This window comes from Triticum aestivum, chromosome 4D (assembly GCF_018294505.1).
Source record: "Triticum aestivum cultivar Chinese Spring chromosome 4D, IWGSC CS RefSeq v2.1, whole genome shotgun sequence".
Classification (NCBI taxonomy): domain Eukaryota; kingdom Viridiplantae; phylum Streptophyta; class Magnoliopsida; order Poales; family Poaceae; genus Triticum; species Triticum aestivum.
The window spans coordinates 405,187,045-405,259,133 of NC_057805.1; the positions used below are offsets into that span (position 1 = coordinate 405,187,045).

At 46.0% G+C, this 72,089-nt stretch overlaps 2 protein-coding genes across 2 annotated transcripts; both read left to right on the forward strand.

Annotated features, from left to right (window-relative positions):
- The first annotated feature begins 20,317 nt into the window (after window positions 1-20,317).
- On the forward strand, window positions 20,318-22,656 carry LOC123098218 (beta-hexosaminidase 2). Its single transcript, XM_044520144.1, has 2 exons — window positions 20,318-21,271; window positions 21,355-22,656. Exons 1-2 carry the CDS (start codon window positions 20,440-20,442, stop codon window positions 22,317-22,319), a joined length of 1,797 nt encoding a protein of 598 aa, XP_044376079.1. The 5' UTR covers window positions 20,318-20,439; the 3' UTR covers window positions 22,320-22,656.
- A 14,040-nt stretch (window positions 22,657-36,696) lies between these two features.
- Window positions 36,697-40,039, forward strand: LOC100049038 (tubulin alpha-2 chain). The gene is made up of 5 exons (XM_044520145.1): window positions 36,697-37,026; window positions 37,476-37,690; window positions 38,267-38,466; window positions 38,716-39,224; window positions 39,347-40,039. Exons 1-5 carry the CDS (start codon window positions 36,914-36,916, stop codon window positions 39,657-39,659), a joined length of 1,350 nt encoding a protein of 449 aa, XP_044376080.1. The 5' UTR covers window positions 36,697-36,913; the 3' UTR covers window positions 39,660-40,039.
- The last annotated feature ends 32,050 nt before the right edge of the window (window positions 40,040-72,089 follow it).

Here is a 72,089-nt window from a genome sequence, read left to right on the forward strand (position 1 = left end):
GTTACTGGCAAGTCTCTTTACTCGTTCCGTAATACATCATCCCGCAACTAACTCATTAGTCACAATGCTTGCAAGGCTTATAGTGATGTGCATTACCGAGTGGGCCCAGAGATACCTCTCCGACAATCGGAGTGACAAATCCTAATCTCGAAATACGCCAACCCAACAAGTACCTTTGGAGACACCTGTAGAGCACCTTTATAATCACCCATTTACGTTGTGACGTTTGGTAGCACACAAAGTGTTCCTCCGGTAAACGGGAGCTGCATAATCTCATAGTCAGAGGAACATGTATAAGTCATGAAGAAAGCAATAGAAACATGCTAAACGATCGGGTGCTAAGCTAACAGAATGGGTCAAGTAAATCACGTCATTCTCTAATGAGGTGATCTCGTTAATCAAATGACAACTCATGTCTATGGCTAGGAAACATAACCATCTTTGATTAACGAGCTAGTCAAGTAGAGGCATACTAGTGACACTCTGTTTGTCTATGTATTCACACATGTATTATGTTTCCGGTTAATACAATTCTAGCATGAATAATAAACATTTATCATGATATAAGGAAATATATAATACTTTATTATTGCCTCTAGGGCATATTTCCTTCAGTCTCCCACTTGCACTAGAGTCAATAATCTAGTTCACATCGCCATGTGATTTAACATCAATAATTCACATCACCATGTGATTAACACCCATAGTTCACATCTCTATGTGACCAACACTCAAAGGGTTTACTAGAGTCAATAATCTAGTGCAACACTCAAAGGGTTTACTAGAGTCAATAATTCACATCACCATGTGATTAACACCCATAGTTCACATCTCTATGTGACCAACACTCAAAGGGTTTACTAGAGTCAATAATCTAGTTCACATCGCTATGTGATTAACACCCAAAGAGTACTAAGGTGTGATCATGTTTTGATTGTGAGATAATTTTAGTCAACGGGTCTGTCACATTCAGATCCGTAAGGATTTTGCAAATTTCTATGTCTACAATGCTCTGCACGGAGCTACTCTAGCTAATTGCTCCTACTTTCAATATGTATCTAGACCGAGACTTAGAGTCATCTAGATTTAGTGTCAAAACTTGCATCGACGTAACCCTGTACGATGAACCTTTTGTCACTTCCATAATCGAGAAACATTTCCTTATTCCACTAAGGATAATTTTGACCGTTGTCCAGTGATCTACTGCTAGATCACTATTGTACTCCCTTGCCAAAAACAGTGTAGGGTATACAATAGATCTGGTACACAGCATGGCATACTTTATAGAACCTATGGCCAAGGCATAGGGAATGACTTTCATTCTCTTTCTATCTTCTGCCGTGGTCGGGCTTTGAGTCTTTACTCAATTTCACACCTTGTAACACAGGCAAGAACTCTTTCTTTGACTGTTCTATTTTGAACTACTTCAAAATCTTGTTAAGGTATGTACTCATTGAAAAACTTATCAAGCGTCTTCATCTATCTCTATAGATCTTGATGCTCAATATGTAAGCAGCTTCACCGAGGTCTATATTTGAAAAACTCCTTTCAAACACTCCTTTATGCTTTGCAGAATAATTCTACATTATTTCTGATTAACAATATGTCATTCACATATACTTATCAGAAATGTTGTAGTGCTCCCACTCACTTTCTTGTAAATACAGGCTTCACCGCAAGTCTGTATACAACTATATGCTTTGATCAACTTATCAAAGCGTATATTCCAACTCCGAGATGCTTGCACCAGTCCATTGATGGATCACTGGAGCTTGCATATTTTGTTAGCACCTTTAGGATTGACAAAACCTTCTGGTTGCATCATATACAAATCTTCTTTAATAAATCCATTAAGGAATGCAGTTTTGTTTATCCCTTTGCCAGAATTCATAAAATGCGGCAATTGCTAACATGATTCGGACAGACTTAAGCATAGATACGAGTGAGAAACTCTCATCGTAGTCAACATCTTGAACTTGTCGAAAACCTTTTTGCGACAATTCTAGCTTTGTAGATAGTGACACTACTATCAGCATCTGTCTTCCTCTTGAAGATCCATTTAATCTCAATGGCTCGCCGATCATTGGGCAAGTCAATCAAAGTCCATACTTTGTTCTCATATATGGATCTCATCTCAGATTTCATGGCCTCAAGCCATTTTGCGGAATCTGGGCTCATCATCGCTTCCTCATAGTTCGTAGGTTCGTCATGGTCAAATAACATGTCCTCCAGAACAGGATTACCATACCACTCTGGTGTGGATCTCACTCTGGCTTACCTACGAGGTTTGGTAGTAACTTGATCTAAAGTTTACATGATCATCATCATTAACTTCCTCACTAATTGGTGTAGGAGTCACAGGAACAGATTTCTGTGATGAACTACTTTCCAATAAGGGAGCAGGTACAGTTACCTCATCAAGTTCTACTTTCCTCCCACTCACTTCTTTCGAGAGAAAACTCCTTCTCTAGAAAGGATCCATTCTTAGCAACGAATGTCTTGCCTTCGGATCTGTGATAGAAGGTATACCCAACTGTCTCCTTTGGGTATCCTATGAAGACACATTTCTCCAATTTGGGTTTGAGCTTATCAGGATGAAACTTTTTCACATAAGCATCGCAACCCCAAACTTTAAGAAACGACAACTTTGGTTTCTTGCTAAACCACAGTTCATAAGATGCCGTCTCAACGGATTTAGATGGTACCCTATTTAACGTGAATGTAGCTGTCTCTAATGCATAACCCCAAAACGATAGTGGTAGATCGGTAAGAGACATCATATATCGCACCATATCTAATAAAGTACGGTTACGATGTTCGGACACACCATTACACTGTGGTGTTCCAGGTGGCGTGAGTAGTGAAACTATTTCACATTGTTTTAACTGAAGGCCAAACTCGTAACTCAAATACTCTTCTCTACGATCAGATCGTAGAAACTTTATTTTCTTGTTACGATGATTTTCCACTTCACTCTGAAATTATATGAACTTTTCAAATGTTTCAGACTTCTGTTTCATTAAGCAGATATACCCATATCTGCTCAAATCATCTGTGAAGGTCAGAAAATAATGATACCTGCTATGAGCCTCAATATTCATCAGACCACATACATCTGTATGTATGATTTCCAACAAATCTGTTGCTCTCTCCATAGTTCCGGAGAACGGCGTTTCAGTCATCTTGCCCATGAGGCATGGTTCGCAAGCATCAAGTGATTCATAATCAAGTGATTCCAAAATCCCATCAGTATGGAGTTTCTTCATGCGCTTTACACCAATATGACCTAAACGACAGTGCCACAAATAAGTTGCACTATCATTATTAACTTTGCATCTTTTGGCTTCATTATTATGAATATGTGTATCACTACGATCGAGATCCAACAAACCATTTTCGTTGGTGTGTATGACCATAGAAGGTTTTTATTCATGTAAACAGAACAACAATTGTTCTCTAACTTAATGAATAACCGTATTGCAATAAACATGATCAAATCATATTCATGCTCAACGCATACACCAAATAACACTTATTTAGTTTCAACACTAATCCCGAAAGTATAGGGAGTGTGCGATGATGATTATATCAATCTTGGAACTACTTCCAACACACATCGTCACCTCTCCTTTTACTAGTCTCTGTTTATTCTGCAACTCCCATTTCGAGTTACTACTCTTTAGCAACTGAACCAGTATCAAATATTGAGGGGTTGCTATAAACACTAGTAAGTACACATCAATAACATGTATATCCAATATACCTTTGTTCACTTTGCCATCCTTCTTATCCACCAAATACTTGGGGCAGTTCCGCCTCCAGTGACCAGTCCCTTTGCAGTAGAAGCACTTAGTCTTAGGCTTAGGTACAGACTTGGGCTTCTTCACTTGAGCAGCAACTTGCTTGCTGTTCTTCTTGAAGTTCCCCTTCTTCCCTTTGCCCTTTTCTTGAAACTAGTGGTCTCGTCAACCATCAACAATTGATGTTTTTCTTGATTTCTACCTTCGTCGATTTCAGCATCACGAAGAGCTCGGAAATTACCTTCGTCATCCCTTGCATACTGTAGTTCATCACGAAGTTCTACTAACTTGGTGATGGTGACTAGAAAATTCTGTCAATCACTATTTTATCTGGAAGATCAACTCCCACTTGATTCAAGCGATTGTAGTACCCAGACAATCTGAGCACATGCTCACTAGTTGAGCGATTCTCCTCCATCTTTTAGCTATAGAACTTGTTGGAGACTTCATATCTCTCAACTCTGGTATTTGCTTGAAATATTAACTTCAATTCCTGGAACATCTCATATGGTCCATGACGTTCAAAACGTCTTTGAAGTCCCGATTCTAAGCCGTTAAGCATGATGCACTAAACTATCAAGTAGTCATCATATTGAGCTAGCCAAACGTTCATAACGTCTGCATCTGCTCCTGCAATAGGTATGTCACCTAGCGGTGCATCAAGGACATATTTTTTCTTTGCAGCAATGAGGATAATCCTCAGATCACGGATCCAATCCGCATCTTTGCTACTAACATCTTTCAACATAATTTTTCTCTAGGAACATATCAAAAATAAACAGGGAAGCAACAACGCGAGCTATTGATCTACAACATAATTTGCAAAAATACTATCAGGACTAAGTTCATGATAAATTTAAGTTCAATTAATCATATACTTAAGAACTCCCACTTAGATAGATATCCCTCTAATCATCTAAGTGATTACGTGATCCAAATCAACTAAACCATGTCCGATCATCACGTGAGATGGAGTAGTTTCAATGGTGAACATCACTATGTTGATCATATCTACTATATGATTCACGCTCGACCTTTCGGTCTCTGTGTTCCGAGGCCATATCTGCATATGCTAGGCTCGTCAAGTTTAACTTGAGTATTCCGCGTGTGCAACTGTTTTGCACCCGTTGTATTTGAACGTAGAGCCTATCACACCCGATCATCACGTGGTGTCTCAGCACGAAGAACTTTCACAACAGTGCATACTCAGGGAGAACACTTTTATCTTGAAATTTTAGTGAGAGATCATCTTATAATGCTACCGTCAATCAAAGCAAGATAAGATGCATAAAGGATTAACATCACATGCAATCAATATAAGTGATATGATATGGCCATCATCATCTTGTGCTTGTGATCTCCATCTCTGAAGCACCGTGCTTGTGATCTCCATCTCCGAAGCACCGTCATGATCACCATCGTCACCGGCGCGACACCTTGATCTCCATCGTAGTATCGTTGTCGTCTCGCCAACTAATTGCTTTTACGACTATCGCTACCGCTTAGTGATAAAGTAAAACTATTACATGGTGATTGCATCTCATACAATAAAGCGACAACCATATGGCTCCTGCCAGTTGCCGATAACTCGGTTACAAAACATGATCATCTCATACAACAAATTATATCACATCATGTCTTGACCATATCACATCACAACATGCCCTGCAAAAACAAGTTAGACGTCCTCTACTTTGTTGTTGCATGTTTTACGTGGCTGCTACGGGCTTAGCAAGAACCGTTCTTACTTACGCATCAAAACCACAACGATAGTTTGTCAAGTTGGTGCTGTTTTAACCTTCGCAAGGACCGGGCGTAGCCACACTCGGTTCAACTAAAGTGAGAGAGACAGACACCCGCCAGTCACCTTTAAGCAACCAGTGCTCCGAACGGTGAAACCAGTCTCGCGTAAGCGTACGCGTAATGTCGGTCCGGGCCGCTTCATCTCACAATACCGCTGAACCAAAGTATGACATGCTGGTAAGCAGTATGACTTATATCGCCCACAACTCACTTGTGTTCTACTCGTGCAAAGCATCAACGCATAAAACCTGGCTCTGATACCACTGTTGGGGAACGTAGTAATTTCAAAAAAATTCCTACGCACACGCAAGATCATGGTGATGCATAGCAACAAGAGGGGAGAGTGTTGTCCACGTACCCTCGTAGACTGACAGCGGAAGCGTTATCACAACGCGGTTGATGTAGTCGTACGTCTTCACGATCCGACCGAACAAGTACCGAACGCACGGCACCTCCGAGTTCTACACACATTCAGCTCGATGACGTCCCTCGAACTCCGATCCAGCTGAGTGTTGAGGGAGAGTTTCGTCAGTATGACGGCGTGGTGACGATGATGATGTTCCACCGACGCAGGGCTTCGCCTAAGCTCCGCAACGGTATTATCGAGGTGTAATATGGTGGAGGGGGGCACCGCACACGGCTAAGAGATCTCAAGGATCAATTGTTGTGTCTCTGGGGTGCCCCCCTGCCCCCGTATATAAAGGAGCAAGGGGGAGGCAGCCGGCCAAGGGGAGAGGCGCGCCAAAGGGGGGAGTCCTACTCCCACCAGGAGTAGGACTCCTCCTTTCCTTGTGGGAGTAGGAGAAGGGAAGGGGGAAGGAGAAAGAAGGAAGGGAGCGCCCCCCTCCCTAGTCCAATTCGGACTAGCCCATGGGGAGGGGTGCGGCCACCTTTTGGGGTCTTTCTCTCCTTTCCCGTATGGCCCATTAAGGCCCAATACGAATTCCCGTAACTCTCCGGTACTCTGAAAAATACCCGAATCACTCGGAACCTTTCCGATGTCCGAATATAGTCGTCCAATATATCGATCTTTACGTCTCGGCCATTTCGAGACTCCTCGTCATGTCCCCGATCTCATCCGGGACTCCGAACTCCTTCGGTACATCAAAAACTCAATAAAACTGTCATCATAACGTTAAGCGTGCGGACTCTTCGGGTTCGAGAACTATGTAGACATGACCGAGACACCTCTCCGTTCAATAACCAATAGCGGGACCTGGATGCCCATATTGGCTCCCACATATTTTACGAAGATCTTTATCGGTCAGACCGCATAACAACATACGTTGTTCCCTTTGTCATCGGTATGTTACTTGCCCGAGATTCGATCGTCGGTATCTCGATACCTAGTTCAATCTCGTTACTGGCAAGTCTCTTTACTCGTTCCGTAATACATCATCCCGCAACTAACTCATTAGTCACAATGCTTGCAAGGCTTATAGTGATGTGCATTACCGAGTGGGCCCAGAGATACCTCTCCGACAATCGGAGTGACAAATCCTAATCTCGAAATACGCCAACCCAACAAGTACCTTTGGAGACACCTGTAGAGCACCTTTATAATCACCCATTTACGTTGTGACGTTTGGTAGCACACAAAGTGTTCCTCCGGTAAACGGGAGCTGCATAATCTCATAGTCAGAGGAACATGTATAAGTCATGAAGAAAGCAATAGAAACATGCTAAACGATCGGGTGCTAAGCTAACAGAATGGGTCAAGTAAATCACGTCATTCTCTAATGAGGTGATCTCGTTAATCAAATGACAACTCATGTCTATGGCTAGGAAACATAACCATCTTTGATTAACGAGCTAGTCAAGTAGAGGCATACTAGTGACACTCTGTTTGTCTATGTATTCACACATGTATTATGTTTCCGGTTAATACAATTCTAGCATGAATAATAAACATTTATCATGATATAAGGAAATATATAATACTTTATTATTGCCTCTAGGGCATATTTCCTTCACTACAGGTCCGTAGTTAGTAGCTAGATGGCTTCTTCTCTCTCTTTGATCTTCAATACAATGTTCTCCTCGATATTCTTGGAGATCTATTCGATGTAATCACTTTTTGCGGTGTGTTTGTTGGGATTCGATGAATTTGTGAGTTTATGATCAAATTATCTATGAATATTATTTGAGTCTTCTCTGAACTCTTTGATGCATGATTATTATAGCTTTGTATTTCTCTCCGATCTATTGATTTGGTTTGGCCAACTAGATTGATTTTTCTTGCAATGGGAGAGGTGCTTTGTGATGGGTTCGATCTTGCGGTGCTCAATCCCAGTGACAGAAAGGGACATGATACGTATTGTATCATTGCCATTAAGGATAAAAAGATGGAGTTTATTCATATTAATTGAGTTTACTTTTGTCTACATCATGTCATCTTGCTCAAGGCATTACTCCGTCTTTTATGAACTTAATACTCTAGATGCATGCTGGATAGCGGTCGATGTGTGGAGTAATATTAGTAGATGCAGGCAGGAGTCAGTCTACTTGTCTCGGACGTGATGCCTATATACATGATCATTGTCTTAGATATCGTCATGATTATTCGCTTTTCTATCAATTGCCCAACTGTAATTTGTTTACCCACCCATGTGTTATCTTCAAGAGAGAAGCCTCTAGTGAAAACTATGGCCCCCGGGTCTATTTAAATTATATATTAAAATCCAAAAATATATTGGTGCACTTTTTATCATGTTATTTTATTTTGTGTTTTATTTATCTATCTATTACTACGAGATTTGATCCTTACAATTAACCGCCAAGGGATTGACAACCCCTTGTTTGCGTTGGGTGCAAGTATTTGTTATTTTGTGTGTAGGTACTACTAACGAGTTGTTGTGTGATTGTCCTACTGGATTGATAACCTTGGTTTCCAACCAAGGGAAATACTTATCTCTACTATACTACAGCATCCCCTCCTCGTCGGGGAAATCCCAACGCAGCTCACAAGTAGCAGGAAGAATTTCTGGCACCGTTGTCGGGGAGACATCATCAACATCTATCAAGTACCTCCCATGAACTTTCATCTCCTTGCACTTACTTTATTTGCCATTTCCCTCTCGTTTTCATCTCCCCCACTTCAAAAAAGTTTTTACAAAAATATAAAAGTATTTTCCGTTTGCCTTTTCTTGCTTGTTTATTTGCTTGCTCATTTTCTTGTTTGCCTAGTCACGATGTATCAAGAAATACAAAATTGTGTGGTTTTTTCCATACTAATAATAACGATTTTATTAGTACTTTGATTGCTCCCCCCGCCACTAGTGCGGAGTCGTGTGGTATTAATGCCGCTTTGCTAAATCTCTTTATGAAAGAACAATTTTCTGGTAGTCCTAATGAAGATCATCCCATCTTAACACTTTCGTTGAATTGTGTGACATGCAAAAGAAAAAAGATGTGGATAATGATATTGTTAAATTGAATTTGTTTTCCATTCTCATTACGAGATCGCGCTAGAACTTGGTTTTCATCTTTACCACATAACAATATTGATTCTTGGGATAAGTGTAAAGATGCTTTTATTGCCATGTATTTTCCTCCCGCGATAATTATTTCTCTTGGAAATCAGATTATGAATTTTAAGCAACTTGAGCATGAACATGTTGCCCAATCTTGGGAGAGGATAAATTAATGATAAGAAATTTCCCAACTGATGGCTTCAGTTTATGGATGATCATACAAAACTTTTATGTGGGATTGAATTTTGTTTCTAGAAATCTTTTAGATTCCGCCACGAGTAGCACTTTTATGGAAATCACATTAGGAGAAGCTACAAAATTGCTAGATAATATTATGGCAAATTATTTACAATGGCATACTAAAAGAGCTCCTACTAGTAAAAAGGTGAATTGTGTTGATGAAATTAGTACTTTGAGTGATAAAGTTTATGCGCTCATGAAAATGGTTGCTAGTAAAAGTGCTCATATTGATCCTAATGATGTGCATTTGTCTACTTTGATTGAGCAAAATAATGATCCCGTAGATGTGTTTTGTCTCGCGAAACAATTTCAATAGTAATGCTTATAGAGGTAATTTTAGTCCTATGCCGTTTCCTGGAAATTCCTCTAATAATTATGGAAATTCCTATGGTAATAATAATAATAATAATAATAATAATAATAATAATAATAGGATGCCCTTTGATCTTGAAAGTAATATCAAAGAATTTAGTAATGCGCAAAAAGTTTTCAATACTACGAAGGGGGAAAAATTGAGTAAACTTGATGATATGTCTAGGAGCATGGATAGAATTGTTCATGATGTGGAAAAACTTAAATCTAAAATTTTGCCACCTAAGATTGATATTAATGAATCCATTAAAGTCCTTTATGTTTGCATGGATGAAAGTAGAGAAAGAACCGCTAGATTGAGGGCTAAGCGAGAATTCTTAGAAAAAGCAATTCCGCCCGGTTTTTACCGTAATTATGATGAAGATATTAAAATGATTGGCGTTAGACCTATTGAATCTTTGTTTAGTGATATAAAACTTGATGATAATGGGACTGGAGAAGAGTCAACTTTATCTAGAAGGCGTCCCCATAATTCGGAGGGTGACGATCTTAATGAAAAAAGTGATAAAAGTAGCTTTGGAGAGGTCAAAACTTTAAATAGCGATGTGCCCACTACTTTGGATTTCAAGGACTTTGATTATGATAGTTTTTATTTAATTGAGAGTATTTCCTTGTTGCAATCCATGCTAAATTCACCCAATGCTTACGAGCAGCTTTTACTAAACATATTGTAGAAGCTATGATGAAAGCATTAGAAGAAAAGCTAGAATTGTAGATTTCAATAACTAGGAAATTATATGATGAGTGGGAACCTACCATTAAAGTTAAAATCTACCACGAAAGCTTTAGAAATAATTTTTCCACCGCCGCAAGCCTCTGTTCTCGAGAGATCCCATCCGGGGACCCTTTCTGGCACTCTGCCGGAGGGGGAAACGATCATGAAGGGGTTCTTCATCATCCTTGCTGCCCCTCTGATGATGCGTGAGTAGTTACACGGACCTGTGGGTCCATAGTTAATAGCTAGATGGCTTCTTCTCTCTTTTTGATCTTCAATACAATGTTCTTCTTGGAGATCTATTTGATGTAAATACTTTTTGCGGTTTGTTTGTTGGGATCCGATGAATTGTGAGTTAATGATAAGATCTATCCATGAATATTGTTTGAGTTTTCTCTAAACTCTTTTATGCATCATTAATATAACTTCGTATTTCTTCTCCGATTTATTGGTTTGGTTTGGCCAAGTAGATTGATTTATCTTGCCATGGGAAGAGGTGCTTTGTAATGGGTTTGATCTTGTCGTGCTCAATCCCAGTGACAGAAAGCGACATGACACGTATGTATCGTTGCTATTAAGGGTAAAAAGATGGGGTTTATACGTGAGTTTATCTTGTCTACATCATGTCATCTTGCTTAAAGCATTACTCCGTTTTTCCATGAACTTAATACACTAGATGCATTCTGGATAGCGGTTGATGTGTGGAGTAATAGTACTAGATGCAAAATCGTTTCGGTCTACTAATATTGGACGTGATGCCTATGTATGATCATTTCTTTGGATATGGTCATAATATTTGCTTTTCTATCAATTGCCCAACAATAATTTGTTTACCCACTGTATGCTATTTTCTCGAGAGAAGTCTCTAGTGAAAACTATGGCCCCCGGGTCTATCTTTTATCATATATTAAAACTAAAAATACCTTGCTGCAATTTTATTTTGTTTACTTTATTTTGTTTTTTGTCCGATCTATCTATCAAAAACTATACAATTTAATCTTACTCGTAACCGTTGAGGGATTGACAGCCCCTCTACGCGTTGGGTTGCAAGTATTTGTTGTTTGTGTGCAGGTGTTGTGTATGTAAGTGCATCTAGTGCCCCTTAGTGATTTTTGTGTATTGAAGACTTATAGGTTGAGGGACTAATGTGTTTATGAGTGTACACATGTCTATAAGTCTATGAGGAGTTTGATATTTACAGAGAAAGTCGACCCCTAAAAATGAAGTTCTTCGACTGAAGACTTTGGATTTCTGAAGACTTTCTGAAGACTTTGAAAGTGAAGAAATTGGTGTGACCTTGAAGACTTGGTATTCATTTGAGGAACATGAAGCGTGAAGACTTTTGTTTATGTAGTTTCATTTTCTCTTTCTTGAGTCATAGGAAACACCGTACTGTTAAAGGGGGTCGAGGAAATACTAAGGAAAAATTTCCATGTGATGCTCAACTCAAAATCCTACACCTAACAATCCCTTCGAGTGAAGCCATTGGAAATCTCATACAGTTCAGTCATATTCTTCAGTGACAGAGATGAAGTTCTTCTGGTCTCTGAGGAATTTGTTCTGACTGAGGAGTTAGAAATTCGCCAGTGCGGATTGCCTACACAGTATATATATGAGTTTATGTCCTCTACAGCATTCACTTATTGCTATTTCTTCAAGTTGTTATTTCTGCTAAGTGAATGTGATCGGACCCTTCCCCCTCTATGCTATACTCAACCCAATCTATTCACAAATTCTTCATGTGCGTTCTATTTGAAACTCGTTCAAAAACTTCACTGTGTCCTTGTCAGCTGAAGAATTTGAGAACGGAACTTTTAACTTATCTTATCCAAATTTTTGGCTTTGCCGCTCAAACCGTTCCGCATCCCACGAAATACTTATCTATTCACCCACGATCTAACATGATCTCCACTTCTCAGTACGTGGGTGACACATGTCAAGCGAATGAGAAGGGTCAGGGGCACGTTCGTCCAATTTCTTCGGGCGAACCGTTTTTCACCGTGGCTATAAATACCCCCTCTCCCCTTCCTCACTTCCTTTACTTCGCTCGACCTCTCTCCAGCTCAAACTTCTCAAACCCTAGTGCCGGCGCTACTTCATCGTCACCGGTGAGGAAGAGCTTCACTGCCTCGACCTCATCGCAGTCGTACTCGCGCCGGCCGCGGAAATCATTACTCCGCCGCCGTCGTAGCCGTCTTCCTCCGCCGAGTTAGGGTGTGGAAGATCTGCACAGACGAACTTCACTTCTCCACCTCACAGTTTGTCGTGTTCTTCATTTAGGGTAATTAAAAGTTACTTTTACTGCCCTCTTTGATTCAAATGATTTCTGCAAAATCTTCAAAAGGTGTTTATTCTTCAAATTCTTCACACACTAAACACCTCACATGTCATCTGCTCTTGATTCGTTTCTCTAAGCAATAATTTTTCTTCAAGATTCCTCAATTGTGCGGATTTCTGATCTGTACAACTCTGGAACCTAAGACTAAGAACGCTTAGTGAAATTCTTCAAAACTCATCTGGTCAAATTCCTCAAACTTGTTCTTTTTTTGAAAAACCTTCCGAGAACGCATATGACCTCTCCAAATTCCTCGCAACTATACTCTGTTCACAGGTACTCATGTCCGCTGTTGAATCACTAGGTTCTCATCAACTTAACTCATTTGCAGCGTTCCTCGAAGAAAAGTTGCATACTTCTTCAGATAATTCCATTGTTCAAATTCCTCATCTGAAGAAAATGGCTGATGATAAGAAGCCACAAAAAGGAGGAAAGAGGCCTGAGGTCAACACTGCTTTTGAAATCCCTGAGGACATCTATGCTGGGTACTGCACACCCCCTGAGGAGGATAAAAATCAGCGCAAAGTGCGCATTCAAAAGATTGAGAGGAGATGGGCAAGAGAGTGGAGGGAGTACAGATATGTGACTCCAAAGTACATGAAGAAATTCGTTGTTACTCCTCCATGTTCAAGACCACCATTGGCACCTGGCCAAGAAGCAGATCCCACTAGCATCAAACGCGGTGAGGAGTTTCCTGAAGAATGGGCCAAGCGACAGGCCAAGTTGGCCAAACAGGCAAAAGATGCAGTGAAGAAATTCAACGAAGATTCCACTGCTGCTGCTGCTGAGGCCTCTGTAAGGCCGAAGAAATCCATGGCAAAGAAGCCTGCGCACAAGCCAAGTGCCTCTTCTTCAATGCCCTCACGGCCAATTTCCTCAGCTAATCCCTCACGGCCAATTCCTCACGCTGCTCCTGCTCCTCCAAAGTCCTCAGCTGCTCTGACAAAATCCTCAGCACCTGTGCATCTTGCCACGTGCCAAAGGACTACAGGCATCTCTATTGCCTCAGGAGCTTCAGCTAGTTCCTCGGCTGCACCAAATTCTTCAACAGGACCCTCTCTGCTGAAGACTAAGACCACTGCTGGACGAGGCTCTCGCCCAAGTCCTCACAAGAAGCAGGTCGCCTTCCAAGTGCCGTCTGAAGAAGACGAAGCTGATGATGAAGAACTTGCTGAAATCATCAGAGACAGGCAAGTCAGGGCCGCTAGAGCCAAGGGCACAAATGTGCCTCTGCTTTTGGATCCAAAGTTGATCCTCGATTACATTGATCTCTGGCACAAGGACCCAAACACTCCTATGCCTGACTTCAAGCTGACTCCTGGTCAAAGTCATATGCTGACTGCCTTCATCCAAGAAGAGAAATGGAAGTTTGAGAAGGCCAGGCAGCTCAAGAAAGCACAGTACAGGAAGGAGAAATTCCTGAAGAACAACGTTGTCTCTATGACAACTGATGAACTTGTGAAGATCCAGTCTGAAATCAAAGTCCTCAACGATGATTTCAATGCTTACTATGCTGATTGGAAAGGAGCCAAGGTCAGGTTTGTCAAACTGACAAAGATGTTCACCTCAAATGTTGCAGCCCCATCGCAACAAGAAATTCCTCAGGCTGAAGCATCTGCTCAGCCAACTGAAGAACATGCCAGCACCGCTGATGACAATCAGGCTGCTGAAGAAAATGTGAGTTCCAGGGCTGATGACTGCATTCCAGCCGCTGATGAAACTGCCAGGGCACCCACTAGTGGTGCGCCTGAAGAAAATGAAGAGGTCAGGGCAACTGCATCAGTTGTGCCTGAAGAAAATCAACCACATTCCTCTGCTCCTCCTGCGCCTACACCAACTCCAATCCTTCCATCTGCATCAGATGTGAAGAAGACCAAGGCTGCAGAGCGTGCAGCAGTGAAGAAAAGGAAAGCATCAGCTCCTTCAGATTCTTCAGCACCGAAGAAGATGAAGAAATTGACAAGCTCATTTGCTAATCCAATTGATGATGTTTCAGTTTCCTCCATGCCATCAAATGAAATCATCCCTTTTGATGAAGAATATGTGATCCCTAGCGGATCTTATGAAGAAAATCCTTCTGCTGCTTCGTCAGAGCAGATGGATGAAGAAATTGAAGTGGATAAAATCCCTTCAACCCCCACAGTTTCCTCGCCTATGCCTCAGTTTACTGCTGAAGAGGCTGGCGTTGAAGAAATTGAAGAAGAAGATGTGGACATTGGCTGTACCACACCAGTGATGAATGATGACTTTTGGGAAAGTCAGCACCCCAATTCTCCACTCTTCACTCCACTGCAGCAAATTCCTCAGTCCCCAGCCACTACAGTTCAAATGGGATCTGATGAAGCTCATGAAGACATTCCAGCCGCTAGTGCTGAAGAAAATGAAAATGAAGATTTGAAGAACCAGGCTGCCACTGAAGAGGAACCAGAAATTCCTCAGCCTGAAGAACCTGAGATTGCGATTCCTGAGGTCATCATGCAACTGACTGACACTCCTCTGCCCAAGCCAAAGGATCCATTCTCAAGGAAGCAAAAATTCAAGGCTGATGATTTCTTCGGCGAGCACATATTCTTCACTGATTACAACCCTTATGACTCTGCTCGCATAAGGAAGAGGCGTTTCTGGACTGCCAGCCAGGCAAATTTCTATTCCTCAGTGCTGTTCAACAAAGACAAAGTCTTCGATCATGAGCACATTCCTCACGTGGATATGGAATCTCTGCCATGCTTCGGGCCAGTCCTCAGTGTTCTCTACGACGCTGGACTGTTAAATTTCTGCACTGACATATGTGATTGGAATGAAGAGCTAATTCTTCAATTTTATGCAACTCTGCACATCACCGGCAACTCTGAAGACGTGAATTCATGGGTGCTGGACTGGATGTCTGAAAACACTCACTACAAAGCACCAGCTACTGAATTGCTTCGTGCTTTGCCTCTCAGTCCGCCCCTTGAAGGTGCTTGTTGCGTCTACAATGAACCTGAGCTTACCGATCACTATATGCAAGTGCTGATGAAGCCTTTGAAGCCAGGTCAGGCCCCAAGAACAAAATTCCTTGTGAAGGAATTGTTGTATGTGCCTCGGACTGTCTATCGCATTCTGACGAAGACATTGAGTCCTATCAAGGGCCACGACTCGAATGAAGAAGAAGTCGTTGGCATCATGAAGAATCTGCTTTTCAATATCATTCATGGCGTTCCCGTCAACTTCCATGATTTCTTCATGAGGACTCTGGCCAATGTCGCAATGTCACCATTTGAGTTGAAGCCTTATGCACCGTGGATTATGAGATTCATCAGAACAAGGTCTTCACTCAACTACAAAGCTGATACACTGAACCATTGCAGCTACTTGCCCCCGATTGAAGTCCTCAAACGGACATTTTCCTCAGCTGATGAAAAGGGCAAGGCTACGGCTGTAATTGATGAAGGCATTCGTCCATTGGATGGTCAATTTCGCAAGGCTGCATCCTACTCCACCAATGATGACTCTGCCACCCATGACTCTGCCGCCAACGCACCCAAGCAAAATCCTCAAGGCACAGCACCCAGGGTGATGACTGACCGTGAGCTTCTCCTCAGTCTTCACCAGAAGGTTGATCGCAATCATAAATGGGTCAAACGTCAGTTTGGTTCAATTCTTCACAACATGACTGCTACCCACAATGCAGTGAAGAAAAACCACTACTACCTTCATGAAACCCTCAACCGCACCTGGGCTGTTCTGTCGCACATATATGGTGAAGAAGATCTGAAGAAAATGGGTCTCAAGGAAGATCTTGACTGGGCTGCACCTCCTCCGAAGAAGTACAAGAAGGTCAAAGTTCCTTCCTTGGTGGCCAGCTCCTATTCTTCATCACGTGACACTGATGAACATGAGGACTTGGACGACACTGCGGCAGGCCCTACTACAACAAACGACCCCGACAACGCTGACGCTCCTTCATCAACTTGATATTCTTCAGGGGCGTTAGTCCTCATTTTCGAACCTTTTGGTCATTCGATGACAAAGGGGGAGAAATTTGAGTTAGTCTTCAAGCGGGTCTATTATATGGGCGTTTTTTTTCCTAAGTTACAACTCTCGTTCTTCTGATGACTTTGTTGGATCGAGTTGTAAACTTAAACTCTATGGTGGCCTGATACTTTTGCTGTTTCTTCTGCATGCTTATTCCTCGTTAATGTCATTGCACGCATGCTGAATTACATCAGTCACCATATTTCATCATGCATTTCAAATTCTTCATATATTATGTCAAATGCGTGTATGAATTACAAGATATAGGGGGAGATCTCCATGATTCAACTCTTCAAGTGTGCATTGCTTCAAAAGCAAATTCCTCACTATGCACATCTTCAGGGGGAGTTCTTCTATATCTTGCAATCAAATTCCTCAATACCAGTATTTACACTTCATATGTTTATCCCCATTGAAAACTTAACCTATATTGTCATCAATCACCAAAACGGGGGAGATTGTAAGTGCATCTAGTGCCCCTTAGTGATTTTGGTGTATTGAAGACTTATAGGTTAAGGGACTAATGTGTTTATGAGTGTACACAGGTCTATAAGTCTATGAGGAGTTTGATATTTACAGAGAAAGTCGACCCCTAAAAATGAAGTTCTTCGACTGAAGACTTTGAAAGTGAAGAAATTGGTGTGACCTTGAAGACTTGGTATTCATTTGAGGAACATGAAGCGTGAAGACTTTTGTTTACGTAGTTTCATTTTCTCTTTCTTGAGTCATAGGAAACACCGTACTGTTAAAGGGGGTCGAGGAAATACTAAGGGAAAATTTCCATGTGATGCTCAACTCAAAATCCTACACCTACCAATCCCTTCGAGTGAAGCCATTGGAAATCTCATACCAGTTCAGTCATATTCTTCAGTGACAGAGACGAAGTTCTTCTGGTCTCTGAGGAATTTGTTCTGACTGAGGAGTTAGAAATTCGCTAGTGCGGATTGCCTACACAGTGAGGAACATGATAGCCCTGAGGAATTTGATACTCAAATTTCTGACCGTTGCTGTGCTATACGCCAGCTGTCCCAAAATATCTACCCACCTAACGGTCATATCATTTAAGGGCATTTATGTCTTATCATGCCGGGCTGCTCCCTAGGCTATAAATAGCCGCCCCCTACAACCACTAGCTGGTTGGCTGCTCCGAGAGAAACTGACACTTGTCATTTGAGAGCATCCCATCCTCTGAGGACTTTGAGCGAAAATCATCAAGTGAGGAAAACCCAAACCCAAACACCCACAAACCTAAAGTGATTGAGCATCACTGAAGAGATTGATCCTGCGTGGATCCGACGCTTGTTACCTTTGAAGACTGTGCTTCTTCCAGACGGTTAGGCGTCATGGTCTAGAGCATCCAAGAGGAAATTGTGGATCGCCGAGTGACCGAGTCTGTGAAGGTTTGGAAGTCACCTGAAGACTTACCACGAGTGATTGGGCGAGGTCTGTGTGACCTTAGCTCAAGGAGAATACGGTGAGGACTGTGTGTCCGGGACTGTGTGTCCTCAGGTTTAAATACCTAGCCGCTCCAACCAGACGTACAACTGAGACAACAGTTGGAACTGGTCTACCAAATCATTGTCTTCACCAAGCCTACTGGTTCTATTTCCTCAACTCTTTCATTTCCTCATAACTGTGTTGTGCACTTGTTCATATCTGTGTTTGAAGACTTTGACTGAAGACTTTCTCAATTTCCTCAGTTCAATTTCTTCAGTCTGTTTGTCTTCATCCTGTGCTATCCTGTGTTTACGCTTCTGTACTCTGTGCTTGCCTTCATTTCATCATGATGACCATGCTTGTGTTCTGCTATGCATACTTTTGAGTACTTATTCCGCTGCAAGTAGTTCTTCACTAAGGAATTTCCTCACTGGTAAATTCCTCAGTGAAGAATTCATAAAAATCGCCTATTCACCCACCCTCTAGTCGATATAACGCACTTTCAGTTTACATAGTGTTGCTTGGTTCTCCTACTAGATTGATAACCTTGGTTTCATAACTGAGGAAAATACTTATCTCTACTATACTGCATCATCCTCTACTCTTCGAGGAAATCCCCACAAGTAGTATTCTCTGATCTTGATCGTGCGCATTTACGTGTATGATTACTGCATGATTAAGTCGCGGGCGTCATAGGGGTATCTAGGGTTACAAGTATACAACAACTAGGGATAACATGCTGACCATTCAAACATGCTTTGAAGTGTACGCCAAGTCTTCGGAGGATTCCATCTTGAGTAAGCCGAGGCCCACGACATGTGTGGCCCATTCTTCGGTTGTTGGTGGATCCTTGGCCCCGCCCATGACTGGCAGGACGACGTGGTGTGCACCCCCAATCCATGACACTAGCATCGCATCATAGTCCAGCAGAGGATCAAGATGCCATGTCGAACCATCGGCGGCGAACTCGAGGGCGCCAGAACGAATCTGCCGGAAGGAGTCGATGAAGGTACCATCTACACCATGATGTCGATAGACGCTTGCCCCACATTGAGCGTTAATTGTTCTGGATATAATCCTGACAATACTATGGGGGTGTGAATGTAGAGGCAACCGTATCTACTGATTAGTGCAGATGGGAGTAGATACGCCGAGGAATTATACAGATTCGGGCCCTCGGCGGTGCAGGTAATACCCTACTCCTGTGTGTTGTTCTTGCTCTTGGTATAGGTTACACTATGAGAGTTCAACCCTCACCCCGGTGCCCTCCTCCCTGCTTATATGGTGTGCTAGGAGGGGTGCCGTAATGGGTTGGTATAAATGCTATGGATGGTCGCATGCACGATTGACTGTACATGGCTATTACTACTTGTAGTTGCCGCATTTCACTAGATTATATCACCGTTGAGTAACGGTAGTAATGAATGGATCATGGGTATACGATATCCTAGCACACAAAGGATTGTAGGATGACTGACTACTCCTATCTCGGTGACGACCGACTGCTATCCATCACAGGTGTGAGATCCAAATGCACGCACTTGACTCGTTGGTGAGTATCCCCCTGATATCTGACGCTTTGGGTTGAAGTTTCAACCTGACGTGTTGTCCCTTGCCCCATTGACTTCTGGACCGCACTTTTGAGTGGCTGGGCCTTTGGATGTGCCATATGGCCCTAGGTATAACCTCGTCAACCCATGAACATTTATTCTAACACACATGAACAACAATTCTAAAAAACTAGTTTTTTTGTCAAAATATATTGATGTATTTTTTTTTGTAGTGAACAATTTTCAAATACGACACGAACCATTTTTTAATACATGAACAATTAGTTTTAGATGCACGAACATTTTTATTTTTGATATTATTTTTTCCATCAAACTGAATCTTTAATAATATTTCTAAAATTATTAAAGGACACTAGTAAGCCCATTTCTAAAATAATGTTTTTCATATATTTGTTTATTGTTTACAAAAATTGCTAATAGGCCGCACAGTAGGCAGCCCATTAATGTTTTTTATGCCGCGAGCTCCCCGTCTCACCGGTTTTCTGCCTCCATGTATTGCGGACAGGGCCTATGCCGAGCCCTCGAGCCGAGTCAGCCAGAGAAAAGTAGAGCGACTGACCGCCAGATCCCCTCCACTCAAAGAAAAAAAAAAGACCACCAGATCCCCAATGGCCGCAGCTCACTCCACCGAACACGCCGAAATCCCTCATCATCCACTCCTCCTAAACCCCGGCCGGCCATGGCAGCACTGCCGTATCTCGCCGTCCTCCTCCTGCTCCTCCGCCCAGCGGCCGCACCCGCCGCTCGACCGCCGCCGCCTTCCAAGCCTCCGCCGCCGCAGCCGCACCAGAAAGTGTTCGTCTGGCCCAAGCCGACGTCCATCTCGTGGCCGTCCGTCGTGTACGCGCCGCTCACCCCGACCTTCAGCATCCGCGCGGTGCCGACCCACCCGGCCCTCCGCCACGCGATCGCCTACTACATCCGCCACATCCGCGCCGAGCGCCACACGCCGCTGGTGCCCCCCGCCAACTACACGCTCGCCCGCGTCCCCGTCCGCCTCCTCACGCTCTCCGTCTCCGACGCCCAAGTCCCGCTCGGCCCCGACGTCGACGAGTCCTACACGCTCTCCGTGCCCGCGGACTCGGCCTCCGCCGACATCTCCGCGGCCACGCCCTGGGGCGCCATCCGCGGCCTCGAGACCTTCTCCCAGCTCGCATGGGCCGGCGGCGGCGAGGCTGCGGGCGGCCAGTCGATTGTCCCCAGCGGCATCGAGATCTCCGACCGCCCCCTCTTCACCCACCGTGGCATCCTTCTCGACACCGCCCGCAACTTCTACCCCGTCCGCGACATCCTCCACACCATCCGCGCCATGGCGTTCAACAAGCTCAACGTCTTCCACTGGCACATCACCGACGCCCAGTCCTTCCCCATCGTCCTCCCCACCGTCCCCAGCCTTGCCCACTTCGGCTCCTACTCCCCCTTCATGCGCTACACCGACAAGGACGTCCGCCGCATCGTCAATTACGCCGCCGCCTTCGGCGTCCGCGTCATCCCCGAGATCGACATGCCCGGTGAGTAAGAAACTCCTAGCTCGTCTTCCCTGCATTTGGCCACCGCGGTATCTTCAATGCCATTGTTGTGCACATCTCATCAGGGCACACGGGTTCGTGGGCAGGAGCGTACCCGGAGATCGTGACCTGCGCGAACAAGTTCTGGGCGCCCACGGCGAGTCCCGCGCTGGCGGCGGAGCCCTGCACGGGGCAGCTGAATCCGCTGAACCCCAAGGCGTACCGCGTGGCGCAGGACGTTCTGCGCGACCTGTCGGCCCTGTTCCCGGACCCGTTCCTCCACGGCGGCGCCGACGAGGTGAACACGGCGTGCTGGGAGGACGACCCCGTTGTACGCCGCTTCCTCAGCGAGGGCGGCACGCACGACCAACTCCTGGAGCTGTTCGTGAACGCGACCCGGCCGTTCATGGTGCACGAGCTGAACCGCACGGTGGTGTACTGGGAGGACGTGCTCCTGGGGCCCAAGGTGATGGTGGGGCCGACGGCGCTGCCCAAGGAGACGACCGTGCTGCAGACGTGGAACAACGGGGCCGAGAACACGAAGCGGATCGTGGCCGCCGGGTACCGCGCCATCGTCTCCTCGGCGGCCTACTACTACCTGGACTGCGGGCACGGCGGGTGGGTGGGCAACGACAGCCGGTACGACAAACAGGAGGAGGAGGGCGACGGGGCGCCGCTGTTCAACGACCCCGGGGGCACGGGTGGATCGTGGTGCGCGCCGTTCAAGACGTGGCAGCGCGTGTACGACTACGACATCCTGCACGGGCTGACCGAGGAGGAGGCCAACCTGGTGCTGGGCGGCGAGGTGGCGCTGTGGTCGGAGCAGTCGGACGCCGCGGTGCTGGACGGCAGGCTCTGGCCGAGGGCCGCCGCCGCCGCGGAGACGCTCTGGTCCGGGAACAAGGGCGCCAGCGGGAGGAAGCGGTACGCCAACGCCACGGACCGGCTCAACGACTGGAGGCACCGGATGGTGGCGCGCGGCATCCGCGCCGAGCCCCTACAGCCGCTGTGGTGCCCGCTGCACCCCGGCATGTGCAACCTCTCGCAGTAGCCAGCAGCAGACCGGTGAAGCCTGGCCCCTGCTTTGCTGCCTTCCGTGCCGCACAGCGGCGTGGTGTGGTGGGAAGGAATGTTCACAGATCGAACTGGCACGGGGACAGAGAATTGGAACGTGGAAGCAGCAGCGGGTATCCGTGGATCGACATGGTGATGAATACCAGCGGATGACCAAACAAGAAACTGCAAAATAAACCATTTTGTGTTGCTAGCTTCCACCTCTCAACAGTCTCGTGGTTCTTGCGGTAGGATCAAAGTGATGTGCGTCAGTGCGTGGTTGCTTTACTGTATCTGACACTGGACAATTCATTGCATCTAGGAGTACTTTTCAATAACATGAGTAGATAGCTAGCTAGCTATTCGATTAGTGCACAGCAGAGTCCTATTGTGAACAGTGGCGCCAGCGGCTAATCCCAACCATCATGGTCGTGTGCCTTCACATTCAAGATAGCCAGCACCCCTACCATTGTGTTGGGAATCGCAGCATAATTTTAAAATTTTCCTACGCTCATCAAGATGCATCTATGGAGTATACTAGCAACGAGGGGAAATGAGTGCATCTACATACCCTTGTAAATCGCGAGCGGAAGCGTTCCAATGAACGTGGATGACGGAGTCGTACTCGCCGTGATCCAAATCACCGATGGCCGAGTGCCGAACGGACGGCACCTCCGCGTTCAACACACGTACGGTGCAGCGACGTCTCCTCCTTCTTAATCCAGCAAGGGGGAAGGAGAGGTTGATGGAGATCCAGCAGCACGACGGCGTGGTGGTGGATGTAGCGGGATGCCGGCAGGGCTTCGCCGAGCTTCTACGAGAGAGAGGTGTAGCAGGGGAGGAGGGAGGCGCCCAAGGCTGTCGTATTGCTGCCCTCCCTCCCCCCCTTTATATAGGCCCCCTGGGAGGGGGGGCGCCGGCCAAACCCCATCTAGGGTGGGGGGCGGCGGCCAAGGGGGGTGCCTTGCCCCCCAAGGCAAGTGCCCCCCCCCACCCTAGGGTTTCCAACCCTAGGCGCAGGGGGGAGGCCCATGGGGGGGGGGGCGCCCAGCCCACTAGGGGCTGGTTCCCTTCCCACTTCAGCCCACGGGGCCCTCCGGGATAGGTGGCCCCACCCGGTGGACCCCCGAGATCCTTCCAGTGGTCCCGGTACAATACTGGTAACCCCCGAAACTTTCCCGGTGGCCGAAACTTGACTTCCTATATATAATTCTTCACCTCCGGACCATTCCGGAACTCCTCGTGACGTCCGGGATCTCATCAGGGACTCCGAACAACTTTCGGGTTTCCGCATACACATATCTCTACAACCCTAGCGTCACCGAACCTTAAGTGTGTAGACCCTACGGGTTCGGGAGACATGCAGACATGACCGAGACGCCTCTCCGGTCAATAACCAACAGCGGGATCTGGATACCCATGTTAGCTCCCACATGTTCCACGATGATCTCATCGGATGAACCACGATGTCGAGGATTCAATCAATCCCGTATGCAATTCCCTTTGTCAATCGGTATGTTACTTGCCCGAGATTCGATCGTCGGTATCCCAATACCTTGTTCAATCTCGTTACCGGCAAGTCTCTTTACTCGTACCGCAATGCATGATCCCGTGACTAACGCCTTAGTCACATAGAGCTCATTATGATGATGCATTACCGAGTGGGCCCAGAGATACCTCTCCGTCACACGGAGTGACAAATCCCAGTCTCGATCCGTGCCAACCCAACAGACACTTTTGGAGATACCCGTAGTGCACCTTTATAGTCACCCAATTACGTTGTGACGTTTGGCACACCCAAAGCACTCCTACGGTATCCGGGAGTTGCACGATCTCATGGTCTAAGGAAAGGATACTTGACATAGGAAAAGCTCTAGCAAACGAAACTACACGATCTTTTATGCTATGCTTAGGATTGGGTCTTGTCCATCACATCATTCTCCTAATGATGTGATCCCGTTATCAATGACATCCAATGTCCATAGTCAGGAAACCATGACTATCTTTTGATCAACGAGCTAGTCTACTAGAGGCTTACTAGGGACACGTTGTGGTCTATGTATTCACACATGTATTACGATTTCCGGACAATACAATTATAGCATGAACAATAGACAATTACCATGAACAAAGAAATATAATAATAACCATTTATTATTGCCTCTAGGGCATATTTCCAACAGTCTCCCACTTGCACTAGAGTCAATAATCTAGTTACATTGTGATGAATCGAACACCCATTGCGTCCTGGTGTTGATCATGTTTTGCTCTAGGGAGAGGTTTAGTCAACGGATCTGCTACACTCAGGTCCGTATGTACTTTACAAATATCTATGTCTCCATTTTGAACACTTTCACGAATGGAGTTGAAGCGACGCTTGATATGTCTGGTCTTCATGTGAAATCTGGGCTCCTTCGCAAGGGCAATAGCTCCAGTGTTGTCACAGAAGAGAGTCATCGGGCCCGACGCATTGGGAATCACCCCTAGGTCGGTAATGAACTCCTTCATCTAGACTGCTTCATGTGCTGCCTCCGAGGCTGCCATATACTCCGCTTCACATGTAGATCCCGCCACGACGCTTTGCTTGCAACTGCACCAGCTTACTGCTCCTCCATTCAAAATATACACATATCCGGTTTGTGACTTCGAGTCATCCAGATCTGTGTCGAAGCTAGCGTCGACGTAACCCTTTACGACGAGCTCTTCGTCACCTCCACAAACGAGAAACATATCCTTAGTCCTTTTCAGGTACTTTAGGATATTCTTGACCGCTGTCCAGTGTTCCATGCCGGGATTACTTTGGTATCTTTCTACCAAACTTACGGCAAGGTTTACATCAGGTCTGGTACACAGCATGGCATACATAATAGACCCTATGGCCGAGGCATAGGGGATGACACTCATCTTTTCTCTATCTTCTGCCGTGGTCGGGCATTGAGCCGTGCTCAATTGCACACCTTGCAATACAGGCAAGAACCCCTTCTTAGACTGATCCATATTGAACTTCTTCAATATCTTGTCAAGGTATGTACTCTGTGAAAGACCAATGAGGCGTCTTGATCTATCTCTATAGATCTTGATGCCTAATATATAAGCAGCTTCTCCAAGGTCCTTCATTGAAAAACACTTATTCAAATAGGCCTTTATACTTTCCAAGAATTCTATATCATTTCCCATCAATAATATGTCATCCACATATAATATGAGAAATGCTACAGAGCTCCCACTCACTTTCTTGTAAACACAGGCTTCTCCATAAGTCTGTGTAAACCCAAACGCTTTGATCATCTCATCAAAGCGAATGTTCCAACTCCGAGATGCTTGCACCAGCCCATAGATTGAGCGCTGGAGCTTGCATACTTTGTTAGCATTCTTAGGATCGACAAAACCTTCCGGCTGCATCATATACAATTCTTCCTTAAGGAAGCCATTAAGGAATGCCGTTTTGACGTCCATCTGCCATATCTCATAATCATAGTATGCGGCAATTGCTAACATGATTCAGACGGAATTCAGCTTCGCTACGGGTGAGAAAGTCTCATCGTAGTCAACCCCTTGAACTTGTCGATAACCCTTAGCGACAAGTCGAGCCTTATAGATGGTCACATTACCATCCGCGTCTGTCTTCTTCTTAAAGATCCATTTGTTTTCTATGGCTCGCCGGTCATCGGGCAAGTCAGTCAAAGTCCATACTTCGTTTTCATACATGGATCCTATCTCGGATTTCATGGCTTCTAGCCATTTGTCGGAATCCGGGCCCGCCATCGCTTCTTCATAGTTCGAAGGTTCACCGTTGTCTAACAACATGATTTCCAGGACAGGGTTGCCGTACCACTCTGGTGCGGAACGTGTCCTTGTGGACCTACGAAGTTCAGTAGTAACTTGATCCGAAGCTTCATGATCATCATCATTAACTTCCTCCCCAGTTGGTGTAGGCACCATGGGAACATCTTCCCACGCTGCGCTACTTTCCGGTTCGGAAGGGGTGACTATCACCTCATCAAGTTCCACTTTCCTCCCACTCAATTCTTTCGAGAGAAACTCCTTCTCTAGAAAGGACCCGTTCTTGGCAACGAAGATCTTGCCTTCGGATCTGAGGTAGAAGGTATACCCAATAGTTTCCTTAGGGTATCCTATGAAGACGCATTTTTCCGACTTGGGTTCGAGCTTTTCAGGTTGAAGTTTCTTGACATAAGCATCGCATCCCCAAACTTTTAGAAACGACAGCTTAGGTTTCTTCCCAAACCATAATTCATACGGTGTCGTCTCAACGGATTTCGACGGAGCCCTATTTAAAGTGAATGCGGCAGTCTCTAAAGCATAGCCCCAAAATGAGAGCGGTAAATCGGTAAGAGACATCATAGATCGCACCATATCCAATAGAGTGCGATTACGACGTTCGGACACACCGTTTCTCTGAGGTGTTCCAGGCGGCGTGAGTTGTGAAACTATTCCACATTTCCTTAAGTGTGTACCAAATTCGTGGCTTAAATATTCTCCACCACGATCTGATCGTAAGAATTTTATTCTCCTGTCACGTTGATTCTCAACTTCACTCTGAAATTCCTTGAACTTTTCAAAGGTTTCAGACTTGTGTTTCATTAGGTAGACATACCCATATCTACTTAAGTCATCAGTGAGAGTGAGAACATAACGATATCCTCCGCGAGCCTCAACACTCATTGGACCGCACACATCGGTATGTATGATTTCCAATAAGTTGGTTGCTCGCTCCATTGTTCCGGAGAACGGAGTCTTGGTCATCTTACCATGAGGCATGGTTCGCACGTGTCAAATGATTCGTAATCAAGAGACTCCAAAAGTCCATCTGCATGGAGCTTCTTCATGCGCTTGACACCAATGTGACCAAGGCGGCAGTGCCACAAGTATGTGGGACTATCGTTATCAACTTTACATCTTTTGGTATTCACACTATGAACATGTGTAACATCACGTTCGAGATTCATCAAGAATAAACCATTAACCAGCGGGGCATGACCATAAAACATATCTCTCAAATAAATAGAACAACCATTATTCTCAGATTTAAATGAGTAGCCATCTCGAATTAAACGAGATCCAGATACAATGTTCATGCTCAAAGCTGGCACTAAATAACAATTATTGAGGTTTAAAACTAATCCCGTGGGTAGATGCAGAGGTAGCGTGCCGACGGCGATCACATCGACCTTGGAACCATTCCCGACGCGCATCGTCACCTCGTCCTTCGCCAGTCTCCGTTTATTCCGTAGTTCCTGTTTTGAGTTACAAATATGAGCAACCGCACCGGTATCAAATACCCAGGAGCTACTACGAGTACTGGTAAGGTACACATCAATTACATGTATATCACATATACCTTTGGTGTTGCCGGCCTTCTTGTCCGCTAAGTATTTGGGGCAGTTCCGCTTCCAGTGACCACTTCCCTTGCAATAAAAGCACTCAGTCTCGGGCTTGGGTCCATTCCTTGGCTTCTTCCCGGCAACTGGCTTACCGGGCGCGGCAACTCCCTTGCCGTCCTTCTTGAAGTTCTTCTTACCCTTGCCCTTCTTGAACTTAGTGGTTTTATTCACCATCAACACTTGATGTTCTTTTCTGATCTCCACCTCCGCTGATTTCAGCATTGAATATACCTCAGGAATGGTCTTTTCCATCCCCTGCATATTGAAGTTCATCACAAAGCTCTTGTAGCTTGGTGGAAGCGACTGGAGGATTCTGTCAATGACCGCGTCATCCGGGAGATTAACTCCCAGCTGAGACAAGCGGTTATGCAACCCAGACATTCTGAGTATGTGCTCACTAACAGAACTATTCTCCTCCATTTTACAGCTGAAGAACTTGTCGGAGACTTCATATCTCTCGACCCGGGCATGAGCTTGGAAAACTAATTTCAGCTCCTCGAACATCTCATATGCTCCATGTTTCTCAAAACGCTTTTGGAGACCCGGTTCTAAGCTGTAAAGCATGCCGCACTGAACGAGGGAGTAATCATCAGCACGCTGCTGCCAAGCGTTCATAACGTCTTGGTTCTCTGGGATTGGTGCATCACCTAGCGGTGCTTCTAAGACATAATCTTTCTTGGCTACTATGAGGATGATCCTCAGGTTCCGGACCCAGTCCGTATAGTTGCTGCCATCATCTTTCAGCTTGGTTTTCTCTAGGAACGCGTTGAAATTGAGGACAACGTTGGCCATTAGATCTACAAGACATAGTGTAAAGATTTTAGACTAAGTTCATGATAATTAAGTTCATCTAATCAAATTACACAATGAACTCCCACTCAGATAGACATCCCTCTAGTCATCTAAGTGAAACATGATCCGAGTTAACTAGGCCGTGTCCGATCATCACGTGAGACGGACTAGTCAAGATCGGTGAACATCTCCATGTTGATCGTATCTTCTATACGACTCATGCTCGACCTTTCGGTCCTCCGTGTTCCGAGGCCATGTCTGTACATGCTAGGCTCGTCAAGTCAACCTAAGTGTATTGCGTGTGTTCCGAGGCCATGTCTGTACATGCTAGGCTCGTCAACACCCGTTGTATTCGAACGTTAGAATCTATCACACCCGATCATCACGTGGTGCTTCGAAACAACGAACCTTCGCAACGGTGCACAGTTAGGGTGAACACTTTCTTGAAATTATCATAAGGGATCATCTTAGTTACTACCGTCGTTCTAAGCAAATAAGATGCAAAAACATGATAAACATCACATGCAATCAAATAGTGACATGATATGGCCAATATCATCATGCTCCTTTGATCTCCATCTTCGGGGCACCATGATCATCTTCGTCACCGGCATGACACCATGATCTCCATCATCGTGTCTTCATGAAGTCGTCACGCCAACGATTACTTCTACTTCTATGGCTAACGCGTTTAGCAACAAAGTAAAGTAATTTACATGGCGTTTATTCAATGACACGCAGGTCATGCAAAATAATAAAGACAACTCCTATGGCTCCTGCCGGTTGTCATACTCATCGACATGCAAGTCGTGATTCCTATTACAAGAATATGATCAATCTCATACATCACATATATCATTCATCACATCTTCTGGCCATATCACATCACATAGCACTTGCTGCAAAAACAAGTTAGACGTCCTCTAATAGTTGTTGCAAGTTTTTACGTGGTTTGTAGGTTTCTAGCAAGAACGTTTCTTACCTACGTATGACCACAACGTGATTTGCCAATTTCTATTTACCCTTCATAAGGACCCTTTTCATCGAATCCGTTCCGACTAAAGTAGGAGAGACAGACACCCGCTAGCCACCTTATGCATCTAGTGCATGTCAGTCGGTGGAACCTGTCTCACGTAAGCGTACGTGTAAGGTCGGTCCGGGCCGCTTCATCCTACAATGCCGCCGAAACAAGAAACGACTAGTAGCGGCAAGAAGAATTGGCAACATCAACGCCCACAACTTCTTTGTGTTCTACTCGTGCATAGTAACTACGCATAGGCCTGGCTCATGATGCCACTGTTGGGAATCGCAGCATAATTTTAAAATTTTCCTACGCTCACCAAGATGCATCTATGGAGTATACTAGCAACGAGGGGAAAGGAGTGCATCTACATACCCTTGTAGATCATGAGCGGAAGCGTTCCAATGAACATGGATGACGGAGTCGTACTCGCCGTGATCCAAATCACCGATGACCGAGTGCCGAACGGACGGCACCTCCGCGTTCAACACACGTACGGTGCAGCGACGTCTCCTCCTTCTTGATCCAGCAAGGGGGAAGGAGAGGTTGATGGAGATCCAGCAGCACGACGGCGTGGTGGTGGATGTAGCGGGATGCCGGCAGGGCTTCGCCGAGCTTCTACGAGAGAGAGGTGTAGCAGGGGAGGAGGGAGGCGCCCAAGGCTGTCATATTGCTGCCCTCCCTCCCCCCCTTTATATAGGCCCCCTGGGAGGGGGGGGCACTGGCCAAACCCCATCTAGGGTGGGGGCGGCGGCCAAGGGGGGTGCCTTGCCCCCCAAGGCAAGTGGGGCGCCCCCCCACCCTAGGGTTTCCAACCCTAGGCGCAGGGGGGAGGCCCATGGGGGGGCGCCCAACCCACTAGGGGCTGGTTCCCTTCCCACTTCAGCCCACGGGGCCCTCCGGGATAGGTGGCCCCACCCGGTGGACCCCCGGGACCCTTCTGGTGGTCCCGGTACAATACTGGTAACCCCCGAAACTTTCCCGGTGGCCGAAACTTGACTTCCTATATATAATTCTTCACCTCCGGACCATTCCGGAACTCCTCGTGACGTCCGGGATCTCATCAGGGACTCCGAACAACTTTAGGGTTTCCGCATACACATATCTCTACAACCCTAGCGTCACCGAACCTTAAGTGTGTAGACCCTACGGGTTCGGGAGACATGCAGGCATGACCGAGACGCCTCTCCGGTCAATAACCAACAGTGGGATCTGGATACCCATGTTGGCTCCCACATGTTCCACGATGATCTCATCGGATGAACCACGATGTCGAGGATTCAATCAATCCCGTATGCAATTCCCTTTGTCAATCGGTATGTTACTTGCCCGAGATTCGATCGTCGGTATCCCAATACCTTGTTCAATCTCGTTACTGGCAAGTCTCTTTACTCGTACCGCAATGCATGATCCCGTGACTAACGCCTTAGTCACATAGAGCTCATTATGATGATGCATTACCGAGTGGGCCTAGAGATACCTCTCCGTCACACGGAGTGACAAATCCCAGTCTCGATCCGTGCCAACCCAACAGACACTTTCGGAGATACCCGTAGTGCACCTTTATAGTCACCCAATTACGTTGTGACGTTTGGCACACCCAAAGCACTCCTACGGTATCCGGGAGTTGCACGATCTCATGGTCTAAGGAAAGGATACTTGACATAGGAAAAGCTCTAGCAAACGAAACTACACGATCTTTTATGCTATGCTTAGGATTGGGTCTTGTCCATCACATCATTCTCCTAATGATGTGATCCCGTTATCAATGACATCCAATGTCCATAGTCAGGAAACCATGACTATCTGTTGATCAACGAGCTAGTCTACTAGAGGCTTACTAGGGACACGTTGTGGTCTATGTATTCACACATGTATTACGATTTCCGGACAATACAATTATAGCATGAACAATAGACAATTACCATGAACAAAGAAATATAATAATAACCATTTATTATTGCCTCTAGGGCATATTTCCAACACAATGAACTCAGAGCATCTCCGACAAGCGTGCGATTTTAGTGCCGCGTTGTAAAAGTAGACATTTTTTTGCACGCAGCCGTTTCGAACGCTCCAGCGGACGCGCAAAAAACACGCACGCTATAGTTGGTTCAGCACGCGAAGCAAAACGGCATCGCGCGCCGTTTATTTCTTGCGCCCGCTCCAGCGTGCTGGACACTCGAGCATCCGCGACCCACTGCCGCCACCCCGCCCGTGCCGCCGCCGGCGAAATTCAACCGATGGAAGGCCACACCGACATCCCCTCAACCTCTCCCTACATCCGCGACCCCTCCGCCGCCGACGGTGCAAACCCTAGCGTGGGTTTGAGCTTCGGCTTCGTTGCCGCCGCCACTCCTCCTCCAAGCACCGGTCTCGCGCGCGGCCTTTTCATGGCGCCGCGGACGACCTCGGCGGGTGGTGTCGAGCCGGCGCTCGCCGTGAAGCCATGGGGCCCTCTCTCCAAGTGACCAAATGTGGCGGCGGCAAAACAGGACCGGGAAGAAGAACAAGCGGCGGACGACTCTTCTAGGCAGCTGAAGAAGAAGCTTGCAGGGCGTGTGGCGGATGCGACGCCGACCGAAGCGCTGACGGCCGATGTGCACAAGGTGTTTGATGAAATGCCCACAAGGTATGATTTTGCCCCCTTTTTGTTGTTGTTATCTTTTACATGAATGGACAAATATGGATAGCTTAGTTTTCTTGTACATACTTTGTAGTTTCAATGATGAGACATATATGTCAATTATGGGTGTTGGCTCCAACAATTCTCATTGGTCTCAAACCAATGAAGTGCATTTAGATGATCATGAGTTTGAGGTGGACGAGGATGGTGAGGGTATCGTCGATGCACCGAAAAGAAGAGGGGGCAACTATACCATGGAGAAGGACATCTTGCTATGCAATACATGGTTGCAAGTGTCTATGTATTCCAACGTTGGAGGGGACCAAAGTAGAGATGCATATCGGATCCGGATGAAGGAGCACTTTGATGTACACAACATGAGTGGAATTGACCGCACAGAGAGATCTCTTCACTCCCGGTGGCCGACAATCAACAAAAGATTGTCAAAGGTGGGCGGCGGCACTTAAGGCGGTTGACACGATCAACCCAAGTGGCGCTAATGATAGAGATAGGGTAAGCCCTTTCTTCCATGATAAACTTGTTCCTTCCATGTTCATGTGTTTTTTTGTTGTTTGAAATGTTAACTTGGTTTTTTTGTTTGTAGCTCACTATTGCACAAAACTTATTTCAAGGAGAAGAGAAGAAGACCAAGAAAGGGAAGGTCAAGAAAGGGAGACCATTTGTGTTTGCCCATTGCTACAATGTGTTTAAGGATGAAGAGAAATGGAAGCCCCGTGATGAAGAAGAGGAGAGCAAGAAAAGCAAGGCAACTATTGATTTGGATAATGATGATGAGGAGGAATCAAGTGGTGACGGCAAGAGAAGCCCTACACCAAACTCGGTTGCCTACTCCAGGCCAAAAAGACCAAATGGAGTCTATCTACGGGAGGCATGGGTGGCTTTGGAACTAACATGCATGGCATGGGAGGAATAGGTGGCTTCGGAGCTACCATGGGAGCATCTACGGGAGGCATGGCATGGGAGGCATAGGTGGCTTTGGAGCTACCATGGGAGCATCTACGGGAGGCATGGGTGGCATGGGAGGCATGGGTGGCTTCGGAGCTAACATGAGCGGCATGGGTGGCTTCGAAGCTACCATGGGAGGCATGAATTTTGGGTCTCTCATGGGAGGCATGGGAGCACCTTCGGGTGACATGGGTGGACGCATGTCTTTCGGTGTGCCTCACATACCTTCGCATGATGTTGTTCAAGATCTTGCAAACACCATCCGACCACTCGATGACGACGCAGCGTGTGACGATGAAGAGGAGGAGGAAGAATCTTCTTCGGATGAGGATGAAGAATCGGAGGGAGAGGAGGACGATGATGATGTGGCATGATTGTTGATGTGCTATTTGTTTGTATGAACTTTTATGTGTCATGAACTTGGTTGGGTGATTTTGAACTTGGTTGGATGATGATGTGGCATGATTGTTGACGTGCCGTGCAATTGAACTATGCTATGTCTTTATTTTGCATGTTTGTTTAATGTTTGAAACATCATCATATTGTCACAAAATGGACATTGCAAGCGCCGGCTGCTCGCGCTTGCTGTAAGTTAGTGTAACTTCGGATCCATAGTTATTAGCTAGATGGCTTCTTCTCTCTCTTTGGATCTCAATACAAAGTTCTCTTCGATTCTCTTGGAGATCTATTCGATGTAATCTTCCTTTGCGGTGTGTTTGTCGAGATCCGATGAATTGTGGATTTATGATCAAGATTATTTATGAACAATATTTGAATCTCCTCTGAATTCTTTTATGTATGATTGGTTATCTTTGCAAGTCTCTTCGAATTATCAGTTTGGTTTGGCCTACTAGATTGATCTTTCTTGCAATGGGAGAAGTGCTTAGCTTTGGGTTCAATCTTGCGGTGCTCGATCCCAGTGACAATAGGGGAAACGACACGTATTGTATTGTTGCCATCGAGGATAAAAAGATGGGGTTTATATCATATTGCATGAATTTATCCCTCTACATCATGTCATCTTGCTTAAAGCGTTACTCCGTTCTTATGAACTTAATACTCTAGATGCATGCTGGATAGCGGTCGATGTGTGGAGCAATAGTAGTAGATGCAGGCAGGAGTCGGTCTACTTGTCACGGACGTGATGTATACATGATCATACCTAGATATTCTCATAACTATACTCAATTCTATCAATTGCTCGACAGTAATTCGTTTACCCACCGTAATACTTATGCTCTTGAGAGAAGCCATTAGTGAAACCTATGGCCCCAGGTCTATTTTCCATCATATTAATCTCCCGTTATTTCTATTATCGTTTATTTTGCTTTCTTTACTTTTACTCTTTATCATTAAAATACCAAAAATATTATCTTATCATCTCTATCAGATCTCACTTTTGCAAGTGGCCGTGAAGAGATTGACAACCCCTTTTATCGCGATGGTTGCAAGGTTCTTATTTGTTTGTGTAGGTGCGTGGGACTTGAGCGTGGTCTCCTACTGGATTGATATCTTGGTTCTAAAACACTGAGGGAAATACTTACGCTACTTTACTGCATCGCCCTTTTCTCTTCAAGGGAAAACCAACGCAGTGCTCAAGAGGTAGCAGTGACGTACCACGGCGGCCGCGGCAGCTTCCGACGAGAGCTCTAGAGCGGCCAGTAGCCGGCCGGCAACCACCCCTGCTGCGTCGAGGTGATCATCGCGGCCTCTTCGCCACCACGACCGCAAGGTGTTCGACATTTTGCCACAAAAGGTATGGACAGTGGAGACGAGTTTTTCTTCCATCACTTCCTTTGTTCATCGGACGATTCGTCGTCGGATGATGAAGATCTTGTGGTGGCTGCACTGGTCGTTCACGACCACATTCAACGGCAGCTTCCTCGGTACAGGGGTCAGTCCCTGGCCGTGCTCCCAACTTGAACCGCAACAAGGAGAGAGGCCACGCCCTGCTCTATGCCGATTACTTTGCGAACACCCCGCTTTTCAAGCCGGATAAATTTCTTCGCCGTTTTCGTATGTCAAGGAATCTGTTCAATCGTATCCGAGAGGGAGTGCTTGCTCACGACCCATACTTCGAGTGCAAGACGGATGCCCTTGGCAAGCTTGGATTCTCCTCTTACCAGAAATGCACCGCGGCCATCCGCATGCTTGCATATGGAATTCCAGGCGATCTGATGGATGAGTATGTGCGTATGAGTGAGACAACATGTCTGATGTCAATGTACAAGTTCTGCCAGGCTGTGATCGAGGTGTTTGGCCCAGAGTACTTGAGGCAGCCAACTGCCGCTGATACAGAGAGATTGTTGGTGACCAACGGAGCTAGAGGCTTTCCAGGCATGCTTGGCAGCATAGATTGTATGCACTGGGAGTGGAAGAACTGTCCATTTGCTTGGCAGGGCCAGTACAAGGGGCATGTCAAGGCGTGCACTGTCATATTAGAAGCGGTGGCTTCGCAGGATCTTTGGATATGGCATTCTTTCTTCGGCATGATAGGTTCTCACAATGATATCAACGTGCTGCAGCGTTCTCCAGTCTTCGCAAGGCTTGCAGAAGGCCACTCCCCACCTGTCAACTTTCAGATCAACGGCCACTAGTACAACAAGGGATACTATCTAGCTGATGGTAAATATCCTCAGTGGTCAACTTTTGTGAAGACAATTTCGAAACCCCAAGGTGAGAAGAGAAAGAGATTTGCCCAAATGCAAGAGAGTGCTAGAAAGGATGTGGAACGTGCTTTTGGCGTGCTTCAATCCCGGTGGGGTATCGTTCGAAACCCTGCACTGTCATGGGATGAAAGGAAGCTTTGGGAGGTGATGACTGCTTGTGTGATCATGCACAATATGATCGTCGAGGACGAGCGTGATAAGAGTATCTTCGACCAAGGATTTGATTATCAAGGTGAAAATATTGAGCCCCTGCATCAAGACCCGGCCACATTTGAACAGTTTGTTCAATTCCACCGCGAGATGCGTGATTGACACACTCATTTGAATCTTCAAAATGACTTGGTTGAGCACGTGTGGGATCACATTGGCAACCAATAGATGTATTGGTTCATTTTATGTTCAGTCAAGACAATTTCAATTTGGTTGTAAAACTATTTTATTAAAGACAATTTCAATTGGGTTGTAAAACTATTTTAATTTTCAGACAAATATTTGGACGTGCAAACTAGTTTTGATGAAAATATGGGCATTTTTGGCCCTGACGGACAGGATGGGGGCAAACGGATGCGGCCGCGCGCTGGGCGCACGATCACCGCATTCCAGGACACGTCCGGACACGACCCCATTGCCCTATCCAAACGGATAGAATCCGGACAAAACGGACTTCCGTTTAGGATCGCGCGGTGGGGTTGGCCTTACGACGGCAGCGATGTGAGTGGTGAGAGCATTCGGTTTGGCACCGATGGTGGGAGCGAGACATGGTCCAGGGCGTGGATGTGAGTGGTGAGAGCATTCGGTTTGGCACCGATGGTGGGAGCGAGACATGGTCCAGGTCGTCCACGCCCAGTGATTTTGTCCCTACGACGGGTGGCTTTCCGTCCGACGTGCGGTGTAATCCATCCATCGCTTTCCGCTTGCTCAAGAGTCCGGTAAGGCCGCCGTGCAGCCTCGCTCCTTCTTCTCCCCTCCAACCTTTTCCCCCTGTTCTGCAAGCCCTTTCCGTCTCCTTCTGGCTGCTTCCTCGCGCAGGTGCTATTTCTGAGCTTCCGAGGCGACAGAGCTGCACAAGAGCAGAGCAGAGCATAGGGAGAGAGAGAGAGAGAGAGAGAGAGAGAGATGAGGGAGATCATAAGCATCCACATCGGGCAGGCGGGCATCCAGGTGGGGAATTCCTGCTGGGAGCTCTACTGCCTCGAGCATGGCATCCAGCCCGACGGCCTCATGCCCAGGTCAGCTACTCCTCCTCTGTTCCGATTTGTTGCTCTCATAGTCTTTTCCTTTCAGAGCTCTGAGAAATACTCATGATCACCCTCTATCTCGATTGGAATTCTTCTCCTGAAGAATAATTTGTCTTGATTAGAATTCTGACTGATGGTGTTCTTGAATTGTGGGTGGTGAACATATGTAAATACTCCTGGATTTTTGTTAGATGGGTTGGATGATCCGGTTTAATTTGAGCGTGCCCCCGAGTAGCGCAGCCTGAAGTATTGCCTGTGATTTGGTGACACAGCTTGCTTCAAAATCAATTTTGGTTTTGCATGATCAAAACTCAAAACACTAGTACCAGTTTTGTGAAACAATCTTCATGAGGATACATGCTGGGCTTTGCTTGTACTACTAACGATCGTACTCCTACTTTACAATACCAAAACCTGAACTTTTTACCATCGGATTGCAGTGACACCTCGGTTGGGGTTGCCAAGGATGCATTCAACACGTTCTTCAGCGAAACGGGTTCAGGGAAGCACGTTCCGAGGGCCTTGTTCGTTGATCTGGAGCCCACGGTCATCGACGAGGTGAGGACGGGGGCATATCGCCAGCTCTTCCATCCAGAGCAGCTCATCTCCCACAATGAAGATGCTGCTAACAACTTTGCCCGCGGACACTACACAGGTACCATGCTTGGGCCTCGGCTACCTTTTTGCCAAAAAGATCTTTTCTGAGCACCAACTATTTAGAAGTCAACCTAGCAATTCTTATTTATAATTCGACGATCTCTGATGAAATTTGGTAGTTGCAGATTCTATAATTTCTGTGTTACCTTATGTTTGGAAATGAGCATCTGGTCAGTTTTTTCCTGCCAGTTGTGCACAGTTTAGTTGGTTATTTTTAAGATGGTTGAGAAATATAAAATATATTTTTCTTATCGTTTATTAAGATAATTTTTTATTCAAGAGTCCATATGGAATTTCCAGCTCAGAAGCGTTATATTGAATTTCAGTATAAATAATGTGTATTGAAAATGTCTCTAACTATAATCGTATTCACGAATTGCAAGCAACATGCTACAGGTGTCAGGTATAACTTAAGATCATTTCATGCTGAGTTTAGTGCTCACACATGGAATAGAACACCCTTTCATCCTTGAGGCAGCCCAGTTTAACTACTAAAATTGTCATGCTTGGGAAACAGCCCTATGCTCCTACTAACAAATACTCCTTTCTTTAAACCCTGTTTCTGATGCTGCAGTTGGAAGAGAAGTAGTGGACCTTTGCCTTGACCGGATCAGAAAATTGGCGGACAACTGCACTGGTCTCCAAGGCTTCTTGGTTTTCAATGCTGTCGGTGGTGGAACTGGCTCAGGGCTTGGTTCATTGCTTCTGGAGCGCCTATCGGTCGACTATGGCAGGAAATCGAAGCTCGGTTTCACCATCTATCCTTCACCACAGGTACTATTGCTCCCTCTCTATTTATTTACTTTTCATATTAGCTCTGTCCTAAGTCAAACTTTATAAGATTTGAGCAAGTTAATAGGAAAACAATATGAATATTTACAACAAGTGTAGATGATGTGAAAATATTCTCAATGATGAATCTAACGGTATTGATAAGAAAAGGCTAGTATGCAGAGTAATAAAAGCGCTGGGAGTTTCACATTTCCCTGGTTAAGTTTCAGCTGAAACCATTGCCTGTTTCAGATTTCGACGGCCGTTGTGGAGCCTTACAACAGCGTGCTGTCGACCCACTCGCTGATCGAGCACACCGACGTGGTGGTGCTCCTGGACAACGAGGCCATCTACGACATCTGCAAGAGGTCCCTGGACATCGAGCGCCCGACCTACACCAACCTGAACCGGCTGATATCCCAGGTGATATCGTCGCTGACCACCTCGCTGCGGTTCGACGGCGCCATCAACGTGGACATAACCGAGTTCCAGACCAACCTGGTGCCGTACCCGCGGATCCACTTCATGCTCTCCTCCTACGCGCCCATCATCTCCGCGGAGAAGGCCTTCCACGAGCAGCACTCCGTCCCCGAGATCACCAACTCCGTGTTCGAGCCGTCGAGCGTCATGGCCAAGTGCGACCCCCGGCACGGCAAGTACATGGCCTGCTGCCTCATGTACCGCGGCGACGTCGTGCCCAAGGACGTCAACTCCGCCGTCCACTCCATCAAGACCAAGAGGACCGTGCAGTTCGTCGACTGGTATGTACATCTATGTAGTTTCTTCGTTGTTATCACCTGACATTGAGATTTAGCGGCACCATGCAATGCATGACTCTGTTTTTAATTGTGTTCTTGCTTTGCTTGCTGCGTGCAAATTGAAGGTGTCCGACTGGGTTCAAGTGCGGGATAAACTACCAGCCGCCGACGGTGGTTCCGGGAGGGGACCTGGCCAAGGTGCGGCGGGCGGTGTGCATGATCAGCAACAACACGGCCGTGGCCGAGGTCTTCTCGCGCATCGACCGCAAGTTCGACCTCATGTACGCCAAGCGCGCGTTCGTGCACTGGTACGTCGGGGAAGGGATGGAGGAGGGGGAGTTCTCGGAGGCCAGGGAGGACCTGGCCGCGCTGGAGAAGGACTACGAGGAGGTCGGAGCTGAGGGTGAAGACGACGAGGACGAAGGCGATGAGTACTGAGTGGATCAAGTGTGCGCTCTTATTTGGTGGCAGTGTTGTGCACTTCATGCGGTTTGTTCTTCTCTGTCCCTGTTTTGCTGTTGCATCTGTGATGTTCGGTGGTTAGCAGAGTACAAAAATTGTCAAATTGGTTCGTGTGCTCAGACGGTTCGGTGCCATCAGAATTTGCCAAGTGGAGGTTTACGTAAAACTCAACGTAAGTCTACGTATGTGTAGTGTTGCTCGTCTGTGAGGAAGGTGGTATCGATACATCATAATAATGAACGAAGAGTTTTTGTAAGAAATTGCAGGGATGACTTCCTTTGTTTTCTTATGAAAGCAAAGAATGTAGACCATACGATGCAAATTTTACCAGTCCTAACGAAGCATTTATTTCAGTAGCTTTCGTTTTAAACAACGAGCTGCCTTGTCGATTTTCACTACTATCTCTCTCTCAGCTTACAGGGCGTGCGCGTATCCCTAGGTCATCAATTTGACTAATCTAATACAAGTCATATATTACAAAAAATATACCAACATAAACTTCGGGGTTTCTACTTTCAAAAGGTATAATTTTTGTGTTATATAGTTTATATTAGGGTAATAAAATTGACAACCTAGGTATACGCGCAGGACTTGTAAACTGAAAAGGAGGTAGTATAGAAATCTCTCGAAATAGGCGAGTGCTTTATAAATAAAGCAAACATTCATACACCATCCATACAACCAGATCCAAAGTCGCAAAGTAACTAAGGCGGCTGGGGCAACAACATAATCATGCCCAAAAAAGACATAAACAAAATAGGAAAAAAAGCCATCGAGCAGCATGCAGCATGATGAGACTATGAAGAGGAGAGACGACGCGCGGTAGTCAGAAGCGCATCCAACATGAGACCAAGCCGACCACAATCCTGCTGCCGGGTGCCAGCAAGAAAGCAAGGAATCACCAAAGTCTTTACAGCAAAGAAACTAAAGCAAAAGGAAACAAAGAAATGCTGAGACATGGGTGAAGGCAGAGAGTGCAATCTCTAGCTACAGTTTTGCCACACTTCCCAGGTACTCAGGAGAGGAAATGCGATCAGATGTAGCTCATAAGGCGAAGATGTCGACGACTCAAAGATTATGCTTCAACCTCATCACAAGATTCCAGCCATAGCATAGACATCTTGAATCACCATCTTGATCAGCTTCACACACTCTTCAATGCTTTCGCGACCAGGGCTTTTCCCAAGATACTCCAATTACTCAAATTATGGCAAAGTCTGGAAATTATAGTTCCAGGATGATCAGGGGTTTTTCTCTTAAAACACGCATAATTTCTAGTTTCCACATAGTCCAACAGATAGTCACTCCTCCACATAGCACTATTTTTTGCTGAATTTTTGGGAAAGATCTCATACATCCCTCAACCATGTCTCCAACATCATCGGGGGTCTAGGAATGTTAAATGCGCATAAGATTACTTGTCAAATTAGCCTGGAAAAAGCACAATCAAACATAAGATGGGTAAATGGACTCGTCCTGCGCGCAGAAATGACATTGTTCATTTCCAACCCAGTCTCTCTTGATCAGGTTATGTTTGGTAAGTATGCTACTTCTAAGCATGAGCCAAGCCAACGAAAAACTTTGATCTTCGGAGGAATCATCAATTTGCATATGAATCTGTATCCAACAAGACCATTCCCTTTCAGTTGAAGGTAGAAATCTCTAACAGTGAAATTGTGTTTGCTTCCAATCTTTGATGCCACTCTATCTTATCTCCACTCAATGACACATTATCCACCAACTCCTTGGGCTTGCTCCACTTATCTGCAGTCCCTCCATGTAAAAAGTTCTGAATTTGGACCCGCCCTTCAGTTTTAGCTTGCTTCAGAGTAGCTTCACTGGTGAAGCATACATCACACGGCCTCGGGAATTTTGTGGCAAGTGATTCATGTCCAAGCCAAAATATATTGAGAAAATAATGTTTTAGCCCCATCTCCAATAATCCTCTTAGCATATTACTAGAATATAAACTTGACTCCCCTCAGGCTTTGCCAAAAATGAGAGCCACCAGGTGTAGTTCCAATCTCTGACAAGGTTTGGTTCTGAAGGTATTTTTATACAGTATTTGTTGTCATATCCCTTCAGAAATCTCTAGTTTCCAAAACCATTTGCAAATAAGGCTTTTGTTCCTAGTTTGAAGATCCAGAACACCCAAGCCATCACAATCCTTAGGCATGTTGGGGAACGTAGCATGCAATTTAAAAAAATTCCCTACGATCACGCCAGATCTATCTAGGAGATGCATAGCAACGAGAGGGGAGAGTGTGTCCACGTACCCTCGTAGACTGAAAGCGGAAGCGTTAGGTTAACACGGTTGATGTAGTCCAACGTCTTCACGATCCAACTGATCTTAGTACCGAACGTACGGCACCTCCGAGTTCAGCACACGTTCAGCTCGATGACGTTCCTCGAACTCTTAATCTAGCAGAGGGTCGAGGGAGAGTTCCGTCAGCACGACGACGTGGTGATGGTGACGTGATCCACGCAGGGCTTCACCTAAGCACTACGACGCTATGACTGGAGGAGTAAACTGTGGAGGGGGGACCGCACACGGCGAAGAGAACAATTGATGTGTCTATGGGGTGCCCCCTGCCCACGTATATAAAGGAGGGGAGGAGGAGGTGGCCGGCCAGGAGGGGCGCACCATGGGGGGAGTCCTACTAGGACTCCACTCCTAGTAGGATTCGCCCCCCCTCTTTTCCTTTCTTACCGGAGGGGAAAAGGAAGGAGTGGGAGAGGGAGAAGGAAAAGGGGGGGCGCCGCCCCCTTCCCCTAGTCCAATTCGGACTGCCATGGGGGGCACCCCTTGCGGCCCTCCTCTCTCTCCACTAAGGCCCATGAGGCCCAATACTTCCACCGAGGGGTTCCGATAACCCCTCGGTACTCCGGTAAAATACCCAAACCACTCGAAACCATTCCGATGTCCAAATACTACCTTCCAATATATGAACCTTTACCTCTCAAACATTTCGAGACTCCTCGTCATGTCCGTGATCTCATCCGGGACTCCGAACAAACTTCGGTCACCAAAACACATAACTCATAATAGAAATCATCATCGAACGTTAAGCGTGCGGACCCTACGGTTTCGAGAACTATGTAGACATGACCAAGACACATCTCCGGTCAATAACCAACAGCAGAACCTGGATGCTCATATTGGTTCCTACATATTCTACGAAGATCTTTATCGGTCAAACCGCAATAACAACATACCACTGGTACAACGACGTGCTAAACAAACTGTTTTTAACCCCTTTCCGTGACGGCATTTGGAACCGTCGCCAAGTGAGTGTGGGCGATAGGGGGTCCTTCCCACACGACCCAGAAATCGTCGGGGATAGGCCCTCTTGGGACCCAGGCTGGGGCCGTGTGCGATCGGGCGAGGCATCGAAACCCAATCATTTCCGTAGGTATGTACATCCCACACGGTGAATCCCAGAAAATCATTTCCGTAGGTATGTACATCCCACACGGTGAATCCCAGAAAATCATTTCCGTAGGTACATACATCCCACACGGTGAATCCCAGAAAATCATTTCCGTAGGTATGTACATCCCACACGGTGAATCCTAGAAAAACATTTCCGTAGGTATGTATATCACACACAGTTCTTTGTGTGGAAACGTTTGTGCAAGGTGGCCTAACGCAATCAGTTCGCTGCCGAAAGCCGTGTGTGATTGTTAGTTGATCGAACACGCCTACTTTCTAGAAACCGTGCGGGTAGTTTGAGTTCATCGCCCACGGTGTTGTCTGAGTAACCATTTGCAATAGAAAACCCCAATAAGCAGGGTAATTAGCCTATTATTGATAATCCATGTACCAATCAAACTGGTATTTCTTATAAAACACGTCAGATATTTCATATCCGTATAAAAGCAACCAGGATTTCATAATCGAATTACATCAGATAGCTTCAACACTCAGTTACGCCATTACACAACAGCACCAAGTTTCACATGCAGCATCAAAAACCTTTGGAAAGTAGCATCATACACGATAAATAGACAGATGAATATCATCTGGGAAACTGCAGAAGCGGAAGGCAAATATTGAGCCTTCAGTGATGTTGAATGTCCTTGCAACTTTAGGCCAGTGACTATGGATAATTGCCCGCCCAACCTTCGTCCTCTTCAGCAAGACTTCAATATTGTACCGTGGGTGTTGAATGAATACCTTCCTCGCCTGTTGACCATGCAAGTGGTTTGAGAGGTAATCATCGGTGAACTACTTTGAAAAGTACTAAAAACAAAGCTATGCATAAATCGTTGTTGTAAATTTTGAAATGGCGCAAGGGGTAAAAACAAGGTAAACGAGTTGGTACCATCCTATAGTTGACTGATGTCTTCTTCATTGTGCAAACAAAGATCTTGCTGTTATTCGTTGCAAGTGTCTTCATCCTAACAATCTTTTTGAGTTTCTTGACTTGACTGATATTCATGGACATCTCATTTCCCCATATGCAAAATGGGTCGAACAGTGGGTCTAAGCCTCTGACAGCAGGACCTACATGTGCAAGACCAAATTGTAAGAAACCTAAATATTAGAATGATTCCTGCAACTGCACAATAATGTGCTATTAGCCAAAGGACCCTGCTTGAAAAAACCTCGATGGTAAACCGCAGTGTCTCCCATTGTTTCCCTGCAACACACATAAGGAAGATCTTGATCAGGTTAACTGAGAGTTGCCATACTATCAGTAGAATATGTATTGAGTACAGCCAAATTCGATTGGTGTCACATGCATAACAATACAAAATTGTACCCACAGCAAATGAAAATCAAATTGCAGAACTGAACCAAACAGTTAAATGGACAGCAGACCAAATGAACCAAAATAGTTAACTCAGCACGACATTGCAGAATAGAAACATGTACTAGAAGATAAGACAGTTAACAAAACAAAGAATGCTTGAGAATAGTACTACAAAATGTAGCAATTGTTGGACCAAAGTATTAACTAAACATTACATTTCAGAGGACCAAACTGTTAACTGAACATCAGATTGCATATTAACATTACAGAGGACAAATCACTAGAAGGCACTGGCGGTGGCCTCGAGAAAACATCACGAACTGTATTTTAAAGTAGACAACCGTGTGCCGGTGTCGACGGTGGCCTCGAAGACGAGGTGCTCCTCCAAGATCTGGCGGTCGACACGCATGGCAGCCATAGCGACCTCGTTCGCGCGTGCGGCCGCATGCACTACAAAAAAAGACACATCCGTGACACTTTGGGCCGAACGAATTTTTTTTCTGTCATACTTATGACACTTCTATGACGATAATTGTGACAAAACACGGTATCATCATAGATGTGGTGGGCTCCTACTTCTATGGCAAAAAATCATGACAGAAAATGGGCTTTTCGTCCTGAACGGGCCGGAGACGCAGCTGCATGACATTCTTTGGGCCGTCCATGACGGAAAAAACCGTGGTAGAAGCGAGGGCTAGAAAAATATCGGGTGTTCCCGGTTACGGTGGGTGGTCTGGGCCAAGCGATGCATGGAGGTTTGCGCGTTTCTCTCGTACACGCACGCACGTGGGTGCGAGGCGTTGGGCTCTAACTGAACCCAAGCGAGGCATTCGCCTACTGAACTCGAGTGATTGCACTGCAGGCTACGCGTTACTGAACCCGAGCGATCGATCGATGGCTGTTAACTGAACCCGATCGAGCGATTCCTTCGCTACTGCTGCTAACTGAAGCCGATCGATGCTGCCTCTGGATGAACAGTGAGCGTTGTTGGGGGGGGGGGTTTGGATGAACAGTTCCCGGTGGGGGTGGATGAACAGGACCCCGTGGTGTTGCCTCTGGATGAACAGGACCTGATCGATCGAGCCGGTTGGGGTTGGATGAACAGGTCCCCGTGGAGGGCTGGATGAATAGGATGACCCCGTGGAGGGCTGGATGAACAGTAGACGGTGGAGGGCTGAATGAACAGTAGCCCGTGGAGGGGTGGTTGAACAGGAGCCCGTGGAGAGGGCTGGTTGAACAGTAGTCGGTGGAGTAGCGCGCGGTGGAGGCTGGATGAACAGGAGCCCGTGGATGAACAGTCGCAGATGGAGGCTGGACGAGGTCGACGGTGGATGAACAGTAGCCCGTGGAGGCTGGAGGGGGTCGACGGTGGAGATGAACAGTATCCCGTGGAGTCCCATTTTGCGGTACGCCACACCCCTCTCGATGAACAGGACCCCCGTTTCGACCGTAGCGCTCCATCACAAGTCTGTTTCCTCCGTTTTGCGGTACGCCACACCCCTCCCGGTCAACAGGACCCCGTTTCGACCGTAGGAGGTCCGTTTCCTCCGTTTTGCGGTATGCCAGACCCCTCCCGATGAACAGGATCCCGTTTCGAACGTGGCCGGTCGAACACAAGGCCGTTTCCTCCGTCGTGCGGTACGCCAGGCCTCGTTTCCATCGGCTGTTCCGTCCAAGCTGGTTGGCTCCCACGCGTTCTGTTGCCTCCCGATGAACACGACGCATTCCGTTGCCTCCCCAATTACGACGACGCAGTTTCTTCGTTCCGACCCAGCCATGTACACGAGCCCTGGCCGTACGTACGCGCGAGTAGGCGTTCGAGAACCCGCCCGTATATACGTACGTGGCCGTATTTACTTTCTTGCACCCTGGCCGCTGTACGTACGTGTACATGCTACCGTGCGCGCCTGTACTACGACACGTGCGCGCCTCTACTACGACACGTGCGCGCCTCTACATCGACCAGTATATGTACGTACACGTTCGCGACCAGATTGACAACGCTACGTACGCTTCGACCAGGTGGGTCCCGACTGTCAGGCACTTCCTTGCGTGCGAAGATGTAGCTGGTGGGTCCCAGCAGTCAGGGGGCGAATCGTTTTTTTGCCCGGACGCACTTCCTTGCGTGCGAAGATGTAGCTGGTAGGTCCCAACAGTTAGGGGGAACGTTTTTTTTCACGAAATACGGTTGCCCGTCCGGTGAGTCCCTGCTGTCAGGTGGAGGAATCATTATTTTCCGCGTAATAAGGAGGCACTTCCTTGCTGCAGCCGTGGACCCAGCTGTCAGCCTCTCCATGTACAGTCCACGTCCGATGGAAGCCATTCCCTGACCACGTTGACCATGCCGCGTCGAGAGCACCAGGGCGGTGGACGACGACGAGTCCTAGGAAGGGGACGACGCGGAGCCGGGGAAGACGCGGCAGTGGATGCCCACGCGTAGAGGAGTATGAGGGTTCACTGGTTCGCTGCGGTGTGAGGCTGCCGTCGCCGCAGAATAACAGGGAGTGTGGGTGAGTAGAGGGATGGCCTGGCCAGCGGTGGGAGTAGTAGGGGGCGGTGAGGCCTCCCGTGGCCTCCGCGGCATCGCAGCCGGCCATGGGAGGCAGGAGCGCGAGGCACGATCGGCGCTGGTTTGGGCGGCTGGAGCAAGAAGACCAGAGGTTGAAGAAGCACTACGGCCGTTGGATGGACATCGTACGGTCACTCGAGCTAGAATCGTTCATATTGACTAAGTTGACAAAGCCCTCCGTCCCCGTAAACTTAGTTGGTCCACAAGTTAGCCTCCCACTATTGTGGGTCCCAGCTAGCAGGGGGTATTCATTTTTTGTGCGTAATAAGGAGGCACTTCCTTGCGTGTGAAGATATAGCTGGTGGGTCCGACCTGTCAGCGGTGGGAACGTTTTTTTTCGCGAAATACAAAGGCCCTTCCGGTGGGTCCCAGCTATCAGGTGGAGGAATCATTATTTTGCGCGTAATAAGGAGGCATTTCCTTGCATGCGGCCGTGGACTCAGCTGTCAGCCTCTCCACACACAGTCTACTTCCGATGGTGTCGTTCATCGACCATGTTGACCACTCCACGCCGAGCGCATCCAAGGTGGTGGACGACGGCGAGGCCCCGGACAGCAACGAGCCGAATATGGGAAGACGCGGGAGTAGAGGCACAGACGGAGAGGTGTACGAGGGTTAACTGGTTCTGTTGTGGTGTGGTTTGGCAGTCGGTGGAGAAGAACAGGAGGTGTGGAGGGGTGGAGGGATGGCCTGGCCAACGGTGGAGTAGCGCTTCACAACGAAGCGTGCTAAGCAGAGCTGCTAGCAGCAGGAGGCGGGACCAGGTGGTCCCGGCGGCGCTGGAGGAAGAAGACGAGATATTGAAGATGGATGCCGGTCGTTGGATGTAAATCCAACGGCTAACGATGTCAGAATCATTTGTTGATTAAGTTGACAACGACTTGTGTTGGCTTCGACCTATTGGCCCACATTTTAGCCTCCAAAAATATGGCACGTATTCAACCCATTTTTTCAGAATTTACAGTCTTTTTTTTTGCGGGGTAGAATTTATAGTTAATTTGATCTTTTTTTTTGAATTACAGTCCATTAGCTGGGCTGGGTGAACAAATAATGTAGCGTCCATGCGGCCCATTAATGTTTTTCCTAAAAAAATTACACGCCATTTGCACTTTCTCGAAATACACGATTTTGCTGGGCTGATTCTAATTATAATGTTGGGGTGGGCGCAGCAATGTTATCAAAAAATAAACAGGGGCTGAGCATTTTGTTATATATATATTTAAATAATAAATGATTTATTGTTACATTGGTCCTTAAATCTTACCAAGCTTTTGTACACAATCACCAGGATTTTCGTTGCCAAAAAAATCTAGGATTTTATTGTTAAGAAATTATTTTTATAAGTTAATAAGATGTGGGATATTGTTTACTTACATATGTAAGTATCTGTTAAACATATGATGACAATAACAATAATATATAATAACATATAAAATAATTTAAATATATATAATATAGTTAGAAGGGAAACATAAGTTGGACCAGGCATTCCTATTCTTATATAGAAAAATAGAATAGACCTCTGCGTTTTCTTAAAAAAACATAAATTAGGCTGCCGATGTTTCAGGAAAAATAAAATCTCGGATGGGAGGTCCATAGGCCGGTCGATACATGACGGCCCTCAAGAAAATACAAACAGGCCTATGGACCCCCAGCCGAGGTCGTGGGCTGCGCATGTTAAAAAAGAAAGCCTAGACAGGGCAGCCCAAAACCCAGCTGATACTTGCTGCCCCAGTGATAATAAATGATACTTGCCAGCTCCCCGGCTTCGTTGTGAATTTATCTCCTATAGTAACTACGTTGAAGCACCTAAAAAATGTAACTATGTTGACAAACCCGTGGGCCCCAACATTAGTATAGCATTAGGAGGAAGTATTTTTTCGATGAGGCACTTGCTTGTGTACGGCCATAGACCTGGTGGGTCCCGACTGTCCGCCTCTCCACGTACAGCCCTCTCCAGATTCCTCTCGTTTGTTCAGCATGTTCACAACGGCAGACAGCGGCGTCGCGGTGAGCGCACAAAGGCGCAGGAGGAGATCCGACCACCTGAGGAAGTGCCTTATTAGTAATGAAACAACTGAACTAGCCTAGTGGCTGAGTGACACTACCCGACAGCTGTTTCGCCCGGGTTCGATTCCACCTGTGCAGAGAAAATATCTCCAATTTTTTTGCCTCTGCCTTTATTGACATCTGGGTCCCAATTGTCATCTACGCGCACCACGTCCAACACTTGCCAAAACTTCGTCCCTCGTTTTCTCTGCTTTTCGCACACTCGACATTGTTGGGCATTTTGAAAATAGCATATCTTTTTGACTGTGCATCATATGAAGATGTGCTATGCACGAATGTTGATCAACATGATGTTAACTGGCTGGTAGTTCCATTTTCGACCATGAATAAAACTTCCAACATGATGTTAACACTGTTTGAAAAGGCCGTGTTAATATAAATGCTCTGCCTCTGAAAGTTGCAGTTTCTTATCTGAAATTGAACTTGGGGTTTCTTATCTGAAACTGAAACTTGCAGTTTCTTCTCTGATAATCACATTGTCTGCACTTTTATACTCCTATGAAACTACATTTTTTAAGTGCTAAAAATAGATCTCTAGAATTCATAAAATACTTCATATGCTCAATACTGCAAATCTGAAATTCAAAAGACATTCATATCTGAAAGTACTCTCAAAATATACAACACAATGCACAATTCACAACCTGCAAATACTGACAACCCTAAGCTCCTCCTGACAATTCACAACCTGCTCGACTATTGGGCTGGGGGGGCAGTCCCTCCTATTCCTCGGCGGTAGACAGCCGCCCCGTGAGACGATGTGAACGGCGAGGGAGAGGATGGCGGGGAAGCGTCGTCGGGCTAACTGTTTTTCTCCTCTTGCAGTTGGGTTCGGTCGACGAAGACTCCACCGGCTCGCTCTGGCACGACACCCTCACAAACGGCACCCTGTAGATGCTCGATCCTTCAATCTCTGGTGGATGCTCCATCTGGGATTGATACTCCCACCACCGCTCCCTCACGATCGGATTAGGTGAATCTGTTTTCTCCATGGCTTAGAGGAGCATCTCTATGTACTCCCGCGCGACTCCCTCCGGGAGTATCGCCACCTTTTCGCTCTGTTGCAGATGGATGTCGCAGTCGCCGCTAGTTGGTCCTTGTCGTCAAACCAAGACTATATCCAACATGCTAGCTAGCTTCACAGGGTCGCTGTCTGCGATCCTCACGTATTGGTTGTACTCCTCCATTGATCTACTTCTCCACAGCACCTTCACTCGCCGGCGGTGGTTTTTGAATGGAAGAGGAGAGGAGCAGCGCTGGTTTTGGATTAGAACGGGAGAGGAGCGATGCTGGTTTTGGATTGGAACAGGAGAGGAGGGGCAGTGGTTTTGAAATGGAAGAGGAGATGAGCGGCACTGGATTTAGATTGGAACAGGGGAGGAGTGGCGGTGGTTTAAGAGGAGAAGAGCGAAGGAGCGGCGCTGGTCTTGGAAGTGTTTTTTTTGTTTTGCGTATTTTGGGTCAAAGTTTGACCACGTACTGTATTTGACAAGCAAAATATGAATGCATGTCACCAAAAATTGTATCGTTTGGTTCATATCTGAATGTACTTTCAAATTATATTATTTTTGCAACGTATAACATATATTTTATTTGCAAAAATCATGGTCAATTATGACCCAGAATAAAAGGGAGACTAGTTAATAATCAGTCTCCGAGTACTACGCCAATCACCCTTAAATAGTTCTGGACCTTTGGGTCAAAGTTGTGACACTGTGTACAAATAAAGAAAATAGATTGGTGCTTCTTTCAGAAAAGAGTAGTCCCGAGAAAACTACCAATATAAGCTACTAGTATTTGGTTAGAGGATTTGCTGCCGAGAAAGATCCGTCCACAGAGAGCGCCACACATCCCACTGGTGGTGGTGGATGCCAATGCGTGCATGGAGCATGGTTGGTGTCGGTAATTTTTACTTGGCACACCTCGCACTCTGCATATATGCCGATTCCATCCGTACATTTGTGCAGTTCCACCAAAATGCAGCTGAATAACCCTGTTTGCACAGATAATGAAAAAGCGTGATTACATTATAGTGGCACTAGTTGATGAAACACGCAAAATAAATAGAAGAAAATATTGCGATAGTATCATAGTATGCCATGTTGCGAGGGCGAGATGGGCCCTGCGATGCCTCATACTGGAAATCGTCCCAAGTCTCCCCGATACACCTTCTGCCAGTGATGAACATCAGTGTACAGCGGTAGTACAAGGAGGGGCCTTCAGACATTCAAATCTCTATTTTTGTGCAGATCAACTAAAATCAAGCACCCCAGTTTGCAGAAACGCTTAAACATTAACAATGGGACTAGTTGATGAAACATACATTAACAAAGAGAAGCACTTTCTTTATCTACATTGGAAATGGAATGATAGAGAGAACACTCGCTCTATTTTAACTGTATTATTACTTCATTTTATTAGTGACACTAGGGTCGAGCAGGTGGCAAACAAGGTGTACCGTGTGTCGCAAGGATGAAGGTCGGGGGTGCTTAGACTGGGATGTTGAAGCTGGCTCTTTCAGCCCCTATCTTCCCCCTGATGTTTCCGTGGTAGCATTTGGGTTGTAATCCAAACTTGGTCGAGCTGGTGCTGCGTCCCCCTACCTGCCTAGCTTATGTGGCGAACTTGTCTCCTGCTAGTACTCAGTCCGTTCTAGTAGTAGTTGCATAACTACCCGTTTACACTGAGATGTTGTCGGATAATGGTTCTCTATGGTTGGGTTTCTTTAATGAAATCGGAGGGAACCCCCTCTTTCAAATATAAAAAAACAGTGGCACTAGCGGTGCCAAAACATTGCCTCAAATTAATAGTGCCACTAGATTAAGGTGCAAAATAATAACATTACTGCTTTATCATGGCAGTGCCAAAATAGTAGCACAAGAGCAGGATCAACATGCAGGATCTTTGGAAAACGGTCAGACCAAAAAGGAACATACCTCATGATGGGAACCATATCTGCAGTCAACGCAATCATAGAAGGGATGACACCAGTCACCAACATGGATGATTCAATTCATGGGACCTTTTGGTGCAGTTCACCTAAAATGAAGCAATGTCCCATGAGTTAGCAGCTTCTTTTTTTATTTAAGAAAAGGGCTCCACCCCGGTTCCATTTCCATCAGAAAATGAAACCCACAGAGCTTCTTCTTCATTAGTTGCAATAAAATTGAGCAACATCAAGGTTGGTCGTGAAGCTCCTGGAATGTTCAACTATAATTTGGATATCATTTGTGCAGTTCAACTAAGATCAAGCGTGAAATGTATATCTCTGTTTGCACAAAAAAAGGTGGAAAGGAGGGTGACTAACAAGTGATGAAACATGCATAATGAAAAAAAGCATGTTCCTTATCTGAATGGCAATCGTACAAGGACAGTAGAAATTTCTAGCAGCATTGCTAGATATTAGTGTGGGCATTAGGATTAACTATGACAACCGTTAAATACGACATTACTTTAATGGTGCCATTGCTTCATTTTACCAGCAACATTACATTAACAGCGACTACAGAGTCGGTATTTGGGCACGGGAGAGCAGGCGGACCAGGACAGTTGCATCTCTAACGAAAAGAAGCAACTTATCTTAATGAGAAATTTAGCAGGACATGAACAAAAGTGCCATTGATTCATATTACTCGAGGCATTACATTGAAAACAACATTGGTTTAACGTGTCCTTACTTTTAACAGTGCGACTGCTACATTTTACCAGTGGCATTACATAAGAGCGGCTCGGGCAACAAACATCAGAAGAGGATATCTGGGTTGGTCCCATTTTTGTTCGATATATAGCCACCTTATACTGTGTGAGGCTAGCAAATCTAGTGCTGGACTTACTCTATTGACTTGTCCCCCAGTCCCCACTTTCTTTCCTTTTTCAACCAATAGATCGGGTTTATATTGAGTTTGTACTGTGTTCCCTTTATTTCCCTATTATACCTAGAGACCAGTTGGATAGCCAGTCTCTGCTACTTTTCGCCCCCATTATTTCCTCTTTCGACCAAGTCCTAGATTCAGGTAACAAATCTTCCCCCACCCCCAACCCCTTTCTTCCTTGTTTGAACCAAGTAGTACTAGATTCGAGTGCATGAACTAGTTTTACCTCTTAACAGTAAAAAAATTAGGTGGTTTTCGAACAGCCGAGAGGGGGCCTGAGAAATAGTAAAAGATACAAATGCAGCGACGTCAGGAGCTCGGGAAGTAGAGCAAGGCCGGTTTCGAAGGAAGTTATACCTAAGGGTCGCCCGGATGTCGCTAGGTGGGCGGCGGGAGGCCGGATCTGCCCACACTATGGCAGCGAGGAAGAAGGGGTGGGAGGCCCTCCCTCGCCAGCGATGCTTGGGAGAGAACGGCAAGGCACGCTGATCGGGACGCGCCGACAGTGGGTAAGAGCTGTCGCCGAGGACGACCGCGTGAACGTTGCACCTTCTCACCTTCCCCGGCGGAGAGGATCCGGCTGGATCTGTGACCAGCGGTGAGCAGAGAGAGAGTGTGTGGCCACTGCTGTCATGTTTAGATCTGGAGAGGACGAGACAGTGTGAAGAGAGCAACACTAGCAAGCAAGCGCGGAGGCTCCTGCCTATATAGTGGAGTACTAGTTTTCTTTTGTCTACCGGCCGGAGCCGGCTTGACCTCGGCAATGACTGTCGAGAAGTCTTCATGTACATGCCTCGGAGGCGCAGTTGTCGTCATTTTTATCTGAAGCACCGGATTATAACATATAACACGAAAAAATGCCACATGACAAGAAATCATAACCTCACTGCCCAAAGGAGACGAGATGAATCCCGACGGACAAACTAGACGAGGATCAAAGCTCAAATTACAGATAAACTCGTAGAAAAGGGGTCCGTCGATAGATGTCCTAATTAACATAGCCGGCTTGACCTAGATGGCAGCCGAGTAGTCTTCGTGCATGTGCCCCCAATGACTAGCCCAACTCAGTTGTCGCTGTTTAACCCTCGCAGTGATCCGAAGCACATGACACCTAATTTTGCGAGATGACAAGAAACCTTTTTTTAGATTTCTCACCAGAACTACAACCCTGTACAACACAACCTGCACAATATATAGACCATAGCCAATCCAGGCGTGTCTACTGGAGTCTGGTCACATGCATGGACGAACTGATCTTCCGTGTCTTGCAGGGATCGTCCAGGTAGCAACGTATGTACTCCTACAACACTTCTCTAGTAGTACTATCGCTCGTCTCTCTCTTCTATTAACTCACCGACTTGCGGGGCCGGGGAGTGTGCCTATGGTCGGTTCTCAATTGTGGTCCCACATGTCTGTGCAAACGCAATATGACGCGCGTTCCATTCGGAGAGCGGCGTGCCAGACCGACTGACCGTCTGGGGTGCGACGCGAACGCGACGGGCGTGCTGTATACTCTGTACATGTGTACCGTCGGTTTCTTGAGGCTTTGCTCCATGGCGCAATCCATGGATACAAAATTAGTATACTGTACTATTTAAAAGTCGAGGGCGGGGCTTTTCCTGCGCGGTAGGTGGGGCAGTTACAGCTAGTCGGTTCGACAGAGACGCGAGAAGATGAGGGAGTAGGCTGCTGCAAACGTAGGGCTGTGTGATTTGACAGCGAGTTACTGTTGGACAGGTGGGGCCCCGTGATTTGACTTGCCATTATCATTTTAACTGCGGCACTACGACCGGCGTGAGTCTCCCGATTCCTGACCACCTCCATATAGGTACCTCTCCCAATGCTCCACCATGTAGAGGCTGGCTCTTGCATGAGAGCCCACTCCTCCACTTTTTCCTTGCCTCTTTCCTCCACATATGCAAAAATGCCATGTAAAGCGGGCTTATAGCCCACTATTGGGGACTTGAGTCATCTATTTTGGAACGGATGGAGTACTTACTTGCTCCTACAGGTGCTAAGCTTGCCACATAGGCATAAAGTCTGATGTGGCAAGTTAATTAAGAAGAGAGAGACTAGTTTGGTGACCCAAGGAAGAAACGGTGGTAAGCGCGTGTACCTAGGTGAAAAGACAATTTTGAGTTTATAGTTAATTAAATGAAGCAAACTTAGCAACAAAAAACTAAGCACCTATGCATTGGGGACTTGATTGCTAAGCCATTTAATGCCCTTAGCACCTCATCTAAGCACCATTTAATTGAAAGAGGTCACTCCTTGGCAAATGCAATAAATACTATGAAGAAAGAGATAGAGAGAAGTAAAAAATACTCTTATAGCCAACCTTGTAGCTAACCTTGTTGTAGTACGAGTGACTAAGTGATGACTATGTATGACATGCCAACATCAGATAGCCTAACGCACCGTGTTAAATCTCCAAGGGCGCGACCGCGCGAGCGAGGCGACGGTCATGGTAGGCGGCGCGACCATGATACAGGCTGCTGGCAGCCCTTGGATCTGAGATCGAAAGGTCGCATGCTAAGTTGCTGAAAATTTGCAGAATAACCCTCCAGGATAGGATATTCACCCATAGGTCTAGAATCACGCCATGCAACCGTTCGATCTCATATCCAAGGGCTCTCGGAAGCCCGTATCATGGGAGAATGGAAAGCTTCGTATCGGCTGTAATTTTCCTGACGCTTGACATGACATCGAAAGCCATTTAATTGGGCGTCGAGTAGACATGACATCTAATTGGGGCCCCATAGCACTATGCATGAATCCATTTATCCAGCAGGCAAGCCACTACCCTGCCGTTCGCACGCCCCACTCAACATTTTTACAATCGAAAAACCGCTGGCAGTTCGCTCCTATTCATCCCCGGACGTCCTTTAACATTACGGCAGTTCGCTCCTAGTCGTCTCGTCCTTTCACATTACGGCAGTTCCACTAATCCTAACCCTCCTCCCAAATTCATGGTGTCCCAAATCTCCATGATCGGCGGTGAGTAAAAGGTTAGAACCATCACCGGCGATGAGTTCGACGTCATCTACACCCGTTCTTCCGCAACGGTGAAAGGATGCCTTGCTCGCTTTGGTCGCATGTTCGAAAACTCAAATGATGGGTGGGTCGTTGGGCTAGATGTTGAGTACACCAAAGTCCTCGGACAAGAGAAGGATCTAAAGGAGGAAGAGAAGAAGAAGCCCACCGTGATCCAGGTTTGCGTGCATGACTTATGCTTGGTTTACCACATATGCCATGCCGACGTTGAGTGCAAGGAATTTAAGAACTTCCTCAAGGGAGGCCTAGTCAAATTCGTTACTGTAGACTTTACGAACGACAAAAGAGTCCTGGGTCGGATAGGCCTCGTTGTAGGCAACCCCTTCGACCTCCAGAAGAATCGGCTGCTGCCCTCCCGTGGTCAGCCTTCAATGCTGACCCTGGCAGGAGCCATGGTTCATCCTTCGTATGGTAAACTAGAGAAACCTTCGTACACGTTTCATCGTCATGCATGGCAGTGGAATGTACTAGATATAGAACACATCCACTACGCTGCAATGGATGGCTACCTTTGTTTCAATATCTACAAGGGTTGGATGAAGAGCAAGAGCCAAGTGTGCGGTTCAAGCAAAGAAGTATCGGCCAAGAGGAAGAGGGACAAGGACGAAGTCAAGGACGTGGACTAGGACTCCGAGTAAGGTGGCAGTGTCATTGCTCATGGTGGTTCTAATGCAGTGTCTACCGGATTAGTTGCATAGTTTAATTTCAGGTGTGCTTAGTTTAATTTGAGGGGTGTGTTGTACTGAGCCCCCAGCAGAACTATGTTATGTTTCTTCTCGTTATATTTCGTACATTTCATCTTTTAGTTGGTATAGTACTACCACTCGTTTCTTCACATTATATACGTATAATATATATGGCCAACATCATATAGCCAGCAGTTTAGTTGTCAAAGAATTTCAGGGTGCTTAGTTTTGTCAAAGAATTCCAGGGTGCTTAGTTTTATTTGAGGGGTGTGTTGTGCTGGACACCATTAACTTATCATTGTGAGAATCGGCTTATTTTGGTCCTGTAACATGGTTAACGGGTTTGACGTGAAAATAACAATGTCTAATGGCATTTCTGAGCAAACATCTACCTTAACAATGGCATTTTTTAGATATCTAATTGCATTTTTGAGCAGGCATCTCACAGATCGATGGCATTTTTTGAGTAGTTGTAACTTCTAATGGCAAAACTGAGTAGTGATACACAACTAGTGGCATAAATAATAAGAACCCAAGAATTAAATAGGTATGCTAATTTCTTTATTTCTTTATTTCTTTATACCTTTGTGTGCGAAACAATATACGCTGCTTCCCCCCAGATTTTCTTTACAGAGGCAACATAGAACTATATAAGTGCCCTGTTAAATTTTGGAATTATTCCGGGTTCGTTTGGCCTTTTTTATACATTAATTGAGTTTCTGGACATTTAATGTGCATAATCCAAATTTGAACTGCAAGCACATGTTCCGGTGCACCAAAGTTGGTTGAAAAATCACATGTGTGTCCTTGGGTGAATTTCTAGGTCCCATGCAAGAAATGGGAATAAAATTCAAACATCTAGGCATCGTGACTCGGCCGAGAACATCGAGAAACTTGGTTTTTAAATTCATGTAAATCCAAAACTCGCCTGGAAATCATGAAACTTGGCATGGTGTCGTGTCATGGCACTAACATGCTGTGGTAAAAAATTGGGCCGATTTGGAACAAGATTTGGTATAAGCTTCTTGCGAACCGGAGCTTCTCTCAAGAAACCTTTGTGTGCATAATTCAAATTTTAAATACAAGCACATGCTCTAGTGCACCAAAGCTGGTTGAAAAATTGCATGTGTGTCCTCGGGTAAATTTCTAGGTCCCATGCCAGAAATGGGAATGAAATTCAAACATCTGGGCATCATGGCTTGGCTGGAAACATTGAGAAACTTGGTTTTTTAATTACTGTAAATCCGAAACACGCATGAAAATCATGAAACTTGGCTTGGTGTCATGACATGGCACCAACATGCTGTGGTAATTTTGCTGTCCGATTTGCGAAGGCGCACACATTAACAATCAACAGACATTTTGGAACAAGTGTTGTCACGTCACAATCGAAAACACAAGTATTATTGAAACCATGGGCGTTCTATTTACCATTTACGTGCCACCACGCGTCCCCTTTTTTTATTAGCTAGGAGGCGCCGTGCAGGGTAGCTATTTGAGTACGGGAGGCGTGCGATCAGACCCCTGCGCGTGCTTATCGGGAGGAGAGCCCTTTGACCTCCATCTGCCGTCCACCTCTCTCCCAAGGTCTCCATTAATGGCGCCCGAGCCTCTGTTTAATGGCGTGGCAATGTCTCACTCGACTGAGATTTAAGAGAGAAAAAAGAAAATCTGAAAAGAAATTTTTGCACGGATCTTGATGTAAGATCCGACGGACCTATATAGCATCTACTGCGACTTATAGCAAGACTGATGAATTTATATAAGGATGACAAGAGTGGATAATAATTGTCTTACATAATTAGGAAGATAATTAAAAAAGCCACATGCGGCTACGCCCGAAATACACAAGGGCAAAAGAAGGAAGATGCATACAACGATCTGCTCGCTGATCTCTACTTTCTTTATGCGCTGCAGGTCGCGGAGACTAGTTCTCGCGGCGGGCGATGATCTCTTTCATCAGTTTCATGTCCTTAATACGCTGCTTGGCAGCATCCATGGATTCCTCCACCAGCCTGTTGCGCTCGATGCGGAGCATGGCATTCTCGTCCATAAGTTTCTTGATGATGACGCCCGTCCTCTACAACAAGGCAGCGGTCTCCTCCTCCTGCTTCGGCCTACCGGCGACCTTCGCCCTTAGCAGGTCGCGCTCGCCCTGGAGCTTCGCATTGCCCTCCCCTAGTTGCCGGATGACGCCGGTAGCCTCGTCCTGCAACCTCGCCCAGCCGGAGATCTGATCCATCTGGCTATGGACCATCGCATGCATGCGCCTGTAAGAGTCCTTGCTTGCCCGCGCGAAATTTCCCCAGGCCGCCGCGGCACGGTGGGACCTCCGTGCTACTTCCGCAGCGCGGCGGGACATCTCCGCTGCTTCCGCGGCGTGGCCGGACCAGTCTGCTACATCGACGGCGCGGCGGGACCTCCGTGCTGCTTCGGCGGCGTGGCGGGACCTCTATGCTGCTACTGCTGCGCGGCTGGACATGTCGGCTGCTTTAGCGGCGAGGCGGGACATCTCTCGTGCTTGCTCTTCCATGCTCACCTCTCCCTGGTGGAAATCTCTTGACCCAGAACTCACGCTGGCCATGGCTTGATTGACTTGATTGTTTTTTGTGGATGAGGAGTTGAGGAGGAATGTGCAGTCATCTTAGCATAGTAGTATTTATAACCGAGTACTACTAATACGCTCCTAAGTGGGAAACCGTTTAGGTTGTGATCGGTATGAACAGGTTTGGAATTAAATATAGCGTGGTAGTAGTAGTAATTTGGAATGTGACGAGACGCGCTCAAAATTTATTGATGGTGTTAGTTTCGAAGTGTGGCACTATTCTCGAATGGCGTAACGTCGGCACGTTTTCTCGGCCGTGGTGTAGCATATTCCATGGTACTAGTTCTTTTTCTACTGTTGTGTACGTGCAAAAACTGGCACCGTCAGATACATATCTTACGCTTGGCGTTCGACAGGAATAGCCTCGTGGCGAGCTATAGACTAGTCTTTTTTTCAGACGCATTACACCTATCTCTCGGGACTTCTCGCACGCACCATCACTGCTCCCTAGGTCGATGCCACCCACATACACTTGTACTCTAAGAAGAGGTGCACGCACGCACTCGTCCTCTCTCACACACGCATCTGTAGCTACGAATTGTAGTGTTCTCAACCATCCGATTGGCTCTATCATAGGTTTCACGTTGCTCCTTGGCCTTGAGATTGAGAAGTTTAAAACGCGGAGGCTAAGATGGAGGCGCGAGGTTTTGGTTAATGTGCAGGCCGCACACGGCACCAACACGACACGAGCTTCGTCTGCCTGGTGCGCATGTAGTCGGGTGAGTTGTCCAAGTATAGACACAACCAGGCCCTCGTTGGTATCCGCGCTCGACTTTGTTTGGTCATAGTGGAGAGTAACATAGACTAGTTACTAGTCTATGTTACTAGTACCTTCATAGTGCGTAGTCTAGCTTGGTCCTTTTCACGAGAGGCGAGGGCCTTTGTGATTTGACGGCTGATTACTGCTGGAAGGCGGGGCCTTGTGATTTGACTGCTCATATAAATGTGCCGACGACCTGAGGAGGAGCAAAGAACCGTGCGGTATACTCAAGTTTTCCACTGGATTAGTACTATGACGGAGGAGCACGAAACACGGCAGCCCAGTGCCATATGGCGATAAAAAATGATCTAATTTGCTAGTCATCTCGTTGTTAGCATTGTTCTATTCATGCCTCGCAGAGAATGTGACACGTGCGGCGAAACACCCGAAGCAAAAGAAGAAACACAGGAGCAAAAGAAGAAGGAAGATTATCACCCCAAATGATCTAATTCGCCGCGGAGTCATAACTGCTTCTTCATCGCCTCCACGACCTCCATCTCCTTGCGTGTCTCCTCTGCCATCTTCTTCATTCTGTCCATGACGCGGGATCTCTCGATGCGGGCCTTCATCATCTATTCCACGGCCGCATTACGTACCTTGACAGCAGCCGGGTGCTCGATGCGGAGCTTTGCCAACTCCTCCTTCTGTTCCATGACGAGGGCCTGCAACATCTTCATCGAGGAACTACTACTCTCATGCAGCTTCTTCCAGCCGGCGTTCTTCTCCTTCAGCAGGTTGAGCTCGTGGCAGAGCTTCGCCTTGTCCTCCTGAAGTTGCAGGATTTCACAGGTCGCCTTCTTCTCCGAGGCAATGCTCTTCTTCAGCAGCATCACCAAGCCGGCGGTCAACTCTCCCTGCTTATTGAGCTCAGCGGGCATGTCGTCGAGGCTCTCCTTCAGCAGCTCCACCAAGCCATGGATGAACTCCTTATGCTTATTGAGGTGCTTATTGAGCTGATCGGGTATGCCGTCGAGGGACAACGACTCCAGCGCCGCCAGCTCGGAATGTTTGCCTCCGCGGCTACGGCGCTCCTGGGAGCCATCGCCAGCCCGTGAGAGATCTTTCGAGGTCTCTGCGTGGGGGCGAGCCCTCTTTTTTTTCCGCAGCCTTGGTTGCCACTCCCTTGTTACGAGTAGTTCTCAACCTAGAGCTCTGCGCACCGGACATGGCAAGGACGGACGAAGAAGAAGCACTTATGAGGAGGAAAGGTAGAGTAATTTTCGGTTAGGTAGTTCCCCTTTTTATAACCTAAGTACTAGCACTAGTACTAATACCTCCATAGTGGGAACACGTTCAAGTTTGGTATGTACTAGTAGGTGTGAGAAGGCTTGCACTTAATTGTAGCACTAGTACTTTCGAATGTGATGGGAACAAGGTAAAGATAAATTGATGGGTTTTGGTTTCGAGGCCCGAAACGGCTCCTAATGAGTTTAGTGGAACATAAATTTCAAGTAGACTACACTGCTCAGATGCGTAAATACTATGTTACTGTCAAAAATTGGCACAAAATACGAAGGAGACCAATGGAAGTACTACTAGCAACCCATGATTTAACTACTCGCATGCGTGCCGTGGAGTAGTAATGTCTTTCTTCCGCCCTCACGTCCACTCAATTTGCATGCGCTGTATTAATTGACCATCAATGAAGTGAAGGACTTTACACACGTCAAATTATCACATGGGGTGGATCTTGGTACAAAATTGCGTCCGCCCGTGTACCCGCATGTGCGTGCGAGGGAATGAGTGCGTGCGTGGCGTGCGTGCACATCTTTGCTTCGTGCATGTACCGCCAGTGTGGCTCAGGGAGGACGAGTACATTCTTCTAGAACCAGCAGCACGTCACTATGATCAATCCACACAAGGATGTCGCGGCAACGCCTCTACATGTGCCACGTGGCTTCATGAACTGTAAGAGAGACACTGTGTAGCGTGCCATTGTGTTTTGCACATACTCGAAGTACTAGTAAGGTACACATGCATTGCACGCGTCAGATTTTGCAACCAAATTATGAATAAATACCACAGATAGCATGTAAGCTCTGAGTCATATATGCCTGATGTAGACCTTCGTTTAATTCTTATAGTTCATCTCATTCAAAATCAATTAGTTTTTATAAAAAAAACCTAGGGCCTCTTTGATTCGTAGGATTTCCAAAACGCGGGAATATGAAAAATGGGATTATAGTGGAATGTCGTCTTGAATCCTACAGGATTGTACGAGTGTTTGATTGTGCATAGAAAAACGCAGAATTCTTTCAAAGAGGTTTGAGTGGATGGGATGTTTCCTATGAAATCTAGTGCAAATGAATCATATGGAAAATTTCCTATGGTTTACAATCCTACGAATCAAACAACCAAGATAGGAAAAATTCCTAAGGATTAGAATCCTCCAAAATTCCTTTGAGAATCCTTTGAATCAAAGAAGCCCTTAATCTATTTTATGATTCATGGAATTGTGCGTTGTAAAGCATAAAGTAAAAACAAATAATAGCAATTCAACTAGAAAAAAAGTTTGGGCAGTTATGATACGGAAGATTCTAGAACAAAGGAGAACCACTGTTGTTTTGAGATTTGTGCATTATGCTTAAGTTCAACCATGGAGTCTGCTAGATTGTACATGTGGCAAAATCCGGTGGGGGGCTAGAAGATGGTGCGAGGGGCCGAGTGGAGGGAGACTATGAAGGAGTGCACAACTGCGAGATCGATATTTAGAGAGACGGGGCGAGAATGTGCGCTGTTGCGCGCAGTGGCGGAGCCATGAAAAATGTCCCATGAGCTAGGGGGCCAAGCATTGCTAATCCTTTACGAGGAGGGCCAATTCATCAACTTAAACCATTTTTACCGGCAATTGTCTAATGATTACATTCATATTAGCCTTGATATATTGTGATGTTAGGGGGAGGGCAGGGCCCTTGCTTCCCCCTGTCTTCGCCATTGTGCGCGTGTCTGAGAGATGAAGCGGAAGGCATGGATGATGAGAGGGGGGCGTTGGATATACAATTAATGTGGGTGTATTAGCTATATATGTAATCCTATATAGAGAGGTATAGATTGATCGATGTGGACGTGGGAAAGAGGGTGAGACCTCACGAGATATATAGATTGATCGGTTTATGTGGAAAACTATGAAAGACCTAGCTACACACACACACACACACACACACACATAGAGGAACATCAATCGTTGCGCATGCACGTGAGAGATAAAGGATTCCCGATATGATGGAGAGGGGGATGTGTGTGTGTGTGTGTGTGCCTTCATGGGAGACCGACCTGAAGAAAAAGATTGCATGTGTGCGATGGATAATGCCGACTGGTAGTGTGTGTGCGTGCATGCACGAGAGAAAGTTAGTGGTACAATTATAAAGATAAGACCAATGTGTGGGTGTAAAAGACTAGGTGAGGTCATAATCAATGTAAAGTTGAATTCAAATATTTGAATAAGAGATCATGATGTTTGAAACCCATGCATGCATGAATATAACGGAGATCTGCGCGGTGTGGTTTGGAAACGAGCATGTTGTAATGTATACACATTGAACAAGGTCAGACTGGTTTGAATTTGAGATACCGATGGCAGACATTGTTTGGGCACATTGCATCCGTGCATGTACACATTATTCTAATTGGAGATGATGGGTGGCTTTCGCATCACATATCTATATCTATACCCCTATATATATATTATATTATATATTTTTATATAGTGTGTGGATAACTTTAACTTTGAAAGATGGTCGTTGGATGAGGCCAATCCGATGGTGCAGAGCTGGCAAATTTGAGCACTACTGGCCGTTGGATATCATCTAGATTCCACCATATTTTGCCACATGTACAATCTAGAAGACTCTATGGTTGAACTTAAGCATAATGCACAAACCTCAAAACACAAGCACTTCTTCTTTGTTCTAGAATCTTCCGTATCAGAATTGCCCAAATGTTTTTCTACATGATTTTTTTTACTTTATGCCTTACAACGCACAATTCCATGAATCTTAAAATAGATTAGCTTTCTTATAAAAACTAGATGATTTTGAATGAAATGAACTATAAGAATTAAACGAACATCTACATCATGCATATATGACTCAAAGCTTACATGCTATAATGTGGTATCTATTCATAATTTGGTTGCCAAATCGCATGCGTGCAATGCACGTGTACCTTACTAGTCTAAATGGTGTTTGTGTGTGTGTTGTGCGTGTTAAACACATTGTACGTAGTATGTCATACTAGTCTAAATTGTCTTTTTTGGTACACGTTAAGCTTGTTCTCCCGAAATTTCAAGCCGCGCCTTGTTATGCCGTTATTTCAAGCTAGTGTCTCTATCTATCTTGCTGTGAAACTCCCGCCTCTTCAACCCGTGCCTTGTTACCCCAAAATATTTAAGATAAATCTTTGTCTCGTTGTGCTCCGACAACTCCCTCCATCTCAACCCGCGCCTTGCTATTCCAAAATTACAACGCGCGCGAAAACTCCCACCTCCTGTGAAATCCCGACACGCAAAATGCCCGTGATACCCCTGAATCAAAAGAACCGCCTCAAAATGGTGGGGGTACTTTCGTAACTTACCCCACATTTCGGACAATCGCATCCCTAAGCCATGGTTCCCCACTTCCATCCCATCCGCCCACCCATTCATACACCGAGGCCGGGAAAACCCGCGAAGCCCCACACCCTCCTCCGTCCGCCACCCAGCTGGAGCCTCTTCCCCGACGACGTCGTCCACAACAACACCTCGTCGTCCCTCATCCACCGTACCGGATGAGGATCCATCGTCGATCTGGTCGTCCCGCCGGTTCAGCCACCCCGCCCTCCACCTCCAAGGAGCTGCCCCGACATTCCCCTCATCTTTCGCGCCACCTCCATTCCCACACCGGCGTCTTCACCTGCACCACCGGAAGAGCATCATCATCACCGTTTCCTCGGATGAAGCTGCGGCCTAATCGGCGCCACCAAAGAGGTTGTACACTAATTGCCGCATTTTCTTCTTGATTCGATCTCACGGTGCTGCCGGCGCTCGGTCCCGAGCCGACACGGCGCGGCACCATCCACGGCGGCGTCGCCGGCCACTTTCTCCACGACGTCGCTCCCTCGGCGGTGACGTCCACATCAGTAGGAGCTGCTGCTGCTTTAGCTCTCGCTCGCGCTGCTGCTCTGCTCTTGCTCTCGGTCCCCTGCCTGGTCTGCTCTTGCTCTTGCTCGCACTGCTGCTCTTGCTCTTGCTTGCGATGCTGCTCCGATTTAGCTACACTTAAGTCAACTGAATTGACTTTTGGGTCAATCGATTTTCAGGGGGTGGGGGGGCTCGCCGGAGTTAAGGAAGAACCAGCCGCAACGGGGAGGGGGCTCGCCGGAGAGGTACCCCACTATCTATCTTAGGGTTCAGGGTGGGGGCGGTGGTCGCCGACGGTGGTGGGGCGGTGGCGTGGGGATCGCCGGAGAAAAAGCTCGGCACGGGGGGGGGGGGGTGATACGTCTCCAACGTATCTATAATTTTTTATTGTTCCATGCTATTCTATTATCCATGGTGGATGTTTTATATGCATTTATATGCTATTTCGTATGATTTTTGGGACTAACCTATTAACCTAGAGCCCAGTGCCAGTTTCTGTTTTTTCCTTGTTTTTGAGTATCGCAGAAAAGGAAAACCAAACGGAGTCCAATTGACCTAAAACTTCACGGAACTTATTTTTGGACCAAAGGAAGGCCATGGAGTATAAGAGTTGGGCCAAAAGAGTCCGGGGCTGCCCACGAGGGTGGGGGGCGCGCCCACCCCCCTGGGCGCGCTTCCCTGCCTCGTGGACAGCCCGGAGACCCCCCTGACTTGTTCTCGACGCCAAAACCTCTTATATATACAGAAACCCCCAGAACATAACCTAGATCGGGAGTTCCGCCGCCGCAAGCCTCTGTAGCCACCAAAAACCTATTGGGACCTTGTTCCGGCACCCTGCCAGAGGGGGGAATCCCTCTCCGGTGGCCATCTTCATCATCCCGGCGCTCTCCATGACGAGGAGGGAGTAGTTCACCCTCGGGGCTGAGGGTATGTACCAGTAGCTATGTGTTTGATCTCTCTCTATCTCTTGTGTTCTTGAGGTGGTACGATCTTGATGTATCGCGAGCTTTGCTATTATAGTTGGATCTTATGATGTTTCTCCCCCTCTACTCTCTTGTAACGGATTGAGTTTTCCCTTTGAAGTTATCTTATCGGATTGAGTCTTTAAGGATTTGAGAACACTTGATGTATGTCTTGCATGTGCTTATCTGTGGTGACAATGGGATATTCACGTGATCTACTTGATGTATGTTTTGGTGATCAACTTGCGGGTTCCATGACCTCGTGAACTTATGCATAGGGGTTGGCACACGTTTTCGTCTTGACTCTCCGGTAGAAACTTTGGGACACTCTTTGAAGTTCTTTGTGTTGGTTGAATAGATGAATCTGAGATTGTGTGATGCATATCGTATAATCATACCCACGGATACTTGAGGTGACATTGGAGTATCTGTTGGAAATATGCCCTAGAGGCAATAATAAAATGGTTATTATTGTATTTCCTTGTTCATGATAATTGTCTATTGTTCATGCTATAATTGTATTAACTAGAAACCGTAATACATGTGTGAATACATAGACCACAACATGTCCCTAGTAAGCCTCTAGTTGACTAGCTCGTTGATCAATAGATGGTTATGGTTTCCTGACCATGGACATTGGATGTCATTGATAATGGGATCACATCATTGGGAGAATGATGTGATGGACAAGACCCAATCCTAAGCATAGCACAAGATCGTGTAGTTCGTTTGCTAGAGCTTTTCTAATGTCAAGTATCATTTCCTTAGACCATGAGATTGTGCAACTCCCAGATACCGTAGGAATGCTTTGGGTGTATCAAACATCACAACGTAACTGGGTGGCTATAAAGGTGCACTACAGGTATCTCCGAAAGTGTCTGTTGGGTTGGCACGAATCGAGACCGGGATTTGTCACTCCGTATGACGGAGAGGTATCTCTGGGCCCACTCGGTAATGCATCATCATAATGAGCTCAATGTGACTAATGAGTTAGCCACGGGATCATGCGTTACAGAACGAGTAAAGTGACTTGCCGGTAACGAGATTGAACGAGGTATTGGGATACCGACGATCGAATCTCGGGCAAGTAACATACCGATAGACAAAGGGAATTGTATACGGGATTGATTGAATCCCCGGCATCGTGGTTCATCCGATGAGATCATCGTGGAACATGTGGGAGCCAATATGGGTATCCAGATCCCGCTATTGGTTATTGGCCGGAGAGGTTTCTCGGTCATGTCTGCATGGTTCCCGAACCCGTAGGGTCTACACACTTAAGGTTCGGTGACGCTAGAGTTGTTATGGGAAATAGTATGTGGTTACCGAAGGTTGTTCGGAGTCCCGGATGAGATCCCGGACATCACGAGGAGTTCCGGAATGGTCCGGCGGTGAAGATCGATATATTGGACGAAGGGTATTGGAGTCCGGAAGTGTTCCGAGGGTACCAGGCTATGGCCAGCATGACCGAAAGGTGTTTCGGGAGCCCCGGCAAGTGTTGGAGGGCCTCATGGGCCAAAGGGGAAGGGGCAAACCAGCCCACTAAGGGGTGGTGCGCCCCCCACACCCTTTCCCACGTTACTTGGGGAGGTGGGGCGCCTCCACCTGGCTTGGGAGGCAAGCCTCCGCCTGCTTGGCTTGGGGGGCAAGTCTCCCTAGGATTTTCCCTAGGGAGATCCGCTTGGCCGCTGCCCCCTAGGGGAAACCCTAGGGCGCCTCCCCCTCTCCCCTTGCCCCTATATATAGTGGAGGGGTGGGAAGGCAGCCGTACCTCTTCCCTGGCGCAGCCCTCCCTCCTCATACACCTCCTCCTTCTCCTCCGTAGTGCTTAGCGAAGCTCTGCCGGAGAACCACGAGCTCCATTGCCACCATGCCGTCGTGCTGCTGGAGTTCTCCCTCAACTTCTCCTCTCCCCTTGCTGGATCAAGAAGGAGGAGACGTCCCCGGGCTGTACGTGTGTTGAACGCGGAGGCGCCGTCCGTTCGGCGCTAGATCGGATCTTCCGCGATTTGAATCGCCGCGAGTACGACTCCATCAACCGCGTTCTTGTAACGCTTCCGCTTAGCGATCTTCAAGGGTATGAAGATGCACTCCCTCTCTCTCGTTGCTAGCATCTCCTAGATTGGTCTTGGTGGCACGTAGGAAAATTTTGAATTATTGCTACGTTCCCCAACAGTATCTAGGTGACATTAGGGTTTTGGTTGATTTGTGTCTTAAGGTGTTATTCTAGTACGAACTCTTGAATAGATCGATCAGAAAGAATAACTTTGAGGTGGTTTCGTACCCTACCATAATCTCTTCGTTTGTTCTCCTCTATTAGTGACTTTGGAGTGACTCTTTGTTGCATGTTGAGGGATTGTTATATGATCTAATTATGTTATTATTGTTGAGAGAACTTGCACTAGTGAAAGTATGAACCCTAGGCCTTGTTTCAACGCATTGCAATACCGTTTACGCTCACTTTTATCATTAGTTACCTTGCTGTTTTTATATTTTCAGATTACAAAAACCTATATCTACCATCCATATTGCACTTGTATCACCATCTCTTCGCCGAACTAGTGCACCTATACAATTTACCATTGTATTGGGTGTGTTGGGGACACAAGAGACTCTTTGCTATTTGGTTGCAGGGTTGTTTAAGAGAGACCATCTTCAACCTACGCCTCCCACGGATTGATAAACCTTAGGTCATCCACTTGAGGGAAATTTGCTATTGTCCTACAAACCTCTGCACTTGGAGGCCCAACAACGTCTACAAGAAGAAGGTTGTGTAGTAGACATCAAGCAGTTTCTGGCGCCGTTGCCGAGGAGGTGAGTGCTTGAAGGTATATCTTTAGATCTTGCAATCGAAACTTTTAGTTTCTTGTTTTATCACTAGTTTAGTCTATAAAAGAAAACTACAAAAAAATGGAATTGAGGGTACCTCATATGCTTCATCTTTTTAATGTCTTTCGTGAAAATGGTGGGAAGGAAAATTGTGCTCAAGTACTAGAAGAAGAATTACATAGAATGCTTGGCATAAAATATGTGAATGGTGAGCATGATTGCAATGTTGTTAGTATGAATTCTTTGAATACCCATGATGCTAATGATATTCAAAGCCACAAGCTTGGGGATGCTATGTTTGATGAAGATGATATGTTTAGTCCCCCAAGTTTTGATGAGAATATTTATTATGATGAAAGCATGCCTCCTATTTATGATGATTATATTGATGAAAGTGGGTTTGGAAGAGTGTCAACTTTAGGAAGTAATGATCCCACTATTTTGGAGGGTGTTGAATCTTATTGTGACAATTATGAAAGTGGATTTGGAGAGGTCATGACTTTATTTAGTGATGAATCCACTATTTTGGAAGAGGTTCCAATTGATTATGAGAATAAAGTTGCTATCTTTGATGATTATTGTGATGACAAGTATGCTATAAAGAATAATGATAACCATGAAACTTGTCATCATGATTTTAGTTTTCAATTGGATTATGCCTCACATGATAGTTATTTTGTTGAGTTTGCTCCCACTACTATTCATGAGAAGAAATTTTCTTATGTGGAGAGTAATAAAAAATTTATGCTTGTAGATCATGAAAAGAATGCTTTATGTGATAGTTATATTGTTGAATTCATTCATGATGATACTGAAAAATTATTATGAGGGAGAAACATATGATTGTAGGAATTGCAATAATATCAAGTTTCCTCTCTATGTGCTTAAAGTTTTGATGTTATGCTTGTTTTGCCTTCCTATGCTAGTTGATTATTGTTCCCATAAGTTGTTTGCTCACAAAATCCATATGCATAGGAAGTGGGTTAGACTTAAATGTGCTAGTCATATTCTTCATGATGCTCTCTTTATGTTTCAATTCTTATCTTTTATGTGAGCATCATTGAAATCATCATGCCTAGCTAGGGGCGTTAAACGTTAGCGCTTGTTGGGGGGCAACCCAATTTTATTTTTATTCCTTGCTTTTTGTTCATGTTTAGTAATAAATAATTCATCTAGCCTCTGGTTAGATGTGGTTTTATGTTTTAATTAGTGTTTGTGCCAAGTAGAACCTTTGGGAAGACTTGGGTGAAGTCTTTATGATCTTGCTGTAAAAAACGGAAACTTTAGCCCTCACGAGATTAGCTGCCTTTTTTACCGGAGAGTGACTTTAGGTTGATTCTTTTTGCAGATGATTAATAGATAAATTCCTCACGTCCACCAACTTATTTCAGAATTTTTTGAGTTCCATAGGTATACGTTTGATGCAGATTACTACAGACTGTTCTGTTTTTGACAGATTCTGTTTTCTATGTGTTGTTTGCTTATTTTGATGAATCTATGAGTAGTATAGGAGGGTATGAACCATAGATAAGTTGGAATACAGTAGATATTACACCAATATGAATTTAGAATGAGTTCACAACAGTACCTAAGTGGTGGTTTTATTTTCTTATACTAACGGAGCTTACGAGTTTTCTGTTGAGTTTTGTGTTGTGAAGTTTTCAAGTTTTGGGTAAAGATTCGATGAACTATGGAATAAGGAGTGGAAAGAGCCTAATCTTGGGTATGCCCAAGGCACACCAAGGTAATATTCAAGGACAACCAAGATCCTAAGCTTGGGGATGCCCCGGATGGCATCCCCTCTTTCGTCTTCGTTCATCGGTAACTTTACTTGGAGCTATATTTTTATTCACCACATGATATGTGTTTTGCTTGGAGCGTCATTTTATTTTCTTTTGTTTTCCTTGATGTTTGAATAAAATACCAAGATCTTAAATTCTTAAATGTTTGATAGTCTTCACATAGTTGCATGATTATTCGACTACTCATTAATCTTCACTTATATCTTTCGGAGTAGTTTGTCATTTGCTCTAGTGCTTCATTTATATCCTTTTAGAGCACGACAGTAGTTTTATTTTGAAGAAATAGATTATCTCTCATGCTTCACTTATATTATTTTGAGAGTCTTTTAGAACATGATGGTAATTTGCTTTGGTTATGAATTTAGTCCTAATATGATAGGCATCCAAGAGGGATATAATAAAAACTTTCATATAAAGTGCATTGAATACTAAGAGAAGTTTGATACTTGATAGTTATTTTGAGATATAAAGGTGGTGATGTTAGAGTCGTGCTAGTTGGGTAATTATGAAATTGAGAAATACTTGTGTTGAGGTTGGGAAGTCCCGTAGCATGCACGTATGGTAAACGTTGTGTGACAAATTTGAAGCATGGGGTGTTCTTTGATTGCTTTCCTTATGAGTGGCGGTCGGGGACGAGCGATGGTCTTTTCCTATCAATCTATCCCCCTAGGGGCATGCGTAGTAGTACTTTGCTTGAGGGCTAATAAACTTTTGCAATAATTATATGAGTTCTTTATGACTAATGTGAGTCCATGGATATTATGCACTCTCACCCTTCCATCATTGCTAGCCTCTTCGGTACCGTGCATTGCCCTTTCTCACCTTGAGAGTTGGTGCAAACTTCGCCGGTGCATCCAAACCCCGTGATACGATACGCTCTATCACACATAAACCTCTTTATATCTTCCTGAAAACAGCCACCATACCTACCTATTATGGCATTTCCATAGCCATTCCGAGATATATTGCCATGCAACTTTCCACCGTTCCGTTTATTATGGCACGCATCATCACTGTCATATTGCCTTGCATGATCATGTAGTTGACATCGTATTTGTGGATAAGCCACCATGCTAAATTTTCATACATGTCACTCTTGATTCATTGCATATCCCGGTACACAGCCGGAGGCATTCACATAGAGTCATATTTTGTTCTAAGTATCGAGTTGTAATTCTTGAGTTGTAAGTAAATAAAAGTGTGATGATCATCATTATTAGGGCATTGTCCCATGTGAGGAAAGGATGATGGAGACTATGATTCCCCCACAAGTCGGGATGAGACTCCGGACGAAAAAAAAAGAAAAGCAAAAGAGGCCAAAAGA

What these genes read in the sequence shown, in the direction of transcription:
- LOC100049038 (XM_044520145.1), top strand. Translation starts at nt 36,914, where the DNA reads ATGAGGGAGATCATAAGCATCCACATCGGGCAGGCGGGCATCCAGGTG. An exon ending in CCCGACGGCCTCATGCCCAG is followed by an intron (nt 37,027 to 37,475) that starts GTCAGCTACTCC and finishes ATCGGATTGCAG; the next exon opens with TGACACCTCGGTTGGGGTTG. An exon ending in TGCCCGCGGACACTACACAG is followed by an intron (nt 37,691 to 38,266) that starts GTACCATGCTTG and finishes CTGATGCTGCAG; the next exon opens with TTGGAAGAGAAGTAGTGGAC.
- LOC123098218 (XM_044520144.1), top strand. Translation starts at nt 20,440, where the DNA reads ATGGCAGCACTGCCGTATCTCGCCGTCCTCCTCCTGCTCCTCCGCCCA. An exon ending in CCCCGAGATCGACATGCCCG is followed by an intron (nt 21,272 to 21,354) that starts GTGAGTAAGAAA and finishes ACATCTCATCAG; the next exon opens with GGCACACGGGTTCGTGGGCA.